Here is a 72,089-nt window from a genome sequence, read left to right on the forward strand (position 1 = left end):
TAATATATTTCATTTACATCTTCAATAATATAATTATGGAAAAAAGCAAATACCAATTTTGGTCCTACGACTATTGTTTTAGTGCCAAAATTCATCACGCAGGTCACCCATCCCCGTTTAAAACGTGCCGAAATCTAAAATTTTTGATGGTATTTTCATCCTTTTCAACTCAATATCCTAATTTGAGCATGAATAAAGAGATTTAAGCTCTAAGATCGATCACAATTCACAATTCTCCTCCTAAAATGAGGTGGAAAAACTGCGAATTTTGATTGATTTTAGGACTTAAATTCATTTATTCATACTCAAATTAAGATATTAAGTTGAAAATGATGAAAATATGCTTAACAATTTTAGATGTTTGCACGTTTTAAACGAATAGGTGATCGGCGCGATAAATTTTGGCACTAAACTAATAGTCGTGGATGAAAATTGGTACTAAAACAATAGTTGTGAGACCAAAATTGATAGAAATGAAACATGTGAACCAAAATTGTCATTTGCTAATAGTCGTGGAACCAAAATTGATATTTGCTCTTATGGAAAAACTATGTGGCGGCCCTGTTGCAGCATGTTGGTGTTGTTTATTAGTGGTGGTGTTCCTGTCAGGCTCCTCCGCTATTGCCCAGACGAGAAGCAACGCTCCCATTGTTCGTCCAGGTTGCCCCACCCACTGCGGAAACTTGACGGTTCCCTACCCATTCGGAATCGGGATAGGAAGTGAATGTGCACTTGATTCCGGATTCGAGATATCCTGCGACACTACTACTGTTTCCAATCAAGGCAGAGCAATCTTTAGAGGATGGAGTGGGCTCCGCTTTGTGTATAACATATCAGAAACCCAGATTTCGGTTGCGCACTCCCCAATGCTGGCAACCAATTGCTACGACTCCAAAGGAGCATTGGTTCGTAAGCCGCCATTTCTACTCCAAACTTATTGGGTACTGCCCATACAAAGATATTATCACTGCAGCCTCTCCCCTGAAAACAAGATAACCACAATTGGCTGCGACGATACTCTCGTCATATCGCAAGGAACCAATATTACTTCCACATGTTCTAATGCCTCTCAAGTGCCTCACAATGGGGCTTGTTCCGGTATCGGCTGCTGCCAATTACCCTTACCCAAGGGCTCCAACAAGGTCTACAATATTAGCATGCTCAGTGCCTCGAACCACACCAGGGTCTGGTCCTTCAATCCCTGCTCATACATGTTTCTTGGAGACACCAGTCGCTTCAGATTGCTTGGTGCATCTGATTTCAGCAATCCTAATTTCACACGGAGGGTTGTTGAAACTGTTCCCGTGGTTCTAGACTGGGCAATTGGAGACTTGAGTTGCAAAGAAGCCGAAAGCAGTAGTGGATATGCTTGCCAAGCGAATAGCCATTGCGTAGATTCCGGCACCGGATTTGGAGGTTATCGCTGCGAATGCGATTATGGTTATGAAGGCAACCCATATCTCACTCAAGGCTGCTTCATGGCGTTAGGTAAGGCTTTTTTTTCGTAAATATACTAAGAGCAGATTTTTTTTCTTCTGTTATTAATGCCTAAATTGCTCTTGTCTATTTAATAATAAAAATAAGCCTTAATGTTTAAAAAAGAAAAAACAAACTCAAACATATATGCTTGACAATTATATATGGTATTATTGGAACCATCTTGTAATATGAACCATAATTCACAGTATAACAATTGCCACTTGTATTAGACCGGCCAATTGGAAACTTGAGTTGTAACGAAGCCCAAAAAAGAAGTGGATATGCATGCCAAGCCAATAGTCACTGTGTAGATTCAGGCCGCACAGGAAATGGAGGTTACATGTGCCGTTGTGATGACGGTTATGAAGGGAAGTAGGGAACGCATATCTAAGTCCAGGTTGCACTGGTGCGTAATAACATAAATTAAATATCTACTATTTAACACTTCGTATTTACTCGGTTACATTTACACTATTAGTTGTGTATAATGCTGAGTCTTTATATGTTCCAGATGTTGATGAATGCAAAAATCCAGAGAATAATACATGTATACTGCAATGCAACAACATTCCAGGGGGATTCAAGTGTAGTTGTCTCGAAGGATACTACAGCGACGGTAGAAAAGATGGTCAAGGTTGCCTTCTTATGAACAAAAAGTCAGTTTCATGGTTTAAATTCTTTCTAGGTAAGTTCTTAATTTTCTTTCATTTTTAAGAAATGGTATGAACGTTTACTGATTGCCAGTGGTTCTCACTACCCTACCATCAATACAGGGATAGGATTGGGAATATTTGCCTTGGTTGCTGTGGCTACTTCACTATGCTATATGATCAAGAAAACAAACCGTGCTAACATGAGGCTCAAGTTCTTTGAACAAAATGGTGGCTTCTTACTGAAACAAAAGATCACCTCCAGCGATGGCTCAGAGGTGACCAAAATTTATTCTGCCAAAGAGCTCACTGAAGCTACTAATAACTATGCTCAAGATATAATTTTGGGTCGAGGTGGAAATGGCATTGTGTTTAAAAGAATTTTACCAAATATGCTAGAAGTTGCAATCAAAAGATCCAAAACAGTCAATGACACTCAAATTGAGCAGTTCATCAATGAGGTGGTTATTCTTTCTCGAATTAATCACCGCCATGTTGTCAAATTCTTGGGGTGTTGCTTGGAAGCTGAAGTTCCTCTGCTAGTATATGAATATATCTCTAATGGAACTCTGCATCACCATATCCATCGCCATTCTGGTGCATCAGATTGGTTGTCATGGGAAAATCGTTTGAGAATTGCAATTGAAGCTGCAGGTGCACTTGCTTATCTTCACTCTGCTGCATCCATGCCTATAATCCACAGGGACGTCAAGTCAACCAACATATTGATAGACGAAAACTACACTGCAAAGATCTCTGATTTTGGAGCTTCTAGGTTAGTCCCTTTGGATCGTACACATGTGGCAACACTAGTCCAAGGAACACTTGGCTATTTGGATCCAGAATACTTCCAAACAAGCCTATTGACAGAAAAGAGTGATGTATATAGTTTTGGAGTAGTCTTGGCCGAACTTCTAACAGAAAGGAAACCTGTGCCTCCAAATATGAGTGAGGAAGAGGATCGAAACTTATCTGCATTTTTTGTTCGATCCGTGAATGAGAATAGACTGTTTCAGATTCTTGTGCCTAGGCTAGTAAAGGAGGGGACACTAGAACAACTTCAAAGAATTGCAGAGCTTGTGAAAAGATGCCTTCAACTTAAAGGAGAAGATAGACCTAAAATGAAAGAAGTAGCAAGTGAACTTGAATGTATAAGACACTCTGCTGAACATTCATGTGCAGAACCTTGTTTTATACTTGAAGAGGATGAAGCGTCAGATCTTTATCCAGTGACAATAAGCCCATAGTGCTTATGCATGTGATGAGATCATATCATTTAACTTTAATCTCTTTGTATGATAATAATGGATGATATTTCTACTTCATTGTATTTGTAAGGAAAAGAGAGACTGAGAATGCATTATGCATTATGTTATGATGAATATAATATAATCACGACACAAGTTCCGCATCATCTCCCCTTCAGCTGTGCTTTTAGGAACAACCACTAAAAGAGTCTTACTGTTGACATGAGTTGGGTGGCATTCATGGTTTGTTTAATTCTTGCATGTGCCATATGGTTTGCTGTGCATTGAAGTTTTGTTTTTTGGGCATAAGCCAATGAAAACTTGGGGTTAATGGTATCTGCTTGCCTGGCTGATAGGTAAGTCATTTAATGACCAAATTGTGCATTATTATTATTGGGGAACGGAGTAGATGAAGGTGCAAATAGCCGAATAGGAAAGTGTAAATGCAGCACCTAACACAATTAGTGTCAGTTGCAGCATTTTGTAATAGACCTCAATTATGGCCACTTCACTAAAGTAAAATTTGCAATATGTGCGTTGACCATATTAGCGGAAGTGCAAAAAGTCATGGCAGCATTATATTGTAACATGTAGCTTATTAAGTAATAGTGCCTTTTAGCTTATAAATATAACTTCATGGCCATTCGGACACTATTATCCATAGAATTACATCTTCTTCTATTCTATAGTTATGGAACTCTCTTCCCCTGTTGCATGTTGGTGTTGTGTGTTCCTGTCTGCCTTGGCTATTGCCCTGACAACCAACTTGAGCCAAACTGCAGCTCCGATTGGTCGTCCAGGTTGCCCAAACCGGTGCGGAAACTTGGCGATTCCGTACCCATTCGGAATAGGAAGCGGATGTGCATTTGATTCCAAATTCGAGATACTCTGCGACACCCGTGCCAATCCACCCAACACAGTCCTCACTACCGGATGGGGCGCACCTATGTTAGTCTATGACATATCAGATACTCAGATACGGATACCCGGCCCCGGCGTGTTAACCGTTTGTTACGACTCCAAAGGAGCATGGCGTCCTATGCCATTCCCTTTCAACTTTACCTCTCAAACCATGTTGCTCCAAAGATTAAATCACTACAGCTTCTCCCTTGCAAACAAGTTCACCACTGTAGGCTGCGACGACACTCTGCTCATATCCCACGGACCCAATGACGTCTCCAGATGCACTTCGCGCTGTTCTGATGCCTCTCAAGTGCCGGTGGTTAATGGGAACTGCTCCGGTGTCGGCTGCTGCCAATTACCCATGCCAAAAGATTTGAACAATAAGTTGTACAACATTAGCATGGTGAGTGCCATGAACCACACCAAGGTCTGGTCCTTCAATCCCTGCGCCCACACCTTTTTTGGAGAGACGAGTCGGTTCACATTCCTTGGCGCATCTGATTTGAGCAATCAGAATTTTCCACGGAGGGTTTATGAAACTATTCCGGTCCTTCTAGACTGGGCAATTGGAGACTTGAATTGCAAAGAAGCACAACACCTTACTGAATATGCATGCAAAGGGAATAGCCATTGCGTAGATTCGGACACGGGATTCGGAGGTTATCGTTGCATCTGCGATCACGGCTATCAAGGCAATCCATATCTTGGTTGCATAGGTGCGTAATTTGCACATAAGTACTCCGATCAGTATATACTATTCAGTACTCCGTTTCATTTATATACTAATATTAAACTTAATATTATAAAAATAACTTTTTAACTAAACTAGACATATAAAATGGGACTGGACTGGAGAGTAATTGTTAATAAATGGAAAATTGGTATTTTGATTCCTAAATTATGGTTCTGTTTGGCACGTCTAGCTGAAAAGTTAATAGCTAATAAGCTAACTAATTGAAATTAAAATGTTTGGTAAAATTAATTGTTGAATTAGCTAATAAGTTTAAAAAGATATAAAAGGATAAACTAAGATATTACAAATTTGATTAATGAAGGATAGATGATGTCATTTTTGTAAATTAATAAGGATAAAAAAAGAAAAAAAATTAAAAAGTCATTAGCTTATTTTAAAACACTACTTGGGATAGCGTTTCAAAATAAGTTACTCCGTATTATTTTAAGCTCACTATATTTTACTAAATAGAGCTTATATCTCATTTGTAGTTTAAAATAAATTATAAACTCTAAAATAAGTTCTAACATGTTATACTCTACTTTTATCCTAATTACAAGTTGATCTAAATTTTCCTACTCAAGTACCTTTTAAAGTGACTAGTTTTATGACTTTTATCCAAAATATAAACACAGCACTCTGTATGTAAACCTAAAATTTGAAAGATTTTGATTTAATTTTAAACCCTTTAATTATTAATCCAACAGTTGAATAAATTGTCCTCCCTCTTTAATTTATAGATAAAACTTACATAAAAGTACTTTAAATTTTAGAATCACAAATTTTTATGTCGATATTTGACAATTTTGTTACATATTTAGATAAAATTAATCACTTTGAGAAGAATTAAGGGGAAAAATATGGTGTGCCTATCATTAATAGAAAAAATAGAGAATATGACTATAATTCATGTCAAAAACTTCCTTTCCGATCCCCTTAATAAGTTAAAATTATTGTATTGGACAACTCTAACCGAATTGATCGCATAGTTAGTTTGGTAACTACAAAATTTTAAATTTGACATTCAGTATGTGGGAGCGACTCCCTCGTTGTGATCCTTTAGCATCCAAAATATACTTTTAAATAGGGACTTGTAGACTTTCTTCTAAATCTAAGTTAAAATTCTTGCATGAATAATAACGTGAGTGTTCCACGTGGTTGTACTAGACCCACCAATTGGAAAATTGAGTTGCGACAAAGCCAAAAATGGCAGTGTATATGCATGCCAAGCGAATAGCCATTGCTTAGATTCGGACACCGGTTTGGGAGGTTACCGTTGCCACTGCGATAATGGCTATGAAGGAAATCCATATCTTAGTCCAGGCTGCACAGGTACGTAACCAGACAAATATAAACTATTTAGTACTCTATATTTACTTTATTGTATTATGTATTTAATTTTTTTTTAACATGCTTAAGGAGTGTTTGGTTCAAACTAACATTGGAATCAAAATCATAATTGAAATCAAATACATAGTAATGGTAATTAGTTTATGTGAAAAAGCATATTTGTTTAATAGTAAACAAGAATAAGAATCAAAATAAATAAATAATTAATAATATAAAAATAAATAAATATACAAAAACATATAATAAATATATATACACATACATATATGTGTATATGATCGCCTACAAATGAGAACCACTCGCCCAGGAGAGAAATCAGAACGCGTGTCATTTGTACACGTGTCCAAATCTAACGGATCAGAAACATTGATTAAAAAAAAACGCAGTGACATTTTCGTAAATAACAGAACATCGAAGTGCAAATAAAATCTATTACAAGTGCAAGTAGCAATTTCATACAGTGCACCTAAGTGCAAATAAAATGTATTACAAGTGCAAGTATAATTTACACTGAACATCAATACTAAGTGCACCTAATGTTGTAACTAGTTGCACCTAACGTTATAATTAGGTGCACGAATGTTAACAAGGTAAATTACTAGCACTTATAAGTGATTTTACTAGCACTTTTTACTTGCAAATGTGCACCAGCTACTTGCACTATAACACATTTACTTGCACCAAAGTTCGAGTTATTTACGAAAATGGCACCGCGTCGTTTTTTAAAAATGACATCTGATTTGTTGATCTGGACACGTGGACAACTGTAAATGGTTCTTATTTCTCTCTGGGCACTTGTTCTCGTCAGGTGCCCCTATGTGTATATGTATTAAAGTTTCATATGCATGGACAATGAATTTTTTCATTTATTTTTTATTCCATTGTTCAAAACCAATGGAAGAAAATGTAATGAGCTTTATAATTACTAAAATATTTGAATCTAATAGTATGATAGCAAAACTAGACAAACAAACATGTTGATTAATGAGTATCAAATCTTATTGTATGATAGTAGAGTACAAAAGTCACTAATCAAACGCCATTTTAGTATATTACCACTAGCAAATATTTGACTAATGGAGATAATTTTGGCTCAAATATTGGAATCAGATTAATGGTAATTGGAATCAAATATTGGAATGGTATATATAATGCTTGATCTCAACATGCATGTTCCAGATATTGATGAGTGCAAAAATCCAGAGACGATGAAGTCATGTGAACAACGATGCATTAACTTTCCAGGTGGATTCAACTGTAGTTGTTTTAAAGGGTATTTCGGAGACGGTAGAAAAGGTGGTCAAGGTTGCATTCTCATCAACAAAAAGTCAGCAGCTTCTTCATGGTTTAAACTCTCTCTAGGTATGTAATGTATGTTTCACAGAGTAAATACACTGAAAATGTTGAACAATATATGCAACTTTTTCAGTCGTGTCACTACCCAACCTGCAGGCTACCATCAAATTATTTGTACACTCCTACTAATTCGAAAATTTTTAATGATACAGGGATCGGATTGGGAACTGTCGTCTTTGTTGCTATAGCTACTTCACTATCCTATATCATCAAGAAAACAAATGATGCTAAAATGAGGCTAAAGTTCTTTGAACAAAATGGTGGCTTTTTACTACAGCAAAAGATCACCGATGGAGGCAGTGATGGCACAGACGTAACCAAAATCTATTCAGCAAAAGAGCTCAGGCAAGCTACCAATAACTTTGCTAAAGACATGATTCTGGGTCAAGGTGGAAATGGAATTGTATTTAAAGGAATCTTATTACCTAATAAACTCCAAGTTGCCGTTAAAAGATCAAAAACAGTGGATGACACTCAAATTGAACAGTTCATCAATGAGGTAGCTATTCTTTCTCGAATCAATCATCGTCATGTTGTCAAATTCTTGGGGTGTTGCTTGGAAGCTGAAGTTCCTTTGCTAGTATATGAATATGTCTCTAATGGAACTCTGTATTACCATATCCACCGCGAAGCTGGTGGATCGGATTGGTTGTCATGGGAAAATCGTCTGAGAATTGCAATTGAAGCTGCTGGTGCACTTGCTTATCTATACTCATCTGCATCCACACCTATAATCCACAGGGACGTTAAGTCCACCAACATATTGATTGACGAAAATTATACCGCAAAGATTTCGGATTTTGGTGCTTCTAGGTTAGTCCCTTTGGATCATACACATGTGGCAACACTAGTCCAAGGAACCCTTGGTTATTTGGATCCGGAATACTTCCAGACAAGTTTGTTGACAGAAAAGAGCGACGTATACAGTTTTGGAGTAGTCTTGGCCGAGCTTCTAACAGGAAGGAAACCGTGTATCCAAATATGAGCGAGGAGGACCGGAACTTATCATCGTTTTTCGTTCGATCCTTGAATGAGAATCGTCTGTTTCAGATTATTGTGCCCAGACTGATAAGGGAGGGGACACTGGACCAACTTCAAAGAATTGGAGAGCTTGTGAAAAGATGTCTTGAACTGAAGGGAGAAGATAGGCCTCAAATGAAGGAAGTAGCCAGCGAACTTGAACGCATAAGAAACTCTACTAAAGTTTCTTGGACTACCGAGTCCTCTTGTCTTTTACCTGCAGAGGATGAATCATTGGATCTTTATGCAGCTCCAATTAACCATCCAGTAGTGGATGCTCCTACACAGAAGCTTCTTTAATGTGCATGTACGTGCATCATGTAACTTCATTCATTCTAAATGCATGTATTGCAACCATATGATAAGGGCTACTTGCCTAAGTCTTTTCCGACACTTATGAGATATTTCTAGCGTATTGTGTTTGTTAAAAATGCCCACAATGATAATTCAAATCATATTTGACAATATTCTATCAAGTGTGATGGATCTTAAATTCTCAAGTAGAGCAACTCAAGAATAACTACTAGATAGTGATATAACTAAAGAAATCAAGGAACACGTATATTTTTTTTGAAGAGAAGGAACACGTATATATAATGCCAAAAGTAGAGAGATAATAGTCTAAAATTGAATTGTGTAACTCATTTCCCTTCCAATATTGTAACAATTGAAAGTGCATTTTTAGATAATTTTTAAAATTATCAACAAAAAATAATTAAATTTTAAACCTAACTCATAAACAGTATACCCTAAACAGTAAAAAGTGAACCCTAAATCAAACATAAAATCAAAAATCCAAACTTGTGCACTGCACTTTCATATTGTGCAAAGTACAATTTTAATACTTTTTAATTTTTTTTATTAGAATAAATTCTCCATCAATCAAATAAAATAAAATCTTTTTTTTTTCAAATTTGAGGAAAAAATTATCCAAAAATACCACTGAGCCAAACAGGACATACATAAAACTGATAAAAGCAGTGCGTGTGGGAAGTGCCTGGAATTGACTTTGCGTTGACTCATCATTAGGCATTGACAGAAAAGCTAGCCAACTAGCAAATTTGGGCCTAGCCCATTCGCTAGAGCTGACCATCCATTATAAATATTGTATTGTGAATTATAATATTTTTTTTTAATCATATTATTGGTATTTTATATTTTGTCATCGACATTTTAAAATTCATTTAAATTTTGTCTTCACTCAATAAATAAAAAATCTGAATTCTCTTCTGACCCTCGAACAACATACGGCATACAAGCTGATTAGCAGAATGCACCCAAAAAAGAGATTGTTAAATGTGAAGCTACCAAAAGTAAGTAGAAATCAACAATGGCTTTTAGAAAGTAAATGAAGATAGGAGAAATCAACAAAAGCGCAGCTTTCGGGAGGTGCGTATGGTAAGGGCAAATTATATTTATTATTGATGTTGCACTTTTCATCTCTTTATTAATAAAATATTAGGAACAAAATTTACAATTTTAGTATAACTCAGGGACAAAAAATGCAACTTCAATAAAAATTTAAGGACAAAAAGTGAGCATGATCAACACTCGGTGACGAATTCTACAATTATTCTATAAATTAGGGACGGAAAGTGCAATATTTCCTTACATTAATTTGTATATTTTGAACTAAATTTTATATTATAATATTGATAATGTTCTTCCCGGGTGGCATACAAACTAGTAAATATAACGTGTATTACACTAGGATAGAGGGAGCAAGAATACTCATATGGTTGCAATACATTATTATTATCATACATTGAGAATGAAGCTTCATGAGTTAATTTAAATGCAAATTAAAGCTCCCATACAATCAGCACTACGGGCTAATTGTAACGGCATAAAGATCTGATGGTTCATCATCCGCAACTACTGCAGAACAAGAAGGCTCCGCCCAACAATGCTTAATGGAATTTCTTATATATTCAAGCTCACTCGCTACTTCTTTCATTTTAGGCCTATCTTCTCCTTTGAGTTGAAGACATCTTTTCACAAGCTCTGCAATTCTTTGAAGTTGGTCCAGTGTCCCCTCCCTTACTAGTCTAGGCACAAGAATCTGAAACAGACGATTCTCATTCATGGATCGAACAAAAAAAGAGGACAAGTTTCGGTCTTCTTCACTCATATTTGGAGATACAGGTTTCCTTTCTGTTAGAAGCTCCGCTAAGACCACTCCAAAACTATATACATCGCTCTTTTCGGTCAGGCGACTGGTTTGGAAGTATTCTGGATCCAAATAACCGAGTGTTCCTTGGACTAGTGTTGCCACATGTGTACGATCCAAAGGAACAAACCTAGAAGCCCCGAAATCTGAGATCTTTGTTGTATAGTTTTCGTCAATCAATATGTTGGTTGACTTAACGTCCCTATGGATTATAGGCATGGATGTAGCTGAGTGAAGATAAGCGAGTGCACCCGCAGCTTCAATTGCAATTCTCAAACGATTTTCCCATGACAGCCAATTCGATCCACCAGCTTCACTATGGATGTGATGATATAGAGTTCCATTCGAGATATATTCATATACTAGCAAAGGAACTTCGGCTTCCAAGCAACACCCCAAGAATTTGACGACATGACGGTGATTGATCCGAGAAAGAATAACCACCTCATTGATGAACTGCTCAATTTGAGAGTCGTCCACTGTTTTTGATCTCTTAACTGCAACTTTGAGTTCATTAGGTAAGATTGCTTTAAACACAGTGCCATTACCACCTCGACCCAGAATCATGTCATGAGCATAGTTATTGGTAGCTTCCCTGAGCTCTTTTGCTGAATAAATTTTTGTCACGTCTGTTCCATCTCTACCTCCATCATTTGAGGTGATCTTTTGTTTTAGTAAAAAGCCACCATTTTGTTCAAAGAACTTTAGCCTCAGTTGAGCTCGATTTCTTTTCTTGATCGTATAGCACAGTGAAGTAGCTGTGGCAACCAAGACGAAAATTCCCAATCCTATCCCTGAGTTTTTAAAAAAATTGACGAATTTTTGGGCAATAAGTAATATTACTTTAAAATATGAACAATGATAAGGGTGCTTGATGAAATGGAGTAAACATTAGTGACAATTTTGAAAAGTTGATTACCTATAAAGAATTTAAGCCATGGAAAAATTGACTTTTTATTCATGAGAAAGCAACCCTGACCATCTTTTTTACCATCGTCGTAGTACCCTTCCAAACAACTACAATTGTAGCCCCCTTGAACGTTAATGCATATCTGTTCACATGGATTCATCTCTGGATTTGCACATTCGTCAATATCTGTAGCATATAGTGTGGATTGATCTTCATATAGCTATTTTGTTAACCTCAACATTTTCAATGTAAAAAGTAATCTACTAACAATAAAAATACTTGTGTAGAGAATAGATATACAGGGGAGGTTTGAAAATTAGTTGATAGTTGATTGTGTTTACTATTTTGACCAATTGATAGTATTAGCTATGAAAAGTGTTTTGATAAATTAATTGTTTACTCAGATTACATTTAAAATGATCAGGCATAAGTATATTGTGTTATTTACTTGACGTTTGACTTCTAATGATATTAAAATATAAATTTTAATAAAAATTGAATAATTATAAATACTAATATAGTCAACCACTATTAATGGTAAATTGGACTTTTAAAATAAAAATGCATTAAACTGATATTAGTGTTGCAAAAATTCCACCTAGGCAGCTATTAATCAGGGCCTAGGCGTTTGTTGGCTGCCTAGCGTATCACCATAATTGGTGGTCTAGGCGGCCTAATCGGCGCCTAGCGTATCACCATAATCACTACTTACGCCGCCAAGGCGCTAACAGCCTAGGCACCGACTAGGTTGCCTAGTCGGCCGATTAGCTATTGTTTCCTTCTTTTTTAAATGGACTATTTAACTAAAAAAGACATCGTTTTGAGCGAAATAACTCTAAATTTAGTATTAATTATTAAAGTATTAAATAGTTTATAATTATCAAATCTTAAAAAGAATTAAAACATTTAAAATGAATTTTTAAAAATAAAAAAATACGTAGACGCCTAGGCACCGATTAATCGCCGCTTAGGCACCCTACGGCCCTAGACTCCCTTGAGCGTCCGAGGACTGCCTAGTGATTTTTTCAAGCATGACTGATATTAATAAACTACTCAAATTAACTTTTTCATTTTTAACTTGTTAACATTAATAAATAAAATTAAAAAATTATTTATCAAACATTCATTTTAATTGTTTAACTAGTTAAAGAGGTAAAATTGGTCCAAAAAAAATTATTAATAAGTCATTTTCCAAATACAAGCATGAAAATTGGATACCGACCTGTGCAGCCGGGACTGAGATACGGGTTGCCTTCATAACCATGATTGCAGTTGCAACGGTAGCCTCCCAACCCCGTCTCCGAATCCACGCAATGGCTATTCACTTGGCACACATATCCACTGCTGTTTTGCGCTTCTTCGCACCTCAAGTTCCCAATTGCCCAGTCTAGAACAAGCGGAACACTATCAACAACCCTCTGTTGAAAATCAGGATCGCTCAAATCAGCCGCACCAAGGAACCTAAACCGACTCGCCTCTCCAAGAAACGTGTGCCCACAGCGATTGAAGGGCCAGGCCTTAGTGTGGTTCCAGGCACTCACCATGGAAACATCGTAGTCTTTTCTCAACCCATTTGGTATAGGGGACTGGCAGCACCCGATACCGGAACAAGTCCCGTTATCCGGCACTTGGCCGGCGCCGGTACACCGGGAAGTGCACCCGGCGGTGGTATTGGTCCCGTCCGATATCATCAGAGTATCGTCGCAGCCCACGGTGATCAGATTGTTGGCCGGGGAGAGGCTATAGTGGCAATACTTTTGGATACTGAGGATCCAAGTGGAGTAGTATTGACGAACCAATGCACCGGTGGAGTTAAAGCAATGCGTGGCAACGCCGGCGCTGGGAATCCGTATTTCTCGGTCTGATATGTCGTAGACAATAGTGGGAAGGATATCTATGGTGAGGAAGGCTCTGGGCGGATTGATTTCGGTGTTGCAGAGGATTTCGAACCCGGAATCATAGGCGCATCCGCTCCCTTTCCCGATTCCGAACGGGTATGGAACCGTCACGTTTCCGCACTGGCTTGGGCAACCCGGGCTAGCGATCGGAGCGGCTTTGCTGAATTTTGTTGTCTGCGCAATGGCCGTGGCAGACAGGAACATTAACAGACAAGACCAACGAGGAAAATGGAGACAGAGTTCCATAATTCTTTGCAGAAATTAGAACTATTCGACTGGCCAAGAAATTCGACTGAACAGGCGATGAAGGCTAGCCTGGGTCCGAATGTATGAAGTTTGCGCCATTTTGTAGCGAGCTTTTCCGTGAATGCCGATGGATGAGTCAACCCAGAATGCAATTCCATTCTTGGCACTTCCCACACGCACCTCGCAAAAGCTTTTGTTGGTTTCCTACTAGGCACAACAACATTGTTGCCCCTGTTGAAAATTTGGTCCCTGTTTATTATCAGCAGATTTAATAACTTCTTTTTTTTTTAAACAAGCAAATGTAATATCTTAATTGTCCATTATATTGAACTTTCAGTCCTGGTATTTTATATATTTTTAAGGGGTTGTTTTTGTCATTTATTTATAGTTAAAATTTCATTCTCTTCATTATTTTTAAACATAAAAATTGATTCTAAATGACCAAAAAAATGCTCATATGTTAATGGAGTTTGACAATTATATAACTATAGTTATTAAAAGCGCAACATTATAGCACACATGGGAGGGGTAGGTTCGAGCCTCAGTAGAGGCGATATTGGCTCTTTGTGCTTCATTTGTATGAGTTATATTATTATTAAGATTATTTATTTCTGTTATATTTTGTATGACTTAGAATAGGTCTTACGGTTAGAGCTATTGTATAGGAGCTTTTGTAGTTACCTACTCTATCTAGGACTCTGTTGTAAAGTCTGAATTCAGTTAATCAAAATATTGTACGTTCATCTGGTATCAGCTTAGCGATAGGACCTCCCACCACACTTTTCCCTAACCACCGTGATCACTCACCTTCTCCGTGCGATGGCCACCAACAACTCGGCTAATCAGGCGACGGCTCCGGTCACCACCACCGCCCCGACAGTCACCAACCCACTCTCTTCCGCACACCACTTTGTCTCCATAAAACTCACTGCATGCAATTTTCTCTTTTGGCGTACCCAATTGGTGCCCTTCCTACGAGGACAAGGACTCCTCGGCTTTGTGGATGGTGACAATCCGTGTCCGCCGGCCTCCATTGTCACCGTTCCAGCGACGGCTTCTGCTGCTGCCGTCACAACGCCGAACCCAGCTCACGCAGCGTGGATGCAACAGGATCAATCGATCCTCTCCCTTCTCATCTCCTCGCTCTCCGGCGAGGTGATGTACCTTGCGGTTGGCCGGACCACCGCTCGCGAGGTTTGGCTCTCCATCACCGCCGCACTCGGCTTTGGTTGAGAAAGTAGCTATAAACAGATACTTCATTGTAATAGAGTCAATAGTACTCAAAAAAAAAGTGCAACATTATAAACAATTAAAAGGTTAAATATATTTAAATTAAGTTTAAAAAAAAAAAAACAAAATTTTAAAAGTGAACAATTTAGGGGCCGTTTATAAATATTTTCTTTTAACTTTCCAAAAGCCATTCTTGATTTCTACTAACTTTTGTTAGGTTCACATTTACAAGCTTTACTACGGCACTACTTTTTTGGTGCGTTAACGTTTTTGTTACTTTGGTACTCAGTGTATATACCGTGTGTTGTTGGACCCTCCACTCTAGCGTTCTTGAGTGATCTTTATTTCGTTACACTTTATTCAATTTATTTTTTATACTTTGATTTTGAATAATGTTTCTTAGTTTCACGGTTACGGGGTAGTCAAACGAAGAGCCAACACGACCATAAAATAAGTTTAAAATAGATTAAATGACAAAATAACATTATTATTGCGAGAGAATCAAGAATTGAACCCCATTTCAATGTGTCCTAAAGGGATATTTATACAAGGTCTACATACTTCTAGAAAGGAAAGGAAAGAGTTAACAAATTTGATCTTAAGAAAGTTTCCTATCAGATTTATTTTTTAATGACAAAAAGGAAAATCTTGCCCAATATCTGGAGGAAGACTCCAGGGCCTCTAGGCTCAACACTCGGTCGGCCTCACCAATCTCGACTGCATGCAAAAGGGTAGGCGACTGGGTTTGGACACGGTCACTAGGCGAGAATCCTGACTTCCTGGACTACTCGGCGTCTAGTCTATACCTTGCGCTAATCGGCCGCGAATGGCTAAAGGCCGTTTGCGCTTGTGTACGCACCCATGTCTAAGATCCCACCAGTCTTTTGGATGGGCTACAAGTCCCGAGTGCTTGGGCATGCTCCTGACGGGTTACTCCACTCGGGGGTGTCTATCAATATTATCACTATATTTTTTAAAACTGATGAAATTAACATTAATTAATAACTTCATTTTATTGATGTAATACCCCGTATTTTATTAACATTATCTTAAGGCGTTGACATTCCTAAGTTATGATCTTCAGATATTTCAAAAGAATTTTTATAAGGAAGTATAGTTGTTATTAAGTTGCGATCGTTCGTGCCGGTCACGAACCGTAAAATTTTTGAGGACGAATTTTCAGTTCGGATTTCCCTAGGAAATGGATGATTATGCATATTAGGACTAAGTATGAACTTCCTGCTTAGTTAAGTTGAAATTGGACGGAGTATAAGGGTGAAAATTTGTTGTGATCGTAGCATCGCAGAATTTCGCGGTGTACCGAACCTAGCCCAATTTTGAGGGTTAGTCTGGAATAAATTTTTAGTTTCGGAATTTATTCTATCCGGATTATTTTCTATCGAAAATTCATCTGTTTCAATCCCGATCAGTCCAAGTTGAGATATTTTATTATTTTATTATTTTTTTTTCCCTTACCTTATCACATAAGCTAAATGTGATTATAAAAGCATTTTTTTTCCCCTTTTCTTCTTCCTATTGCCGAAATGAGAGAGGGTGAGAGAGTGTGTGAGTCTTCATCTTCCTCTACCATTAAAACCTCGCTTCCATAGCCAAGTTCTTCATAGATCCCTCCAAATATTCGGTAAGACTTCGATTTTATTCGGTAGAAAGCTTTATAATCCTTCCTAGTGCTTGAATCTAAGTTAAGATTTCTTGTATGTTGTGTTATGTTGTTGGTGGAATCATAGGATTTTAAGGTGAAATTGGAGGAATCAACTCCAAAAGTCTTCTACGAGGACTAGTAACCCGGTTGAGGTAAGGAATTCCCTTAAGTTGGATTAGTCACTTGAATTTGGATAATTGATTATTTGGTTGAAATATGGTGTTTTTGAACTTTGGGAATATTTTTGTATACATGTTCATAGCTTGGATATGCTTGTATATGTTGTATTTATGTCCATATAGGCTTATACTTGTGAAAATAGTGAAAGGAAATCGGGGTAGATTCTGGCAGTAACTTCCGAGATTTATTGGGAAAAATTGGTAAGGTATTTTAATCCTATTTTTTTAGACATGTAGTTCTATAAGTGTAGAACCCGCATATAAAATTTCATAATGATCGGAGTAGTGGAAGTATGGTTTTCGGAATTTTTCCCAAAACTGGTCCAGAGAGAGAAAAATTCCGGACAGCACACTGCCAAGGGCAAACATGGAATTTTCTGTGTTTATTCGAGAACCAAAATGACCAAAAATTTTTATGGACATCAAGTACTATAAGTTGGGATCCTACCATAAAAATTTCAAGTGAAAAAGAGTTCGGGAACTATTTTTACCGGCTCAATCTTTCGGACTGCGTCAAGCTGAAATTTTCTGAATTATGCTTAGTAGGATTATGGATGTGTTAATGATAATTGTGAGGTAGTTAGTGAGTTAATGGTGATTAGGTGATGCTAAGGACGTGGATTAATGATGGAGATTAAATGATAATCTCATGATTTTTGGGTTATGGTTAGGCAATGACCTTACCTATTAGAATTTATATATGTTTGGATGTAAGATATCCTCAAGTTATGATCTAATGGTGTTGATCATGGTGGAACTTGTTGAGGACGATAATTGAGGATGCTGGTTGTTTTAAGTGTGAGATGGACATATGAAGTGTATCCAAAAATGTTTATGAAAACTTACGTTGAAAAACGTATGCTATTTTGATATAAAGGTTGTCAAAACCTTATTGTTTGAGAAAATGTTGTTTGAAAATCCTTCAGGGGCTAAAGAGGTAGCCGATTTCAAATATTGGACTCATTGGTGAAATATGTCCAAAAGAAATGATTTGAGTAAGAAAAATTGAAGGAAGAATCATGTTTTCAAAACCTTAGTTTCAGGAAGTCAAAGAGGACCTTGTCATTTATATTACCTCGGGCTATAGTACCGATGGTTTTCTTCAATATATGTACGGTTGTCTCTACGTCACTTCGTCAGGCGTAGGGAGTCTCTGCGTCACTCAGTCAGGCGCAGGGGAGTTTTCTATATCACTCAGTCAGGCGTAGGCCGTGGGGGTGTGCACACTTAAGTATAGATACTCATGTCATTTTCGGGTTGGTATCAGCTTTATGGACCTAGGTGGGGCCAAACTAGGGACCATAATGATGAACCTTCGTCCAAGGGATCACGAATGAGACTTGGGGCAGGACCGTAATCCCCATGTCCAGATCCGATTTCGGTCTAGTCAAAGAAACTTGTATCCTCAATAAGGTCTCTTGCTTCTAGTCAGAAACTAAGTAGCGTTTTCGTAATTAAAGACAACTAGAGGTCATAATTGCGGCAATGACATATGTAATAGACATGGCTAGTGCTGAAAACCTAGCCTGAATGAAAAAGAAGTCAAAGGCAACCTAGTTTGATGAACTAGGAAATTTGAGTAAGGAAATGTGTTGTGACTTATATACTCATTATATTCTTGTAATTATATGGCATTAACTGTTGATTTCAGTTATGAAAGACCTGGACACCATATTTGGTAATGTGTATTTACCTTTATGAAATATTTGTCAAAACTTTTACCTGATGAAAGTGACAAATGGATTACCTTACTTAGCCGTCGCGCTAACTGCACTTCAATGTGTTTCTTATCAGTTGCAGTTTAGTGTGGGACCCTGTAGCCAATGAGCTGGATAGAATGGAAGTACAGGATGAGGTCTACTCTACCCTAGAATAGATACCCTGGAAGGATGATTTCCAATTGTACTAAGTTTGATGTTAATGTTGTAAGTTTAGCATGTGCACTTAGAGTGGAGTTTGTTAAAGAGGTGATAGAATTCACTCTAGGTGTGGCGGTAGCACCCGATTTTCTGTTGATATGATGTAAGCTTCCGCAGCGTTTTATTACGGATTTTGTAATAAATGTAAGAGTTGAAAATTGGGGTGTTACAATTGAGCCATTAAAAGTAATGATTTTACCGTAATATATTAGAAAATGTTGAGGTAAAATTATTTATTATTTGATATACGGTTAAAACATTAAAATTATAAATATTGACTTAATAATATCGAATCATAGCAGGAATTTATAGGTGTCTATAAGATAGTTTGATTCTCTTTCCTCTTAATAAGATGTTTCGAGTTATAATGTGTCTGACTGTCTGCTACTATAAATTAAAAAAAAATGTTATTATAATTAAAATAATAATTATTTAATAACAGTCATCACTTATTTTTGTAAAACTATAGAACTTTCTTATCGTATTTATCAGTTTGATAGGTTAGCGTCACGTCACGGGCGGGTAAACATTGGTGAAAACTTCGCTATAATTGGCAATCAGGGGTTAATAATTATTCTTATTTTGTCCCGTTTCAAAAGTAGATAAATAATACTGCGTATTTGTCAAATTTCAAGTCTACATTAAATATAACTAGTGTTTTGCACCCATCTTTACAAGTAGTTAGTTGCTTTGCACCCTTTTAAATTTCATATCCGACAAACATACATAAATAATAAGGTAAAATTAAAATTAAATTTTACAGGCAAACTCAATAAGAGAATATATAACATTAATTATATTATATGAAAATTGTAACGTATGACAAAATGTGACAATGTCAACAAAATTATGAGAGAAAATTTTGATTAAATTAGTCTACCCATTAAACGTATTGGGTCTAATCTTCCTAATGTATATGGTTTATTTTTCATATGTGATTTTCGACTATAATATAGTGATGGTCTCATTTTGAAATTAATATAGTGATGGTCTCATTTTGAAATTAAAAGATTAAAATCTAGAGGTGTGAGGATGAATAGACTTTATTGGAGTTTGCAAATATGAAATATATGACAAAGAAATTAAAGTGCATAAAGTAAATAAGTCTAATAAACTTGTGTGAGACCATCTCACGAAATCTTATCCATGAGAAGGGCCGAGTCGAGTCAGGTCAATATACAGATGTAATACTCATACTAGCAAAATCTAATACTAAATCAGGAATAAAATATTTGTTACTCATAAGGGAAAACGTAATACTTTTGAGGACAAAATGTTATACTTTAATATTTTGATGTAAAATTATTACTTTTTTCATCAAAAGTATTATATTCTCCCTTATAAATAATTTTGTACTTTAAAAAAAATGTAATACTTTTGATGAAAAGTGTAACACTTTTACATCAAAATGTAAAAGTATTATATTTTTCTTCAAAAGCATGGAGTATTATATTTTCACATATAAGTAATGAATATTTTATTCCTGATTAGTATTAGATTTACTAGTATAAGTATTACATTTCATATTAACACGACATGTCTCATAGGTAAAGATTCGTGAGACGATATCACACAAGTTTTTGTCTTGTAGTAATGCATGATCGATTAACTACTTTTATTTATTAATGAAATCAAAAAAAAAAAAAAAAAAAGGTACACTCCGTACCGTAATATATTGTTTAGTCTACAAATTAAGAATATATTAAAAAGTTAAATAATGCTAATTGTGATATGGGAGAAGAGTATATACGGTGGGTGGCCAGGGTGGGTCTAAGCGAAGTACAGTTTGAACCATTGACAATTGAACAGTGACAACTAGCCTCAGGTTGACCGTTGACGTAATACGTATTGAATACTTTTAAAACAAAAGGGAATTATAAATTCTTTCATGGTAATATCGTAATATGTGATAAAATAATATATTTTGAAAGCACGCATTTTTCTTGGCTATTAGAAGGTTCAGGAATTCAAATAAACTTGTGTCAATATGTTAATATTCGACCATGTGAAATATATTTATTTATTTGATCAAATAAGAATAAGTACTTAAAAGAGAAAATTAAGAATCAATCTCAATTTTACATCTATAAAAATCAAACGGATCAACTTAAATTATGCAATAAAACTAAACCTTATTAGTAAATTAAAGCACTCCTGATTACAAATAAGTCAAGTGCGATCATCTAAATTAATCACCTTCGGCTATTATTTGTGGAAAGATTCATACCCGTAGAAGAGGTGTATTGCCCAGAATACTCACTAGTGAACGTAGAAGAATTGATTTGGAGCATATATAGGTCAGACGGTCCATCTTCATCATTCATTTGACCACCAAAAACCTCATGCACTTGCTCTCCACGACTCCATGACTGTCTATTAAACTTCCTCAAAGCTTCAAGCTCCATGGCCACTTCCTTCATTGTAGGCCTATCTTCCCCATTCATGTGGAGACATCTCTTCGCTAGCTCAGCAACTTTTTGAGTTTGATCCAACGCCCCTTCCCTCAATACACGACGATCAAGAATCTTGAACAATTGATTCTTATCCATGGAGATCACCATGTATGCTGATAAATTCGTCTCCTCCTCGCTTCTTTCTCTGGATATCGGTTTCAGCCCGGTTAAAAGTTCACAAAGAACTACTCCAAAACTGTACACGTCGCTCTTTTCTGTCAATTCACTTGTTCTGAAGTACTCAGGATCCAAATATCCTAGCGTCCCTTGGACTAACGTAGCCACGTGAGTTTGGTCCAATGGGATTAATCTTGATGCACCGAAATCGGATACCTTGGCAGTGTAATAATCATCTATCAATATGTTGGCTGACTTTACATCTCGGTGAAATATAGGCATGCCTGCTGAGGAATGGAGATAGGCGAGTGCGCCGGCTGTTTCTGTAGCTACTCTTAAACGATTTTCCCATGATAGCCAACTCGAGCCGCCTTGTTTGTGGATGTGCTCATAGAGAGTTCCATGAGAGACATACTCATACACTAATAAGGGAACTTCTGCCTCTAGACAACAACCTAGAAGTTTGACCACATTTCTATGATTAACTTGACTGAGGATGACCACCTCATTGATGAATTGCTCGATTTTGGTCTCATCCATATTCTTAGATTTCTTGATGGCAACTATGTGATTACCCGGTAGAATGCCTTTGTAAACAATGCCATTTCCACCTCGGCCAAGTTCCCGATCACTTGAGTAGTGGTTGGTAGCTTTTTCCAGTTCATTGGCGGTGAAGATTTTGATTGCTTCTATACCATCACCTGTTGTGGTGATTCTTTGTTTTAGGATTAGACCGCCATTTTGTTGGAAAAATTTCTCACGGAGTTTGATGAGTCTTCTTTTCTTGATAAAGAAGTATAGCCATGTTACTCCAATTACCATGGACAAAAACCCAACTCCTAGTCCTGCATTTAGTATGGTTTTACAAATTAGTTGACTAATTAACCTTAGCTAGGAAGTTAAATAGAAACTAATATAGGTACGAGTAATATAATATCTTGTTTGGATTTATTAAAAAAAAAATAGGCCATAATTATTTAATTTGGAGTACAGTTATCTTTTGTTTGTTTGTTTGCTTTTTTACAAGTATAATAGCTTGATTTAAGATTTTAGCACAAAGCCGCGTGCTTCATTTGACTAATACTGAGTTACTTCATAATAGGACAATGATAAACCTGTTAGGCTGTTATGCATGTGAAAACTAAGATGTAATATTTACCTATAGCTAACTCATCATTACTTTAATTTCTAAATGTTTCATTGGCCAAATTACACAAAATTAAAACAATTTTGGTTCATTTTGACAGCCACCAAAAAAAAATAAATAAATGTTGATTGGAATGTGTAAAATCAAATATCGGATATATACTTCAACCATATTATATTTTACAAAAACTTGTAAATAAGCACTTACCCACAGAAAATTTGATCCAGGGGAACTCTGAATTATTATTAGGGGCAATGCAACCACTTCCATTCTTTTTTCCATCACCACTGTACCCATCTGGACAAGAACATCTATGGCTCCCTGCTGTGTTTGTGCATACTTTCTCACAGTCATTCTTATTAGGATCTGCACACTCATCAATATCTACAAAACAATAAAGTAAAATCAAAATCAAACCATTCAAATGCTTTTTTGAGTGACCAAGATCGAAAACCATCAGTGCCCCCATTAAGTAAATTTCGTCTTACAACCCTAGCTGTTATAAATCTAACTCCCAACAAGGGCATATATTAGCTAATTCGATCTAAATAAGAATAACCTGAAATTAAAAGTGAGCTCTGAATAAGAATTTTAGGAGAATTAGGGTACAATTCTCACACATGATGATTCCCTTTAGACCAGCTCCCTACCTCCCGGAGCCAGTGTAAATTAGTCCGGTGGACCAGGACCATTAAACGGACTTGGAACACCTCGTGGACTTACCAAAAGAACTTGAAATTAAATACTATACCTTGGCATCCAGGACTAAGATAAGGATTGCCCTGGAAACCCTGCTCGCAGGTACAACGGTATCCTCCGGAATCATTATCGGCATCAACGCAGCGACTATTTTGCTGGCACGCATAATCGTTGCTCTTTTGTGCACCGTCACAGGTAAGATTACCGATAGCCCAGTCAAGAAGGATAGGAACACTATCCGCAACCCGTCGGGTAAAATTCAGATCTCTAAGGTCATCCACTCCTCGGAAGCTAAACCGGTCGGCCTCGCCTAGGAAAGCGAACGAGCAAGGATTAAAGGACCAAACACCACTATGGTTGTTCAAGCTCATCATACTGCTTATGTTAAAAGACTTCAATCCTTTCGGGATTGTAATTTGGCAGCAACCACCGGAACCTAAACAACTTCCCACGCGCACGTCCTCCGGTTTGGTGCACGCGGCGGGGCAGCCGTTGGCGAAGCTCTTACCGGTTAAGGGGTTGTTAGCCGTTATAACGGCCGCGTCTTGGCACCCGAGGACGGTGAACTTGTTTTTGTCGGAGAAAGTGTAGGGGCTTGAAGTGCCGAGGTTTGTCCACGCGGGAATTTCCCCGAGGAAGCCCCCTGCCGAGGTGTAGCATCTTAAAGCAACAACGTTGGAGATCCAAACGTGGGTCTCGGAGATGTCGAAGACTTGGATGTTCCCTATCAAAGGCATGGGAGGATTGCGGGATGTGTTGCAACTGATCTCAAAGCTCGGGTTCAGACCGCAACCCGAGCCTAGCCCGATTCCAAACGGGTATGGAACGGTTAGGTTCCCGCATTTTTGCGGGCATCCTGGCTTCGTGGTGGTCGTGGTGGTGTTAGTGGTGGGTGTTTGGGCTAAGGAGAGGGAAACAAGTTGGAGAAAAACAGCGGCTAAGTTAATAGGATGCATGATAATTGTGGATGAATGATTGTGCAATGCTATTACAGGCCTATCAAGTACTGGTATTATATATTACTAATTTCTATGAAGCTTACCTTTTTGACTTAATTATAATTGGACAGTCGCTTCTAATTGCTGCAATTCACACTACCCGATCAAACTACGAAACACAAATATAATTTAAATTTGAGAGTTGAATAATAATGCCAATTCCAATATGGACATATATATGATCATGGGAGGAATAATATGGTGGGGCTAAAGAATGCATGTTATTGTTAAACAAGGTTGTATTCAAAACTTTTATAAATTTTCAAAGACTTTTAAAATGATAAATTTGATATAATTTTTAAGACTTTCATACCATTTTTTATATTTTCATTAATTTTGTACGAGTTTATAAAAATATGTATCATAGACATTTATAAATGTTTTAAAACATTTTCATATGCTTTCAAAAAAAAATATTTTCATATTAAAAAGTCTACAAAAGTAATAAATTGGATACAGAGTATATGAAGATAGACAAATGAATACAAATTGCATTTCTTGTGAAGAATAACTGTTCATTAGCAGCCACTCAATTTTAAAACAAAAATAAAAAATGGTACTAAATAGTATGGGGATATATATAAAGAGGAAAGTACTATACATACTATATTCCAAGTTGATGAAGAAATTACAGTATACAGACAGTTGCAACTTGCAATTAAAGAATTTTAAGTCTAGAACGTTTTGACTTTTGACTTGGATGTGATAGCAACTTAGCAAGTCAGTGAATTGGAAATGGAGATCAGAGGATGCTGCCTTCTCAAGAAAAGAAAACAGGAAAAAATAATATAGAACTGAATAATATACATGTCTTTTAACATTCAATTTGTTTTTTTTTTTTGGGAAAATGACACTTTTTCCCCCTATGTTATAAGCTTATAGCACTTTTTCCCCCTGTGTTATTAAAGTGGCTGTTTTTCCCCCTCAGTTATTTTAAAAGTGGTAGTTTTCTCCCTTGTAATGTTAAATTGACATTTTTGCCCTTAAAAATAACTATTTCATTTATTTTTATTCTCCAATCAATTGTTACTAATATATATATGGAAGATCACGGTTCGATACGAACCTAATCGAACACTGTAGAAATTGAACTTAAATAGTATAGACGGTTACGGTTACGATTCAGAACCGAAAAAATAAAATAAAATAATTGTTAAATTTAGACTATTTTTAAATAAGAAATAAAATTATAAAAATAAATAAATAAATACATAAGTTTTGATTGGCGGTTCAAAATCGAAATTGGAACCGAATCGTACCTATTTATCAAAATAAGTGTTTGATCAATTTCACTATATATGACTGTGGCTAAGTTCCGGTTCACGGTTCAACAATTATTTAATTTTAAATTTTTCGGTTCGTAACCAGAACTGTCCATACTATTTCGGTATGATTGTTACAGTGTTTGGTTAGGTTCGAACCGAATCGTGATCATCCATACATATAAATAATAATTTGTTGGAGAAGAAAAATAAATGAAATAATTATTTTTAAGGGTAATAATGTCAATTTAACATTTCAGGGGGAAAAATTGCCATTTTAATAACACAGGGGGAAAAGTGCTATATGCACATAACATAGGGGGAAAAAGTGCCATTTTTCCTTTTTTTTTTTAACGATAATATTAGAGCTTTTTTCATTTTGTATTTAATAATAAAAACCAACAATATTTTATAGGAATAAAGTTTTGTTCATTAACAAATTAACTATTGCAGCATTCATTCGTTGCTCACAAAAAGTAAAATTTCTTCATCCCAAGACCCCACATCCTGGTATGACAAGATAGTATTGAAATAAATTACGATAACTTAACAATCCATACCTATAATCTACCAGTCATGAACCAATTAAGTTGTCTGTGCAGACTTTATTTTCAACATTTATTATATTCCATCTCCAAATCACAACCTCAAATATATTGAGGTTGAGTGCCTTTTTTTTTTTTTTTTTTTTGGTTAGTCAATGACTCGCCAACCAGGCAGGCCAGCGGGTTTCGTTGAACAGTAAGCAATATTGGAACATAAATTCAGTTGACCTTTTTATCCCCTCATACTGCAATATTGGAATACAAGCAATAAATTCAATTTTCTTCAGAAATTCATGATATACTACATGTAGAACGTACTATAAAAGGGACCTAGGTAGTCTTGAGAACTAGGCATGGGCCAATGACCTTTTGAGCCCAATAATACATAGGAATCTTTATAAATAGTTTAAGGGATTATTTAGGGTGTGTTTGGTTCGCACATGGGAATCGAAATCGGAATGGGTATCAAATAATTGGTAATGGTAATGGGTTTTGGTGAAAGTATTTAGCATGTTTGGTAGTTAGGTGGAATGGGAATGGTTATTAATAGTTGAGGAAGAAAGGAGGAAGAGAGATGAAACCCTTATATAATAAGGGTTGGGTTTTATCATTAATGGGGTATTCCAAACCCATAGTAGCATTCACAAAACCTATCAACCAAACACAAGCAATCACTTTCATACCCATTCCTTATGCCTAAACCCACCAATCAAACACACCCTTAGTCTTTTCCCCTAATCCATACACAGCAGTGCAGGCGTGCATTAGCAAAAGCAATTAAAAAAAAAGTGCAACTTTGTGTTACAAGATTTAACATGGGAAAATAATTGCTGGCCTACCACGGACTGCATATATGCAAGTCAATCATTATACAATGTACCATGGTTTACCTTTGCAAGATCAACAACTGGCATAAAATTTATTTTTAATATATTGAAAAATTATTTTTAATACATTGAATGTTTATTTTTTAATAAAAATAAATAAATTTTTAATATATTAAAATTAAAATGAACATTTATCATGATCCACATTACAATGTGGACCATGGTCCATAGTATAATTTGTCCACGCCACCAGTTTGGTAAGCATAGTAAAGCTCTTTTTACACAAAGTTATAAATGAGCCCATAAAAATTTGTTGTATTAATCACTATTGGCTTTAACTAACTTGATTGGCGTGAGTAACCGTGTACTCTCATTCCTTAACAGAAGTTGAGAGTTCAAACCCACTCTCATATAGAAAAATTAATCTAGCAAACACTTTACTTTTTAATTAAGTTAGTTCGGTGCGAACGGAATAAGGTTAAACCTGATACATGCTTAAAGATATCTCCTATAGTTAAAACCTACTTAAAATACCCGTGATCTAACAAAAAAAAAAATCACGGTTAGCTATTGTTCATCATAAAAAGGAACAATATACGATAAGAATAAAGTTTTTTTTTTTTTTTTTTTGTGGGTTAGTCAATGACTTGCCTGATAGGCAGGCCAGCAGGTTTCATTGATCACTAGAGGACATTGACGCAGCAATATTGGAACATAAATTCAGTTGACCTTGTTATCCCCTCATAATGCAATCTTGGAATACAAGCAATAATGTCAACTTTCTTCAGCAGTTACTAATATAGTACTCCGTATATATAGAGCGTACGTACTATCAAAGGGAACTACGTACTCTTGAGAACTATACATGGACCAATTAATGACCTTTTGAGCCCAATAATACATAGGAATCGTTATAAATAGTTCAATGGCATACTTGATCGAGATGAATTATAATTCTTTTCTCACTTATTTTCAAGAAATGAAAATTTTTAAAGTTTGATCCGGAGGAATTGTAAATTTCACATCGATTATAGTGTTTTTTCTCGATTTAGTCATAAATATCTTTTGTGCTTAATTAGGTCCCTGCCATCGATAGTTTTACCTAATTGAGTGTTCAACTGTTAAAATTAAGGACTAATTAATTGAGAAAAATTATTATTGTCTGATGACTAAATTGGATAAAATTACTATAGTTGATGACTAAGTTGGATAAAATTATTATAGTCGATGACTAAATTGAATTTTAATAGAAGGGAAATTACTAAGTTATCTTAACAAATGACTTAATTAAGAAAAGCCATCGAAGTTCAGAACCCAATTAAGCACAAAAAAAAAAACATTTAGGACTAAATAGAGAAAAACCATTATAGTCCAGGCTAAATTAGATATTAACTCAATTATTGCAATTTCATAATACATGTGAAGAAAGTTTAGAGTGCGAGGATCAAATATCCATCCCTACTAATCCTACATCTTTCCCTAGGAATTGCAATTACTTGCACATTTTGACCTTTATAATAATTCTTCCTTTCAATTCCCATATATATATCAAACACAAGTTTTTGCCTAATTACATTATTATTCGACCCATCCCGTCTCACGCGATGAGACGATCTCACACAAAATTTTTGCCTAACTACATTATTATTCGATCTCTTTCAGCTGTGTATATTCAATACGATACATACTCAAAGTCAACTAATTAATACTCAGTAATTAATAATACTCGTGTTTTAATTTTATGGCAAGTCAATATTTTGTTACGATATCTAAACATGTGAATTTGACAACTAAATTTTTGTTAGAAGTTATAACCATCACCCAAAAAATAAAAAAAAAAAACGCAGAAGTTATAACAAACAATTTTAATATTGATGATAACAATATATCTTGTCTTCTATATTAGTGATTTTAATGAGGTAAATAAATCTAAAAAAATTGATCTATTTTAACTCAACTATAGAATTCTACTATATGTACTCTCTTAAATCTTACCACATCCCTCATTTTTATTTGGCCCCAAAATTGGGTGCCCGATTTTAAAAAAGAATTTATTATATATATTATAGATTTATAGGTATATTGATAACAAAAGTCTAAAAGGAGGTAATTTATATCGTGGACCAGGGTCCACAATGCACCATGGACCCTGATTATCTAATACACAAAATTTGACTTTATAATGTACAAATTTCATGTTCTTAATGCAAAGAAGTCATGTTCATAATACACATACACATAAATACGATATACAAGGGTATTTTGATCTTTTTTAAACAAAGTAAGTTGACCCTGCTATATTTTTATGTTTATTTTTTTGAAAAAAAAATATAATTAAAGATTGAAATGCTTTTGTATTTAACGACATTTAAACTGTTTTCTTGATGAAGGACCAAAAATGATCATGCCACAATAATACTAAGACCAAATGGGAATGTTCTAATAGAAAATGACTAAAAAGGAACTGCCACATATAAATATAGGACAAAAAATAAAATTAACTCTCCAAAATAATAACATTCTTTAAAAGGACTAGCTAAATAAGCTAAGTCATCTTGATGACTAATTAGAAAGTACTATAGCACCCCAATGTTAATTAGAGACGACAACAATTTTATACTTACCTTTGAAAACCAATTTTTATACTTACCTTATAACTTAATTAGAGACGACAACAATTTTATACTTACCTTTGAAAACCAATTTTTATACTTACCTTATAACTTAAAGACTAAAAGTATAAATTTCACTAAAGTATAATTAGGTCATACAAAATGGGATAAAGGAATAGCCTTTGAGAACCATACATGCATGATGAGCCGATTAACTCTAATTTGTGCACCATTACTCTAGGGAACTTTGATTACATGGATAGATAGATGTTCCGAAAAGATCACAGAAGAAGGTAAAGATCAGAATATTTTGACCAGGAAGCCTAGCTATGGCAAACCAATTCCATTGACAGAGAAGAAGAGATTTCTTTGACTGTATTTTTTGTCGCGCAATTCAAAAACCCTTCAATTATAATCTATGAGACAAAACAAACCTCCAGTTTATGATTAGATACAAGTGGTAATCTTTCTATCAATCCAAACACAACAGAAAAGAAAAGCAACCAAAAATGAAAACATTTTATTAATCCCTACAAAATTAGCAATAACAATTTTTTTAAAAGGAAAATTTGTGTTACAACATTTGACATGAGAATTGAAAATAGTTTCAAGCCTAGCATGCATGCAAAGTTGTAAATAAGGCATCATATCACTGTTGGCTTCTATTCAAAGGAGATGTCATGTTGGAACTGTTGGAGGTATATTGTCCAGAATACTCACTAGTGAACATAGAAGAATTAATCTGGACTGTATAAAGGTCGGACGGTTCATCCTGATCGTTCATTTGACCATCAAATGCCTCATGCAACACTTGTTGTCCATTATTCCATGCTTGTCTATTAAGCTTCCTCAACCCTTCGAGTTCCATTGACACTTCCTTCATTGTAGGCCTATCTTCACCATTCAAGTGGAGGCATCTCTTTGCAAGCTCGGCAACCTTTTGAATTTGCTCCAATGCTGCTTCCCTTAAAACCCTACGATCCAAAATCTTGAACAATTGATTCTTGTTCATGGAGGTTACCAAATATGATGCCAAATTCTTATCTTCCTCATTTCTTTCACTAGATATTGGTTTCAACCCAGTCAAGAGTTCACTGAGAACTACTCCAAAACTGTACACATCACTTTTTTCAGTCAATTGACTGGTTCTGAAGTATTCAGGATCCAAATATCCTAACGTTCCTTGGACTAAGGTAGCCAGGTGGGTTTGGTCTAAAGGGATTAGTCTCGAAGCACCAAAATCTGCTACCTTTGCGGTGTAATAATCGTCGAGTAATATATTGGCAGACTTTACATCTCGATGTATTATAGGCATCGCTGTTGAGGAATGGAGATAAGCAAGTGCATTAGCTGTTTCTGTCGCTATTCTTAAACGATTTTCCCATGACAGCCAACTCGACCTGCCTTGATTGTGGATGTGCTCGGAGAGTGTTCCATGGGAGACATACTCATAGACCAACAAAGGAACTTTTTCCTCTAAACAACAACCTATGAGTGTGACCACATTTCGATGGTTGACTTGAGTGAGGATGACAACCTCATTGATGAATTCTTCTATTTTGGTATCATCTACGTTCTTGGCTTTTTTTATGGCAACTATGCGTTTATCTGGAAGGATGCCTTTGTAAACAATGCCATTTCCTCCTCGGCCAAGTTCCCGGTCACTCGCGTAGTTGTTGGTGGATTTCTCCAGCTCCTCGGCTGTGAAGATTTTGGTTGCTTCTACACCGCCCTCAGTTGTAGTGACTCGTTGTTTTAAGATTAGACCCCCATTTTGTTGAAAGAATTTCTCCCGAAGTTTAATGAGTTTTCTTTTCTTAAAAAAGAAGTATAGCCATGTTACTCCAATCACCAATGACAAAAAGCCAGCTCCCAATCCTGCACTTTGTATGATCTTACCAAATAAAATTGATGTCCGATCATTGGACTTAGTCTTGACAGGTTTATATATATGTGTGTGTGTGTATGAATAGGATTACATTTTATACATTAATGTTCATAAAAATGTAAAATTATGCTATATGTGCAGTGGGTGGCTTCATTTATTTTATAGACTACAATTCATGACAACACGAACTGCACAACTAGTACACTAGTACTTGTCTAGCTACCATTTTATATTGAAGATAACCGTTGACTTTTCAAACATGTTTTCCAATTAATTATAGTAGGCTATTCAAACATTTGCCAATTTATTATCTAGGCCTAGCTCACATGCTTAACAACATTGTTGAGGTAATTAAATGTGTGACTCAATTTTTCCTAATCATAAGTTATGTTTCTTTACAAATATTAGATGTTGATGCATATTAGTTTTCTTTTTAAAAAAATAAATTGTTTAATAATGCAGCTTGATGTATGAATATTGTATTAATTGCAATCACATCATCAAAATAAGTTATTAAGATATATAAATTGTTACGAAGTACTTACCCACAGAAAACTTGATCCAGGGAAACTCTGAATTATTATTAGGGGCAATGCATCCACTTCCATTTTTTTTCCCATCACCACTGTACCCATCTGGACAAGAACATTTATGGCTCCCTGCCGTGTTTGTGCATATCTTCTCACAATCATTCTTATTTGGATCTGCACACTCATCAATATCTGCAACACAATAAAAATAAAAACATCCCATTACTAAATACCCATATAATATACCAATCTAGCACCTTGCTTATGAAAAATGTGACAGGTATAAGAAAATAAAATTAGACCAAATTTCGTTATAAACTATAATTTTTGACATAGTGATAAACACTTAGTCCGGCGAAACTGGGAATATAATAATGTTATATGTACCTTGGCAGCCATGGCTAAGATAAGGATTGCCTTCATAACCTTCGTTACAGCTACAAAGGTACCCTCTAGAATCATTATCGGCATCGACGCAGTGACTGTTTTCCTTGCACGCATAGCCGTCGCTCTTTCGCGCGTCGTCACAGGTAAGATTACCGATAGCCCAGTCAAGAAGGATAGGAACGCTATCCAAAGTCCGTCGCGAAAAGTTGAGGTCTCTAAGGTCATCCACTCCTCGGAAATTAAACCGGTCCCCCTCGCCGAGGAAAGCGTAGCCGCAGGGATCATAAGACCAGACCTTAGTATGGTTGTTGAGGCTAATAATAGTGCTTATGTTAAAAGACTTCAACCCTTTCGGAATCGGAATCTGACAGCACCCAGACGCGCCTAAACAGTTCCCCACGCGCACGTCCTCCGGTTTGGTGCACACGACCGGGCAGCCGTTGGCGAATGTTTTACCGGTTAAACGGTTATTACCGGCCAAAATGGCGCCGTCGTCGCACCCGACGACGGTGAACCGGTTTTGCGGCGAGAAGGTGTACGGGCTTGAAGTTCCGAGGCTGACCCACGGCGTGAACTCCTGGAGCACGCCGCCCGTGGGGGTGTAACATTTGAAAGCAACAATGTTGGAGACCCGAAGATGCGCGTCGGAGATTTCGTAGACTTGGATGTTCCATATCATAGGCCTCGGAGGATCGTAGGATGTATTACAATTGATCTCGAAGCTCGGGTTTATCGCGCAACCAGACCCTAGCCCGACTCCGAACGGGTACGGGACGGTTAGGTTCCCGCATTTACGCGGGCATCCCGGTTTAGTTATGGTGGGACCTTTCGTGATGGTGGTTGTGGTGGCGTTGGTGGTGGTCGTGGTGGTGTTGGTGGCGGTTGTGGTGGTGTTAGGGGTTGGGGTTTGGGCTATGGCAGATGAAAGCACTAAAAGGATAAATGAGAGAGAGAAGAGTTGACGAAAAGCAAAGCTAATTGGCTGCATGGTTGTGGATAAAAGATTAGGGAATGTTATTGGCTATTTGCCTGGCCTGGACTGGCCTCTATATATTATTCAATACTGCTACGAATTTTGAAAGTGTTTTCTTAAGTTTACTTTGACTTTAGTTGTTTTTTATTTAGGGTAAACTTTCGTTGTTATGTTACATCTTACATGCAAGTGGTATATTTCAGTATTTCACATTTCAAGTGGTTATATAATAATAAAAGAATGTTTTTTTTTTATTTCCACTATTTTTTAATTAAATAATCTTATATGAAGTACCATATATATATAGGTCATACTGACCTCTTTTTTTTTGGTTAACTCATAATAGAATTTATCAATTCACTCACACATATGAAGAATAGTATATAACATGTCTCAATAACAGTAAGATAGTATGTATAGAAGTATTTTTTAAAATCTTGTGACTTTATACATTTGTGCAATTGTGTGTTATTATTTTGTATTGTTTTATACTATATTATCTAATCAATTAGGAAAAAAAAGTTAAAATGTTCCAATTAATAATATGCTTCTCTTCTAATGGGCAGGGTGGAAATTCATCAATCATCTTTCGGAGGTCATTAGTTAAAAGTAATTATTGACCATTCATTACCCATAATAATTATAATTTATTAGCTGGTCGGCTTCTAAGTTTGAGGCAATCAATTATGAATTACTTAGACGGGTAACTTCATTATAATCTTTTATCAATTAGGGTTACAAGTCAGAATTTATTCACATTTGCATAGCGACTGTGATATATCTCGTTATCAAAAACATCATAATTATCATAATATAATTGTTAAAGTATAAATTGATAAATAAATATCAAATAGAAGATTCATACAATGAAAGAATTGTTTTATGCTCAAGAATTTTGATGCACGTTCACACTGTCAAAATTCAAAAATCGAACCACCAATATGTGGACAAAAATTAGGCGTTGAAATATAATAGATAAGCGACAGATAGACGCAGTAATTCATGAATGCCAATGAGACAAGAATGTTGACGTTAGAATTGAAACTTTCTTTGTTCATAGCTACTAAATGAGTCACAGCACAAGTATGCACAAGTATAATTGAAATCCATAGTCCAGCTATAATTTTTTGTGTTAGGTAAGTACTTGATCCTGACAAGTGGTATCAAGCACAAGTCACGGGTTCGAGTCCCAACAAGGATAAATTGTGTAATTAAGGCTGATAAGTGTTAGGAGAATTGTTGGGTGAAAGCCGGTGAAAGATGAAGTCCAACACCAAATAACTAGAGGGGTTGTTGTGTACGGTGGAGGTCTGAAGGGCCGAGTCACACCTGCCTCTCAAAAATGTAGCAGATAAAAAAATAAAGTTGTTTCTTCGCTAGTAGCTATAGCTTTCGGCATAGTGATAAGCCCCGACCATGCCTTTCCCAAAAATCTGTGCAGTGAAAGAAAGAAAAATTCGGAAATGAGTGATGATTCCTTGAACAAAGAGGCATACCTGAACATATAGAGGGGCATTACATTTCACAACACTCTTGCCCCTGCTCTGTCTTGCTGGTGCCTGCATCATACTTTGTTTGTATGGCATGTCATCAAATAAAGCGAGAAATTAAAAAAGTGTTTACTCGAATATGCGATGATACAACTTGGTTTATAATACACATTAAAAACGAGTATTATAATACAACTACAGAGATACATACTCGTTTTTAACCCTCTATAAATTAAGCATTAATGTATTTTTATTCATTAATTAGTGGTATAAAATTAAAGCATTAATGTATTTTTATTCATTAATGGTACAAATTAAAATGATTTAAATTTTTCCTTAATATCCCTCTATAATGGTATATATTCGAACAAATTAATGTTATTTTTAACAATGTATTAATTGACAATTAATTTTCACTACATGCACAATAAATATAAAGAATTAAATATATATATATATATATATATATATATATATATATATATATATATATATATGCATATATAAATTGAAATAAAATAAAATCCATTAAATGGAAATTAAATGAGTAATGACATAAATGATTACAATAAGTGTTTCATGTCTAAATATGTATAGTAAAATCTTTTATAAAAAATAGATGGTATTAATTTATGGATGTCAATCGGGCCCGAACCCGATGGGCTAGTCCGAAAAAATTCGAAATCGACAGGGCTATAGCCCGATAAAAAAATTAGCCCGAAACCGATTAGCCCGATGGGGCTAGCCCGAAATTAAATGGGCTAGCCCGATAGCCCAAACAATTAAAAACTATTTTTTTATTATAGAAGTCATGTGAAACATAACATACTTGAAATTTATAAGTGAGTTCATCTTTAGTATTTTTTTTTAATCATTAGGTACATTTTTAAATAAAATTTTAATAAATATATATTACATATAAATTGTTAATTTGTTATGTTGGTATTTTAATATTTAGATATTAGATTTTGGATTTGAGTTATGTGATGTTTCATGCATAGTTTATTACGACGCCCTGTTAAGTCGTGACATCCCTTGACCGTCTTGTCGCATAGGAAATGTTAAAATTTGGGGTCTTAAACCGAACCGAACACCGAACCGAATTAAATTCGAACCGTTGCAATTGTATTTGTTAAATTTTAATGTGCTCAATGCTCATCCGGTTAACCCGTTCTAACGAATCCGGATCCAATTGACGACTTGACCCGTTTTATCGAATGTAAGTATTCATTTTCGATTTTAATTCAAATAGTCTAACCCGCCCGAAAAGCCCGACAACCCGAAGGTTAGGGTTAGGGCTAACCCGAATCCGAGATTAAAATAATAATTAACCGACAACCCGAATCCGATAAGCCCGACAACCCGATAGGGTTAGCCCGAAACCGACAGGGCTGGCCCGATTGACATCCTACGGAGTAGTATATTAAATTGTTTCAAAAAAAAAAATATAGTATATATATCAAATTGGATGATTAATTTATATTTGCAGTGATCTGCCAGACTGTTGACTGGTATGAGTGAAATAAATGTTATTTTTAACAATGTATAGTATTAATTGACAATTAATTTTCACTACACAATAAATATAAACAACCCAATTACCCAAATACATATAAATGCATATATAAATTGAAATAAAATAAAATCCATTAAATAAAAATTAAATTAGTGATTAACTTCCATAACCGATGATATGATAAGTATAAAATTTATGTTCTTCGTTCTTGAATGAATATATCTATGTAGCCAAGCACATTGTGCTCAGATGACATGTAGTTACTCTCCCATATGGGAGATCATGAGATCGAGCCTCAGTAGAGGCGACCTTCAATAGGTTGAGAATGTATAGATGAACATATACTACAATGTAATAGTCAGTAGCAAACAATGTTTATTAATGTTATACTAGTCACTGGAAATAAAGTTTTAAATTAAAAATTATATAAATTAATTAATTATAAAGATTAACAATAACTATAAAAAAGATGTAAATAAATAGTAACTTTTTATTATTTTTGTGATTATAATCTAACCTTATCAATAGTATTTACTCAACATAATTATGCCACCATATTTGATTGTTTAAGTTAACTATTAATATGTATAATAAATTAAAAGGTAATATACTTCATAATAATAAAAATAAAAAATAAAAAATAACCGTTGATTTTCAAAAAAAAAAAAAACCGTTGTGGGCAAGTGGTGAGCTAGCCTAATTGGCTGAGCATTTGCGGAGCCGAAATTAGATACTGTCTTGGTCTCACTCCTCTTCGTCCTCTCTCTTCTGGAAGCTCAACTGCTCTCCCCAACCCAGCCTTTTTCTCCAAAAGCAACTTTGAGGTGCATTCACCCCTTCCCTCCCTTTGCCTTTCTATTTTCTAGAGTAGATGAAAATTTAAATCCGCCCTCTCCCCTCCCATTTTTACATTCTTGATGAAATTTAAAGTTTTATATTTTGGGTTGTTTAATTTTTTATACAAAGATCGGTGATTTTATTGTAGATCTCTGACTTAGTGGGTCTTTTTGAATTCAAGATTCTGTTTTCATGGGTTTATTTTTCACTAAATACTGTATGCAAATTCAAATGTATTATCTTTGTGTGTATGGGTTTCTTTGAATTCAGGATTTTGTTTTCTTGGTTTTATCTTTCACTGGATACTCTGTGTAAATTCAAATGTATATCTTTGTGTGTATGGGTTTTGTCTCTGTGGCAGTATTGATGAAATTTAAATTGGAAGTTCTATATTCTGGGTTTAATTTTTGTTATGAAGATTGGTGATTTTTTCTTGTAGATTCTATATTCTGGGTTTCATTTTTTATACAAAGATTGGTGATTTTTTTGTAGATCTCTTTAAAAATCCTGTTGAGTGGACAAAAGATTATTGGATCTCTTGATGTTAGTGAGTGTTTTTGAATCATGATTCTGTTTTGTTGGGGTTATCTTTTACTTATACTGTTAAGTACTGTTTGTAAATTCAATTGTATATTTTCTTTTCTATGGCTTTTGTCTCTCTGGCTAGGTTTCTGTTAATTTATAGTCATTATTTGTGGCTATTGGAGTTCCTTTGTTTGTTTGTTTGTTTGTTTTGTTTTGTTTTTAATATAGTGAATTGGGTACACAATGTGCTTCAATTTAAGGTGAGGTAAAATCAGAATTGGTGTGAAAAAGAAGGAAAAACAATCTGAGTGAAATGAGAGTGTCTAGATTTGCACTAACCTTTTTTTGCAGGTCATAAAGGAGTTGAAATGGAGCTGTTGGAAATTATTGAGGAACTGTTCCTGGAGCTGGAAATCAGCAGTGAAAGGAGCCAGTTTCAATTTTTATTGCTTGATTATTTGTATTGTGCTGGCTGTTTAGTTGTTGGATTGGTAATTGAATGTTGATCATTTGTTGTTAGGGGCTGAATTGTTAGAGGGCTGGGAGGCTATTGCATAAGGGTGGGTTCTATTTGCATAAATCTTTGGTCTCCTCATCCGATTATGAGTTGGTAAGAGTCTCTCATGTTTTGGTATAGCATACACATTGAGTTGGGAGTACTCTTGAGTAGTTGGTTTAATTGATAGTTGATTGGAGATTGGTTGTTGTGAGCTGAATGTTGAATCATGAAAAAAAAAATAGAAAAAGAAGAAGAAAATAATTGGGATGGGATGGAGTGTGGTGAACCATTGCTTAGCATTTGAGTTGTGAAATCTACCCCAGTTTGAATCCTTGTGAGGCAATTGAACAAATGAAAAGGGTTTCATTTTGTTTCAGATGATTTTTTGAAATTTTCTTGATTCCTTTATGGTTTAAAATTCTCTAATTTGTTGTACATCTTGTTTCTAATGTTTTCTCTTCTTTTATAACTTTTGATACATAGGTTACCGTTTTGGAGAAGTACTTGATGGCCGTTATGAGATTATTGCTTCACATGGAAAAGGTGTGTTCTCCACAGTAGTCCGTGCTAGAGATCTCAAAGCTAAACCTGGTGACCCTGAAGAGGTTGCAATTAAAATGATACGTAATAATGACACAATGTATGTGTGCTTTATTCTTTTGCCTGTTCCTGTCTTACAGTTTCCCTGCTTTTATTAGCAATCCTGATTTCTTTGTGATGCAACACTTAGGTATAAAGCAGGTATGGAAGAGTTGGTGATATTGAAGAAGTTGGTTGGTGCAGATCCTGAAGACCGGCGCCACTGTGTTCGTTTTCTTTCTAGCTTCAAGTACCGGAATCATCTGTGCTTGGTTTTTGAGTCTCTTCATATGAATCTACGTGAGGTTTTAAAGAAGTTTGGCCGTAATATTGGACTAAAACTTACTGCTGTGAGGACATATGCAAAACAACTATTCATTTCTTTGAAACATTTAAAGAACTGTGGTGTTCTTCACTCTGATATTAAACCAGATAACATGCTGGTATTTGAACTTAACCCCCCCTCTTTGTAGTTTTGTCTCTAGGTTTTGATCTGTTGCTCCATTTTAATCTTATTGTATCACTTACATAATTACATCTCATTGCATTTGCTTTGGCAGGTGAATGAAGCAAAAAATGTGTTGAAGCTTTGTGATTTTGGCAATGCCATGTTTGTGGGGAAGAATGAGATCACTCCATACCTTGTGAGCCGTTTTTATCGTGCTCCAGAGATAAGTAAGTATTTTTCGTATGATTTTTCAAATTTTGTTTTATTTTAAACTTTTTCTGCTAGTTGCATTTATATGTTATTTTTTTCTGAATCCTTTGTAATCTGATTATCAGTTCACTTTGCTCTTTCTTCCTGTTGCAGTTTTGGGCTTGCCCTATGACCATCCAATTGATATGTGGTCAGTTGGTTGTTGTTTATGCTGATGATAAACTGGTATTTGATATGGCTCCGTTTCTTTATAGGGTATTGCTCCATGCTTCTGCAATTATAGTAAGTACTCCTAATGACATTTCTACTCAATACTTTCTGATGATAAACTGTCTGGTCGTTCATATTGCTGCTGTTTATAGTTATGAGCAGCAATGAAGCATCATCATCTGCTTTATAAATTTCTTGAAATCAAGAATTAGGTAAAGCAATTATCATACTATTGTTGCATTAGAATGTTCTTGTTTCTCTTATTCTAAATTCTGATGGAATGACCTAAAAATGAGGCCCATATTATTTTGAGGTTTGTATCCTGATCATATCCGTCTATTCTCAGAGTCAATGCATGGTGTTGCCCAGATACTATTGTGCTTAGTATCTCTTGCTTTTCCTGTTTAATTTTCTGTTTAAAATTCGTGGGAATTCTAATTTAGTTTTTCTTTGTTTGTTTGTTTTTTTTTTTTTTTTTTTTTTTTTTTTNTTTTTTTTTTTTTTTTTTTTTTTTTTTTTTTTTTTTGTTTTTTCTTTAATATAGTGAATTTTGGGTACACAATATGCTTCAATGTAATGTGAATCCTTATTTGATTTTTTTGGTTTGGGCTTGTGTTAAGTTTTTCATTTTTGGATATATTGAATTGTATTTTTATGAACTGTGCTTTATTTCAAAAGTGGATTGTTATGGATTTTTCTTGGTTTTCATTATTAATTGTTTTAGTTTTTTTTAGGTAGACACATTCTGCTGTAACTTAAGGTGAATTTGTATTGATTCTTCTTGATGGGGCTTTGGGTTTCTTTCATCATTATTTGTTCCATTTGTTGTTGATATATTGAATTGAGATAATTTGACACACTGCGGTAAATAAAGTGATTTGTGTATGATGTTCAGTGGTTTCAAGTGTTCGTTTAGTTTTTATTATATATTATATATTGTGCTTAGTATCTGTTGCTTTTCGTGTTTAATTTTCTCTTTAAAATTCGTGGGAATTCTAATTTAGTTTTTCTTTGTTTGTTTGTTTTGTTTTGTTTTGTTTTGTTTTTAATATTGTGAATTGGGTACACAATATGCTTCAATGTAACATGAATCCTTAATTGATTTTTTTGGTTTGGGCTTGTGTGAAGTTTTTCATTTGGGAGCGATCACAATTTCAAGCAAGGAAAGGTAATTTACCCAACATTATGCACAATGAGTCATCCAAGCAAAGTTTCAAAAATTTTCAAAAATTACCCAATTTTTGTTTTCCCCCCACAGTTAGAAATTACATCGTCCTCGATGTGAAAGAAAATAAAGCACAAGGGGGAAGGGTAGCACAATAAGCACAAGGAGCACAATATCTACTATCTACACCAAGTAAAGCACTATTCACAATTAAAGAGAGTAGAGAAGGTAGATGAGACTCCCCTAATGAATCCCTTATGACAAAGAATCATCATGAAGCCTTCTTGGAATTGAGCATACTCCTTAGTGTCATTCCTAGAGTCAAGAGAATATATACATGAAAGCACAAGTGAAAGCATGATATATCAAAAATAAAAGTATAAGTAAAAATAAAGAAGAAAATAAAATGCAATAAAATAAAGGATAGCATGGGGTGCCTCCCATGAAGCGCTAAGTTTAATGTCGCTAGCTCGACTCAACCTCTCAAAATCAACCATCTTTGGATTGGAGAAAAAACATCCCATCCTTCCTAGCAAATTTCTCTTCAAGATATGTCTTTAAGTGGTGGCCATCAATAAATTCTTTTATGCACAAGCTCACCACTTCAATTGCTAGGATCACATTGCTCTTCATTTCAAACTTCATGCATCTTTCCTCAAATCCATTTTTAATCCACAAGTCAAACAAGGATTTCTTCCTAAACATTGCTTCTTGGTGGTAGAGATGAGATTGACTAATCCCAAAGTCTCCATTCCCATTCTTTTCTTGATTTCCCTTTTCTTGAGCAAGTAATGGAAACCTTGGGTCTTCGTTATGCACCAAAAGGAAGTAAGAATCCTTGGATATGAATATAGGCCAATGGGGGCCTACAGTTTCAAAAACATTGACACCTCCCGATTCCCAAGTTATTCTAAAGTTCTCACCCAAGGGAGTGTCATTCATTGAAGGGCATTCTTCATTTGTGCCACAAACTTCATCATCAATCTCATTTTTCTTGAGCACATTTTCAATTGGATCATCTCCAAGTTGTTCCTTGTCACCATTCCCTTGCATTTCTACATTTTCTCCCCAATTTGGTGTTTCCATCTCAATGCACTCATCATAACCCTCATCATCTTCACCTTCAAGGTCCTCACCCTTCTTTTCATTTCTATCAACCACATGACCTTCAATTGGTAATAACAACTCTTGTAGAACTTCTTCATTAGAATACAATTCTTGAGTGGGTTCTTGAGTTGTCAAATCTTGTCTTTGAGCCTTCAAATTGTGTAGTTGAACTTGTAGCTCATTCATTTGCATAAGCATGTTGTTCATCATGGACCTCATCTCCTCATCAATAGGTTAGCTTGTTTGTGGGGGTTCTTGATAGAATGACTCTTGAGGTTCCCATTGATTATTGGCATATTCTTCTCCACTTGGTCTCATGGGATAGCCTCCATCCTCAATTTCATCATCGGGAACAATAGTGACTCCCCAACGCTTAGCCAATGCCAAAGTTTCCTCATTTATCCCATAGCTCCCCACACTTGGTGAATGGTGGTAGTGATCATATGGGGGTTGAGTGTCTTGGGGGTATGGTGTGTAATGAATGGGTGAGGGGTATGGATTTGGAGAGTAATCTTGTGGTGGGAAAGGATGTTGAGGTGGATTGTAATCATGTGAATATTGAGAGTTTTGATCATATGAAGCATATTGGGGATCTTGGTAATGTTGAGGATAAGGACTATGGTATGGAGGTTGGGAATAACAAGGTGAGTCTTGGTAGGGTTGTGATGGGTAAGGGTCTTGAAATTGAGCATCATAGTAATTATTTGGAGGTGGGGCTTGAATTGTATAAGGACTAATGGATGGGGCATTAAAGTGTCCTTGTTGAGACATGTAGTCTCTATACCCTTCATAGGATTGAGAATGGTAATATCCTCCTTGATCCATCTTAGAAAATCTCTTTCAATCAAATCAAATGATGTAGACTTGTAAGCACATTAGCAACAAAAACAAACAAAAAGCTTAGTCTCCTAAGATTCCTTAAACTCTAATGCTAGCAAAATAAGCAATCACATAGAACCACCAAATTTCCAATCCCCGGCAACGGCGCCAATTTTTGATGTGTAGCAAAAATGAGTGATGGTGAGTGTACGGGTGTGAAATGTCGTTCCGCTGAGGATTGGGGTTATGGCACGCAATATGCAATCACAAAACTAGGCACCAGCTCAAGAAAATCAACAAGAAGCTAAGCAAACGACAACGAGGTAGAACAAACACATATAAACAATAGATGAGTGCAAAATAAAGAAATAGGACTCAAGTTAGGGGCATTACCATCTAGATGCTTTAACACTTAAGTTTGGGGGAAGAACATTAACTCTAGGTTCTCAAGGCTAGCACAAAGGAATCTAAGTTTTCGCAAGGATTAGAACAAAGGTTGCCCCATTTCTATGGCGTACCAACCTAAGTTCTTAAAGAACAAAAGCTATTTTGCCCCAATTCTACCCCTATTTCCATGGAAGAGAAAATGGGTTTGAGATTGGATTAGCTTAAGTCTTCCATCCAACTTCCATTGAAATGAAAGACTTTCCAAAGACAAGCAATAATCATTGGCCATTAACTATTGAAAGATAGAAATAAATCCAATTCAAACTCAAGAACCCTAGGTTGGTGTTCATCCCCTTTTATGCAATAATCACATACTAAGCATCAAAATAGATAATACAACCCTAAATCAAGCCCATAAACTAACTACTCATGATTAAATAGCATCAAGAACACAAAAACACAAGTAATAAACATAAATCTTGCAAAAGAAAAGAGATAAAGGAAAGCAAACTTCTCTATTGAAATGGGAGGAAGAATCTTGAAATCCAAGCTTCAAATCAAAGATTACAAGCTCCAAAAGTGTTAAAATACATAGATCTAAGTCTAATCTAACCTAAAAATATGAAAGGGAGTGAATGGGAGTGTTTAGGGTTCAACCATGGGTCCAAACCGTGTTCAAAATGCTCAAAACGAGCTTAAATAGTGAGCAGAGCAGGTCCCAAACGGCCTAGGAAACGGCCGTGTCAATGGCCGTTTGCCTCCTCTTCAAAAACTGCATTTTCACACTGTAAATCGGCATAAATCAAACGCCCATGTACACGGCCGTGTCCCAGGCCGTTTGCCAACACTCCAGAAATTGCATTTTCGAACTCTGTGCAGCTGCTTTGACTTCTAGGCTATTTTTCACCATTTTCCGTTCAGAATTACGAAATTTGTATCTATAGCAAAGTTGTAGCCCTTGAAGTCTTCTTTCCAATGGCTTAAAGATCACTTAATTTGGACATTTCTAGGCTGAGATATGGTCCAATTACTAAGATGTCGACGTGCAGAAATTTCAACACATTGATCTTTTGCTTCTCTTTTGTTTTGGTTTGTCTAAATGACAAAGACCATTGAAAATACCAATCTTAGGCTCCCTTGGAAGTGTTGCACCCATCTACATAGCTTCATATTTGGCCTCCATTTGACTCCAATGCCCACCAAAATGCATGAAAATGCTCATCTTTGCTTCTAATGCTTTCCAACTCATACTCCTTGCAAAGTAACACAAATAAGCACTAATTCTCATGAAATTTGGAATGATAAATAAACAAAATAACTTAGTGAAAGGGGGAAAATGTAGACAAATAAGCACTTATCATAGATACATTCTGCTGTAACTTAAGGTGAATTTGTATTGATTCTTCTTGATGGGGCTTTGGTTTTCTTTCATCATTATTTGTTACATTTGTTGTTGATATATTGAATTGAGATAATTTGACACACTCATTTGTTGTTGATATATTGAATTGAGATAATTTGACACACTGCGGTAAATAAAGTGATTTGTGTAGAGATAATTTGACACACTGCGGTAAATAAAGTGATTTGTGTATGATGTTCAGTACACACTGCGGTAAATAAAGTGATTTGTGTATGATGTTCAGTGGTTTCAAGTGTTCGTTTAGTTTTTATTATATATTATATATTGTTCTTAGTATCTGTTACTTTTCGTGTTTAATTTTCTCTTTAAAATTCGTGGGAATTTTCTTTTCGTGTTTAATTTTCTCTTTAAAATTCGTGGGAATTTTAATTTAGTGTTTAATTTTCTCTTTAAAATTCGTGGGAATTTTAATTTAGTTTTTCTTTGTTTGTTTGTTTGTTATTTTTTTGTTTTGTTTTTAATATAGTGAATTTTGGGTACACAATATGCTTCAAAGTAACGTGAATCCTTATTTGATTTTTTTGGTTTGGGCTTGTGTTAAGTTTTTTATTTTTGGATATATTGAATTGTATTTTTATGAGCTGTGCTTTAATTCAAAGGTGGATTGTTATGGATTTTTCTTGATAGAGGCTTGTGTGTTTTCATTATTAATTGTTTTAGTCGTTTTTTATGTAGAACATTCTGCTGTAACCGGTGACGGACTAATTTATTTAATTTTTATTTTAAAAATTATTTTAATACTCCGTAACTTTTAAATAAAAAATACTTAAAAATAAAAAATAATAATAAAAAATAGAAAACGCCGGTCACCCCCGATGACTTCGCCGGAAATTTGGCCGGAAAATTTAACGGCAGGACCAAATGTGATACAAAATGAATAGTCATGCACCTAATTTGAAAATGTTAATAGTCAAGGACCAAAAGTGATACAAATTGAATAGTCATGGACTTAATTTGAAATTTGTAATAGTCAAGAACCAAAATTGATACATGTATTATAGTTGAGGGACTAAAAATGATATTTATCCAAAAAGAAATGGTATTAACTATGGTATAATACACTAATATTCAGTTGTATTATTTTGTAATACAACTGACCGTATTACATTGTAATATCTGTTCATCTATACTTTCTCAACATGTTGAGACACAAAGAGTGATATAGCCTTCACTGAGGCTCAATCTCATGACTTCCCTCATATTTAGTCGTATTATCATATCATTTCTTTTGAAAATTTAAAATACTGCCCAATCCGATCCTAAGCCGATTCCGAACGGGTACGGAACGGTTAGGTTCCCGCATTTACGCGGGCATCCCGGCTTAGTTATGGACTTATGGTGGCGCCTTTGGTGATCGATGGTGGTTGTGGTGGTGTTAGTGGTTGGGGTTTGGGCTATATATGGCGGAAGAAAGCACTAAAAGGATAAAGGAGAGATAGAAGAGTTGACGAAAAGCAAAGCTAATTGGCTGCATGGTTGTGGATACATAAAAGATTAGGCAATGCTATTCATTGCCTATTTGCCTGGCCTCTATATAAGTATATATTTTTCAGTACTGCTACGAATGTTGGAACTGTTTTCTAAGTTTACTTTGACTTTCGTTGTTATATCACATCGTGTACATGCAAGTGATATATTTCACATTTCAAGTGGTCATATAATAATGATCTGAAAGAATAGTTTTGTTTCCACTATTTTTTAATTAAATCTTATATGAAGTACTATATATATATATACGCCATACTGACCTTTTCTTTTTTCTTGTTAACTATTATCAATTCTAGTTTTCTTTTTTGAAAGAAAGGTAGATTATAGTATTACTGTCATAGAAGTAGAAATGGAACAATATACTTGGGAGCAATTTGCTCCCAAGAAAAAAGCTCGCTTGTGAGCCAACCGTCCTAGCTAAAGTGTGGGCCGATTGGTTCTATCAGAACTGATTGTAAAATTTTGCCAAACTTTAGAAGAAGACAAAATGAGTTGCTGTTGAATCAGGAGTGTGATTGTGAGGGGCCTTCATTAAGTTCTTGGGGTTTCCCCCACCCTTCTTAATCAAAAAAAAAAGCATTGCATGGATAGAGGATATTTGTTTCTTTGCAGCCTCTGGTTTTAAAACANCTGTTACTTTTCGTGTTTAATTTTCTCTTTAAAATTCGTGGGAATTTTAATTTAGTTTTTCTTTGTTTGTTTGTTTGTTATTTTTTTGTTTTGTTTTTAATATAGTGAATTTTGGGTACACAATATGCTTCAAAGTAACGTGAATCCTTATTTGATTTTTTTGGTTTGGGCTTGTGTTAAGTTTTTTATTTTTGGATATATTGAATTGTATTTTTATGAGCTGTGCTTTAATTCAAAGGTGGATTGTTATGGATTTTTCTTGATAGAGGCTTGTGTGTTTTCATTATTAATTGTTTTAGTCGTTTTTTATGTAGAACATTCTGCTGTAACCGGTGACGGACTAATTTATTTAATTTTTATTTTAAAAATTATTTTAATACTCCGTAACTTTTAAATAAAAAATACTTAAAAATAAAAAATAATAATAAAAAATAGAAAACGCCGGTCACCCCCGATGACTTCGCCGGAAATTTGGCCGGAAAATTTAACGGCAGGACCAAATGTGATACAAAATGAATAGTCATGCACCTAATTTGAAAATGTTAATAGTCAAGGACCAAAAGTGATACAAATTGAATAGTCATGGACTTAATTTGAAATTTGTAATAGTCAAGAACCAAAATTGATACATGTATTATAGTTGAGGGACTAAAAATGATATTTATCCAAAAAGAAATGGTATTAACTATGGTATAATACACTAATATTCAGTTGTATTATTTTGTAATACAACTGACCGTATTACATTGTAATATCTGTTCATCTATACTTTCTCAACATGTTGAGACACAAAGAGTGATATAGCCTTCACTGAGGCTCAATCTCATGACTTCCCTCATATTTAGTCGTATTATCATATCATTTCTTTTGAAAATTTAAAATACTGCCCAATCCGATCCTAAGCCGATTCCGAACGGGTACGGAACGGTTAGGTTCCCGCATTTACGCGGGCATCCCGGCTTAGTTATGGACTTATGGTGGCGCCTTTGGTGATCGATGGTGGTTGTGGTGGTGTTAGTGGTTGGGGTTTGGGCTATATATGGCGGAAGAAAGCACTAAAAGGATAAAGGAGAGATAGAAGAGTTGACGAAAAGCAAAGCTAATTGGCTGCATGGTTGTGGATACATAAAAGATTAGGCAATGCTATTCATTGCCTATTTGCCTGGCCTCTATATAAGTATATATTTTTCAGTACTGCTACGAATGTTGGAACTGTTTTCTAAGTTTACTTTGACTTTCGTTGTTATATCACATCGTGTACATGCAAGTGATATATTTCACATTTCAAGTGGTCATATAATAATGATCTGAAAGAATAGTTTTGTTTCCACTATTTTTTAATTAAATCTTATATGAAGTACTATATATATATATACGCCATACTGACCTTTTCTTTTTTCTTGTTAACTATTATCAATTCTAGTTTTCTTTTTTGAAAGAAAGGTAGATTATAGTATTACTGTCATAGAAGTAGAAATGGAACAATATACTTGGGAGCAATTTGCTCCCAAGAAAAAAGCTCGCTTGTGAGCCAACCGTCCTAGCTAAAGTGTGGGCCGATTGGTTCTATCAGAACTGATTGTAAAATTTTGCCAAACTTTAGAAGAAGACAAAATGAGTTGCTGTTGAATCAGGAGTGTGATTGTGAGGGGCCTTCATTAAGTTCTTGGGGTTTCCCCCACCCTTCTTAATCAAAAAAAAAAGCATTGCATGGATAGAGGATATTTGTTTCTTTGCAGCCTCTGGTTTTAAAACAAAAATAGTAACAAATACTACTATGTATTTGATAATGTGCATTCGTGTCTTTATCTATGGCCTAATGGAAAAAGAATGACTAACTTCCAACTTACTAAACCTAAAAAAAAATAGAGAATAAAATAATAAAATTAAAGAAAAACGATTTAAAAAAAGAAAAAAGAAAAAAAGACAAAATGGTCAAATACACCATTAAACTTTACATGAAAATACAATTAGGTCATTGAGCTTTTAAAAGGTTCAATTAGTCAATTAAGTAATTCAACTTATTAAAATAAGTCAAATAAGTTCAATTTACCGATAATTTGTTGGTTACTGGTAAACATGTCGTCATTGACCACCCGCTAACTGTTGTTGACTTTATCTTTCTCGACAGTTACTGTCATCATTGAAATATATATATATATATATATATATATATATATATATATATATATATATATATATATTCACAGTGCAATGTGGACCCTGGTGCATGTGTATGTGTCTTATGTTATGAGTTTTTTTGTGTTGTGTTATGAAATTTTGTACATTAAGAGTATGAATTATTTACCTGAAACAAATTAGCAGTTGTGTCTTATCACTTATGTTATGAATTTTTGTGTACTGTGTTGTGAAATTATGTGCCTATAAACACAAATTATATATCTAAATCAGATTTGAAAAATAAATAAATATATAACATGTGTTATGTGTCTTGTGTTGTGATTTTTTGTCTCTTGTATTATAAAATTCAGTATCTTTCAAATATGTATTCTATATCTCGTTGTTTGAATCCAGAATCCATAATGTTATACGTAGATTCTGATCTATGATATACATTGTCATATATACAATGGCATGCGTAAATCCATGGAGCATAAATTTTCCGCAAATTATATCGTGGACCGCGGTCCCAAAACGACGTCGTTTTGATTAATGAAACAAACGGATGAATTCGCGTCACTCACTTTCTTTTCATATATACTGCAGTTACATTTCAACACAACTTCAGTTACATTTCAACACAACTGCAGTTACCTTTCAACACAACTGCAGTTACATTTTGTTATAACTACAGTTTCATTCGATAATATAAAAACACAAAAGTGAAACTGTTATTCAGTATCTGTTCATATACACTGCAGTTACATTTCAACACAACTACAGTTACATTTTGATATAACTACATTTTCATTCGATAATATCAAACACAAATGTGAAACTGTTATTCAGTATCTTTTCATATACACTGCAGTTACATTTCAACACAACTACAGTTACATTTTGATATAACTACAGTTTCATTCGATAATATCAAAACAAATGTAAGGCAGTATCTTTTGGAATGAACTGTGTAATGTCAATTACGGGGCTCCGCCTCCCACTTACTAAAACGACGTCGTTTTGGGACCGCGGTCCACAATGTCCACGATATAAGAACTGTAAATTTTCTGTCAGTTTATAATTGTTGGCCCAGCCCATACTTTCCTCAGTTCTAAGCCCATTCACGAACAAAAGATCTGGGTTGAATCAATCCAATATAACCGGAGATTCCCCGTCTCCATTGGAATCTTTTTGGATACTACTCATACAATTATTTCCCATCTTTGTGAATTCATAGAATGCCAAGGAAAAATACTCGTGATCTGATGAGTCATCGCAAAGAATAACCTGAGGAATATGTTTCTGTTGCTATCCATCTCAATTACGCTCCTGCACGCCTGCTCCTTATTTTCCAGCCATTGCTTTATTTTAGATTCGGTCATAGTGAGGTGTTGCGATTTTAAATTACCTAATGCAATTAATGATGTTATATCCTAGTATATGGCCAATATGCTGTGTAAAAGGTTCATTGTCCTTGTTCCTTCCTTCCCTTTATATTGTTCCATCCATTCTTTCATATTTCAAAAATTCTGATTCGGTCATCAGAACATCATTTAAAGACTTACTTCTAACGAATATAAGAAAGGTTTGTGCACTGGTGAATATAAGAGAGAGCCTTTAAGCTACACAATTCAGATCTTTTTAAAATGTTGAATTGTATTTAGGAAAAAGGTTCAAATTAGTACAAGTACAATTATGTCATCCAACTCAAAGAGAGTGTAATTAAGTTCCTCAACTATCTAAAATTATGTAATTCGATCAAATTTAACATGTTCCTCATTTCATCACTAAAGTGGCAATCTCATTAAAAAAATTAGTATTCTTAATTTATTTTAGTAATTCTAAATAAAATATTAAAAAAAATTCACCCCCTCCCATCTACGTCTCCAAGCTGGAAATGAAGAAAGTTCTTCGTCTCTGGCTTGGAGACGAAGAGTTTTCTTTGTCTCCTACCGGAGATGAAGAGCTTTCTTCGTCTCCAAGTCGGGGACGAAGTTTTTTCGCCTCCAACTGGAGACAAAGACAGGGATGAGTAAATTTAAAAATAATAATTTTTAATAAGATAACCGCCACATCAGTGATGACCTTATGAACAAAGTCAAATTTGGTTGAATTGCATAATTTTAAACAGTTGAGAGATCTAATTGCATTTTTTTTTAGTTGGATAGCCTAATTGTAATTTTACGTGTACTTCGGTGACTAATTTAAACCTTTTTCATTGTATTTATGCTACTAGTGCAAACACACATCCTTTTTTAATGTGGAATAAATGTTATTTAAAACTTAAAAGTTTCTCAAACTTTATTTTTCCTAACTCAATGGATACACTTTGAGAATCAATTTATTATTCACTGAACTTTGAGAATCAATTTCTTATTCATTGATTATCCATTTTGAATGTATAATATATCGAGTTTATCCTCTCAACTAAGAGAATCCAAGTCCACATTAACGTGACCCAAATCGAAAGTAAACCCCACTTTAAATTATACCTTAAATTGACTGCTTTAAATGTCAGTTTATGCTTATTCTTCCAACAACCACTAGCATAAAAGAGAAGATTTTTAGCGTACCAAAATACATAAAAATTTAAATAAAATCTGTTGATCTTTTGAGCGTTAACAATGAATTTTTCAATATTTAAAGTTATCGTAAAACTATAATCGTTAAATCATAATACCAATGAACTTACAAATAAAATTTAATTTTTAGACGTATAAGTATGTCAATAAGTACATTGAAAATTTGTCAAAAATTGATTGTCTTTTTTTTTTTTAATAGTGAAACATAGATGATTAGATGGTAAATACTTTTAGGAGATTTTTTAAGAAATTCCTAATCATGGTGAGTTGCCAATTTGTCATATCATTAACAAACCCATTCTCTATTTAAAAGCTCTTGTAACACCTGTAATCAGTTATAGCCTTATAGGTCGAAAAGACTGGGGGTTTCTAGTATATAGCCAAATTGCTTTAACTTTTTTGGTCACTACAGCTGGCCCTACATTTCTAACAAAGCAATGGAAACGTGCCATACTAACTACACTAGTAGACGCCAAAGATCTTGTGGTCTAGCGACACTCGGTGTCCCGATTTACACTCTCACATAAATGATGGGAGTGGGTTCGAGTCTCAGTGAAAGCAATTGTTGACTCTTTACTACTCAGTAGACTGTATATCAAGTTTGTTATGCAACTTGTGCTGAGGAAATATCATATTCACAACTTTGTACTTTCAGCATAAAAATAAAAAGGAGGCAATAATTCAATTCCAAGGCCAAATTAAGCATCCATTTCACCCTTCTAGCCATACACCTTTCTCATGCTAAGCCCATTTCAGCCGTGTTTCATTCAACCAAATCATCTCTTCAATTAAAAACTCTCTTCCCACTTCACTTCAATAAACTAAACAAAATATCTTTAATAAAAATACTACAATATTCAAAGTTGATTTATTTAATTTGGATGGGCAATGGGCCAAAATCCCTGGCAAATATGCTGCACCTCTACACCCCTACCATATGAGCAATCTTATATAAAATACTACTCAAGAGTATGCACGGAGTAAACTCCACTTTACATGCAGAACAGGTAAATCGTATTAGGAAGACCATGTGTGACATTTATGCTCGATCACGAAGAAGTTAACAAGTTTCAAACTCGTGATCTTATGGTATGAGAATCTTGATCCAACCACTCGCCACCCCTTTTGAGGCAATTTGGTTCCTTTTTCTAGGGTCTAACAAGCTAAAGGAAAAAAAATCTAACACAAAACCATATATATATTTTTTGGTAAATTGACAGCTCCGGGAGGCACGGGAGCTAGCCCAGGGGGAATCATTCGTCACTTGTGCGAATTGAACTATGGTTCTCCCGAAATTCCTCTCCACAAAGAGAGCTCACTTGCCACTTAAGCTACCCCACTGGGTTTAACACAAAACCATATATAATCAAAGGTGTATATTGCATAGTTTTTATGGCCTTTTGTCTTGCTTGTCACAAGTCTAAGCCTACTAGGCTATTAGTGAGTGACATAGGTTCATAATATTTGTTAAAAATATAATGTGATCCACATGTATAATTAAATATGTTAAAGTCATTATTAATTTTCCAAGACAAAAGTGATTTATTTGAAATAAAGTTTATAACTAAAGACATAATTATCATATATGAAAAATCATATAGATACTATAAGGATATTTCAAATTTGATGATGAGTCAAATTAAAAATACTAAAATGTGTTACTGAGTACATATTATTATATAAAGGGGTTATGGTCCTCAATCAAAAGTACAACAAAATATCTTTTTATCCCCATCACAATAGATAATAAAGGAAAAGAACTCTTCAGTTGGAAAATCACAAAACACATTATATTGTTCAATTCATTTTCAGGTTCATCATTCTTATACTAAGAACATGATCACAGATTTAAACTCCAATGAGGCATGAACTTTTTGTACTTCAATAAATTGAGAAATTATATATAGACAAATACTACATTGTAACTATATAGAATTGGCGAGGTAGCACAAATAATGCAGGCGTAATATCTCCCTCGCATGCATTATCCATCAATTTTCAATTGAAGACAGCATATATTATTTCCAGTTGGTCCCATGCATGCATAACAATGACAAAGCATCGATAATGTTGCCTCCAATCTTATATACTCCGTACTTGGCATATTTGCATTCTAGTGCTGTCCTATCGCCACGTTTAGTAATGTACGAATTTTTCAGGTTCTTCAAAAATATATATTTTTCAACTATTCTCTAAATTTAAAATTTGAAAATATTTTTTAAATGTAAAATTTTTTTAAAAAATATATATATTATACCAATCTATCTACCTTATCTCCACCACGACAATATTCCTGTTATAGTTACCGCTTCCTTTTATTTGTCGCCATATACATATAATTCTATATCTTTACGATTCTTTTTATTTGCCACCATATGCTTATAATTCTATATCATTACGGTTCCTTTTATTTGCCACCATATACTTATATATATACCTGCTCTTGTAACACTATATACTTGCCCACCGCTACCTATATTTTCATCACATACTACCAATACTTATTTTACCTATCATTATTTAACTATTTTTCATTTCATCTACGACCTTATATAATATATACCTTTTACTAAAATATCTTTTTGCTAAATATATACGAAATAGGGATCGAGACACTTCTATTGCATGTTAATTACTTTCTTTCCTTAAAAAAATATATAACCAATCTAGTTGATTTATATAACCAAGATAATACATCTACTTTTACCATATTTTGAAAAGAAATTTCATAAATTTTGTAAATTAATGTAAGCATGAGTTGCCAACATTCCATTATATGCTAACATTTAATTGTTATTATCATGTCATACATGCTATCTAGTATTCACGTCATATCCTTACCACACTATATATCTTGTGTGACAATAAGAACTCTATAGTTATAGCATGCAATTATATATATATATATATATATATATATATAAAATTGATTCTAATAAATTTTCTATTTTATTTGAAAAAAAAAATTTCTATTTTCATTTTTCACTAACCTTAAAAAAGAAGTGATAAAAAGGGGAACACTACCTTCCCCACTACAAAGGCACTCAAGATGCACATATATAGTCCATCTTAATAGCATTTTCCATGATAGTGTTCTTTGTTTTTATGAAAATGTCCAAATAAATTCACAAACTATTTAAAATTTTAAATTGTATTATTGAATTAAAAAAGTGGTATATTATGATTTGCAGATTGCTTATTAGTGATGATTTGCCTAACTTCTCTTATGTGGATTTAGTTAATTATAGGAGAATATCGCACTCTTAAACTACATTTTGAATAAGTGTCTATTCATTTTATTCGTAGATCAGCGAACAAGCTTGGTCATGCTTTAGCTAGAGTAGCTAGTTCTTATTATGGTCCTACTATTTGGTTATCAGTTAGTCTTTCTTATATTGAACAGTTGATTAATTGATCGAGTTGAATGAATTCCTTTTTAAAAAATTGCATTAGACATTTTTCAAATAATATATAGTATATTACTTTAAAAATAATAAATTAATAAATTATTACTCCGTAAATTTTAAGTTTGATTAATGATAAATTCTTACAATTCATAAATAAAATAAAAACTAAGGGTGCGTTTGGTTCGCACATGGGAATCGGAATCGGAATGAGTATCAAATACTTGGTAATGGTAATGGGTTTTGGTGAAAGTATTTAACATGTTTGGTAAGTGGGTGGAATGGGAATGATTATTAATAGTTGAGGAAAAAAGGAGGAAGGGAGATGAAACCCTTATTTAATAAGGGTATAGGTTTTGTCATTAATGGGTATTCCAAACCCATAGTAGCATTCACAAAACCTATCAACCAAACACAAACAATCACTTTCATACCCATTCCTTATGCCTAAACCTACCAACCAAACACACCCTAAGTACTTATAATGTAAAATTCTCTATTTTTTTTAATCAAAAGAATCCCAAACATTAGTAACTCAACAAAATGTTTATCAACCATTATAATCACTTTTAGGTTTGCATTCCCCATGTCCCCAAAAGCAATGATTTGCTTAACTATTACATTGATTTGTACTTCTAATGTTATTTGTCATGATAAAAACATGTTTTATTTTAAGCTTGTGGTGGGTTTGTAGCATCAAACAAACAAAGTTGGTTAGAACCGGCCTAGCCATATCATGCATCCAGTTTAATTTGGCCTAAATACATTTGAATAAATTGGGAAGGCTAAAATAACATTGTGTTAGAATAAATATACTGTTATGAATATAATAATAATGTGTGGCCATTATCTCAGTTATTGTATTTCTGGACATATGAAGACTCAAGTGTCCTTTGGAGTACCGAAGGGTTAATGTTGTTGCCTATATATAGGCCTATGTATTTCATTTGTAAATGTATCAATTCATACGATGAATAAGAAATTCCCTTCTCTCCATTCTCTCTTGCACTTCTTTGTTATTGTTCTTGCATTTCATTCCAAATCTGTGTGTTGGTATTGTTGCTTGCAATTCCTTTAGTTTCATAACACGTTATCAGCACGAAAGTGCTCATTCACATATGGCCTTCTCCGGCGAGCAACAATGAACGGACTGTCACCAGCCTCCTCTTTTACTGGTTTTTCATCGCCGAACAGGAAAACCAGTCGCTCATCCTCTCTGTTAACATCACCATCGTCGGCCTCTTGCTTCTTTCCGGCAAGACAGCTGCGACGAATCAAACCATGAACCATATGAGGAATATGGATAAGGATTAATATTTCTGAACTCTTGTTTATTTGTCATTATTTTGACTATATATATATTATCTAAACTTGATTATATAAAAGCTTGTTGATGAGATGATAATGGAATAATGATCTCTATCTCTTCCAAGGTTTCACCGACGACGGCTGCTTCACCGTTGACCTTTCCACCACTTGCTTCGTGTTTACTGGTGGAGAGTGACGAGGAGTCCTCGCTGACGGACAAATTAAGGAGAGTAGTGGCGACTAGCGATCCAACGGTGACAGAGCATCGCCACCATATTCTCCTTGGTCAGGCGTGCAGCAGCAGCAAACAAGCTGGTGACGGCGACGGAGCAGCTCAGCCACCGCAGCCTCCCCCACGTCGTCGACAAGCATCTCAGCTTCTAGCGATCTTCACGTTTTCCAGAGCAACTGCGGCGGCTGATGGCGAGCTCTTGGCAACCTCCGGCAGCAACAGCTTCGGCAATATTATTCCGACTCGCATGTGATGCTGGGTTGTGTCACTGTTGTTGATTGATAGAAGGAAAAGATATCCAGAGTGTATCTCTGAAGATAGTAGGAGGGACCATGAATCTACTCCACACTTGTTTCGTAGTTTTTCTCCTCTAGGTGAAGGTGTTCTTCCTCCGGGCGGCTTTTCCCTCTCCTCCTCTCGCCGACTGAGAACCGTTATGGTGGTGGTTGATGACGGCGATGGCCAGCAGCATATCGTGACCAGCGAGATTTCTTCCTTCGACGGCTGAACAGATTTGGCGTACAACAGTAGACGACCGGAGCTCATTCTAGGCCGATTTCCTTCTTGACCGACGGAAATCAAAACAGCAGCAACTATCCATGGTTTTTCTCCAGCGTGAGGCGTCGACGTGTTCTCTCCAGCGTGAACGGCGATGGCATGGCGATCCTTGCTGTTGTTACTAATTAATGATGAAATGGCCGTGTGATTACTGTTGTTAATAATTGAAGATGGTGTTGGCTGGTTTCAAAGAAAACAAAAGAAAAAGTTGAAGAGGAAAACATGGTGGAGTGTCGGCCAAAACAAAAGAAAACAAGAAAAGAAAGAGAGAGAAGGGAATCTGGGGAAAAGAAAAGAAAGGGGAAGAAATGGGTCCTACCTGTTTTAATTTTAATATATTATATATTATAATAAATTTCACTACCCCATAATATAATACACCATGTATTATATTCCATAGGGACAACCAGCCGAAAGGAGGTTTTGAAAATCCATGTTATGCCAAAATATATATTATTATTATTATGTTTAGTGGAGAATAATTCTCCATGGTGATTATTGCCATGCTTGGCTCCTCTTTCGGTTGCACACTGGCCAACCTACATACATATATGTATATATGTATTTAATATTTAATATATATTTATTTATTTGATGGCAGCAAGGAGCTACTAAATTGCAGAGTATGGCAGGGAACCACTAAACAGAATTGAGTGCGGCAGTACACTGGAAATTAAATGTTAGAATATAATTTCAGAGATTTTGACCATACTCCGTTAAGGTTTGCCGTCTCCTCATATTTTATATATATGATAAAATACTATCCATGCCATATATTTTTATATGATAGTTGTTATGTGCAAGTAATTATTGTGTGCACTAATTATATAAGGAATTGGTCATATTTCCTAAAACTATCATTATGGCATAATGAGAATATGACACTTGCATCTAATTGATGATTAAATTTTGAGAGCATAATTGAAATATTGTGACATGCATTTTATGGTGAATGCTATATGTGACAATTAATTTTGTGTCACAACTTGCTCTCTTATGCTATGGCCATGCGAATCATCATGAAATAAAATTTGGCATAATAAATATTGTGCTAACGGCCATAAAGTTTATCCCATATGTTATAAATGAAAGGTATTTTGATATGTTTATCAAAATCATGGGATAAAAATTGTATAATTATGCTTGTTTGGCATATGCTATCTCCAAATTAAATACCATATGGAGAAAATTGGATGTGATCCATGATAAATCATGTGATGTCTAATCCTTAAAGGATATATGCTTCAAAGAAGCAAATGAATACATCATCACTCTTGATTGGATCAAGAAACGAATGAGAAAAACGTATGTGTTGTGGATAGTGCAACCACACATACAATGATTAAAAGTGCAAAGTGTTTCTGCACATTGAAAATAATGAGGAATTTGTTACTACAATGTTTGGTAGTACGAAATGATTGAAAGCTCTAAATGAGCCAATATATTATTGCCTGGAGGAACAAATTTATTGAAAATTGTAATGCGTTGTTCCCTCCGAAGTCTCATATAAATTTATTGAATTTGAATATTTGTAATGACTAATGTCATGTTGAGACTATAAAAGAAATGAATTGAGAATTCTTTTACAAAGGCAATATCAGGGAAGAAAAGTGTATTGTAAAATTCCCCTCTTTTCCTCATGATTATATTGCATTAGAAAGAGTGTCATTGTAGCCAATCTTATTGTAAACTAAAAGTTTACTGATTTGAATGATTTTAAGATTTGGCAAGGCTAATTATATCATCCTGAGTATGTGATGATAATTATGAAAATGATTTCTCATAAATTGAGAAAATGGATTAGCCTGACATCCTATTATAAAAGTGAAGTGACTTTCACTTTAATTGCTTTAATTTTGATTAATTCTATTTTGGCACTTTATGAAATCATATATGCCTTACTTCTTATTTCATTTTGGTTTGCTAAATTATTGCTTTTAAATTATGTTTTTGCTTTATCTATCATACATACATTATATGTTTTCATATATGTTTGAGTATATCGTTTGTTGCGATTTAAAGACCCAAATTATTATAAATTATGACATGAGCAATTGGGTCACTTTGAGCTAAATATTGAAATGTCAGATTTGAACTAATATTATTGGACATTGTATATATGTCAAACAGTAGTCTCCCATATGAAGCATGCTTGAATAGAAATTATATATTGGGGAGATCAAAAATTGATATACTACTGTTTTATTAAAATCTGACATACTGCATACAATGAATACCCCCTATTTACATCTAGTACGTGGTGAAAATTGAACATTTCCCAAATCTGTGTTTTATTAATATGCAGTCTATTTTATTATCACATCATTGCGTATCTCCACAGGCTATTAAATAAAGCTAGGTATACATGTTGATTATAAATATCCATGTATTGTATAAAAACCTAGAGCCCATGATAAAAGATCATTTGATACGCTGACTGCATGAAGATCATTTTCACGGCATTAGGGGGAGATATGTGCCCAAATTATTTTTGAAAATTTGAATACCGAGAAAATTTCATAAAATGAAAAGATCTTCAAAAATCCACATACTAGATTGGCTGAACTTAATGTTCAGTAGATTATTTATTCCTGCCAAATATATATCTATTGATATTTCTATCAATGATGTCTAAAAGAGACATTCGTCAAAGGACGAAATACCCAGTGGTGCACCAAATAATTAATACTGGGATGCGACACGACTAGATTTGAATATTGATGGGAAATGTTTATCATCTGGTTGATTTTGAAATTGCCATAATTATTATGGATATGGGAGAAAATTATGAAAATGTTGTCGACAACTCAATTGCCTTTATAATTGCTCAATCTGGCCAGAATTAGGCATAAGAAATGCCTTGATTAATTGATAAATAAAATAAGCAATTAAGGAAGGCAAATAGCTCAGCTCGCTATTCTCTATATTATGTGTACACACCGTTGAATAGGTGTTGGTACAAAAGAGAATAATGATGTGATAAAAGGCGAGGCTTGGAGCTCATGGGTTTACACAGATACCCATAATTGATATACTCTTCCATATTCTCGTTATAAATGGATGGCAATAAGTTTCGCTGATTATATCATTGGCAGTGAATAATATGCAGTTAATGAATATCATGACCGCATAAGATGGGTCATTGGATAATATATGATGAATGTCATGACCGCATAAATATGGGTCATTGGACAGTATATTTGGAAATCCATAATGGATTTTAAGGTCTATATATATGACGTGAAACAGACTGAGTATTTTTCCCTTCTGAAGAAGGAATATAAATATATTATGTGACATTATGTACTCTTTAAAGAGTGGCGAATGAAGTTATTATCCTCGTGAAGAAGGGATAATATGTGCCATTTTGTGTTTAATAAAGAGTCACTAATGAACTTATTATCTCAGTCAATATTGATGGTATAAACATCAATGAAATATATAAAGAGCTTAATGATGTTAGCTCATGTCTAAAGATGAGATTTGAAAGAAAAGCTTGTATGTGAAAGCTAAATATTATCTCGACTTGAAAGATCGAGTATTTCCTTGGAAAGGAATTTATACACTAGTTAGCCCATAAATGATTCTGGTTGGCTACTTAGACAATGGGCTACTTGGGTATTGGCTATTATTATTATATCCCATGAATGGGCTACTTGGGTATTGGCTATTATTATTATATCCCATGATGCCAAGTCCCAAAAATTGGCTATTATTATTATATCCCATGATGCCAAGTCCCAAAAACTGGTTGTACTATAATTTACACCATTGTTCTATAAGTGGACAATAAGAATAATGATAAATGGGTATATTATGAAAATTTCTAACTAGACATTATGATGTCGGTATTATACCCATGTGAGCTCTAAAAGAGTCACGCAATTATTATGACATATATTCACCCCCATTGAAATGTTGAACATGATTATTCACCAAATCCCTATATCTTTTGAAAGTTTAATATAAGGGATTTGAAGAATGTTGTCTTCAGGGGGAGCATAATGAATCATGAATATTATGCCTTGAAGTTTATGTTGGGGTTATGGTTGTACTCTTTTTCCCTTAGCTAAGTTTTTTCCCATTGGGTTTTCTTAGCCTAAGGTTTTTAATGAGGCAACTAGTGCAACACATAATTAGACATATCATGCACTCTTTTTCCCTCGGCTAGGTTTTTCCCACCGGGTTTTTCTAGCGAGGTTTTTAACGAGGCATGGATATGATAAGATAATGGCCAAGGGGGAGTGTTATGAATATAATAATAATGTGTGGCCAATATCTCAGTTATTGTATTTCTGGACATATGAAGACTCAAGTGTCCTTTGGAGTACCGAAGGGTTAATGTTGTTGCCTATATATAGGCCTATGTATTTCATTTGTAAATGTATCAATTCATACGATGAATAAGAAATTCCCTTCTCTCCATTCTCTCTTGCACTTCTTTGTTATTGTTCTTGCATTTCATTCCAAATCTGTGTGTTGGTATTGTTGCTTGCAATTCCTTTAGTTTCATAACATATACAAGATTTTTTACGAGCATTATATTATTTTAGATTAAATATGCACAATCTAAACTCACACTATTTTGTCAGTCAACAGTCAAAACCTACATTATTTTTGCCTAAATAAGTCTGAAAATATCAAAAGTCTAAACATGCATCATCTTGATTAGATAAGTGCATATGGTTTATTATATTCATTCAAACTTTTACTTATTTACAAATATTCTACTACAATTTTTTACAAAAATACAACCTCCTTTTTTTTTCCCCTAACCATAAGTCTCTATCCATTCCCTTTTTGAGATAGATAGCCAAAATTTATTCTTATTTCTCATTCAAGTAACTATTTTTTACATGATACACACACACGATTGTGCTTCTGATCTGGAAACATTCTCAAATGCACCATCAAGTATTTTCCTAAAAAATATGATGATATTTCTGTAATTACTTCTATAATTATAATTGTGCATGCATCTTATAATTTAATACATGATTGTGTATTCGCAGAGAACTGATTGGAAATTTGTAAACTTTTTATTTAACTTCAATGTCAATTATCTTCGAAATGCACATACAATTGTAATTACAAAAATGTCATTGTACGTATTTTTTTAAAAATTTCAGTAATTAAAAATCTTAGATGGACTAATGAGATTAGTTTTTACGGGGAGTAGTTCTTATTTGATATTAATCCTATATGTCTGTGAGAAAGATTATGGTGTGCCTAGTGGGGTTGGGGAAATTTAGAAGAAACTACATGTTTTTTTTTATCACTTGATATGATAATAGTACCACTTTTGTTTCTTTTTTTTTTTTTTTTTTTTNCATGACCGCATAAATATGGGTCATTGGACAGTATATTTGGAAATCCATAATGGATTTTAAGGTCTATATATATGACGTGAAACAGACTGAGTATTTTTCCCTTCTGAAGAAGGAATATAAATATATTATGTGACATTATGTACTCTTTAAAGAGTGGCGAATGAAGTTATTATCCTCGTGAAGAAGGGATAATATGTGCCATTTTGTGTTTAATAAAGAGTCACTAATGAACTTATTATCTCAGTCAATATTGATGGTATAAACATCAATGAAATATATAAAGAGCTTAATGATGTTAGCTCATGTCTAAAGATGAGATTTGAAAGAAAAGCTTGTATGTGAAAGCTAAATATTATCTCGACTTGAAAGATCGAGTATTTCCTTGGAAAGGAATTTATACACTAGTTAGCCCATAAATGATTCTGGTTGGCTACTTAGACAATGGGCTACTTGGGTATTGGCTATTATTATTATATCCCATGATGCCAAGTCCCAAAAACTGGTTGTACTATAATTTACACCATTGTTCTATAAGTGGACAATAAGAATAATGATAAATGGGTATATTATGAAAATTTCTAACTAGACATTATGATGTCGGTATTATACCCATGTGAGCTCTAAAAGAGTCACGCAATTATTATGACATATATTCACCCCCATTGAAATGTTGAACATGATTATTCACCAAATCCCTATATCTTTTGAAAGTTTAATATAAGGGATTTGAAGAATGTTGTCTTCAGGGGGAGCATAATGAATCATGAATATTATGCCTTGAAGTTTATGTTGGGGTTATGGTTGTACTCTTTTTCCCTTAGCTAAGTTTTTTCCCATTGGGTTTTCTTAGCCTAAGGTTTTTAATGAGGCAACTAGTGCAACACATAATTAGACATATCATGCACTCTTTTTCCCTCGGCTAGGTTTTTCCCACCGGGTTTTTCTAGCGAGGTTTTTAACGAGGCATGGATATGATAAGATAATGGCCAAGGGGGAGTGTTATGAATATAATAATAATGTGTGGCCAATATCTCAGTTATTGTATTTCTGGACATATGAAGACTCAAGTGTCCTTTGGAGTACCGAAGGGTTAATGTTGTTGCCTATATATAGGCCTATGTATTTCATTTGTAAATGTATCAATTCATACGATGAATAAGAAATTCCCTTCTCTCCATTCTCTCTTGCACTTCTTTGTTATTGTTCTTGCATTTCATTCCAAATCTGTGTGTTGGTATTGTTGCTTGCAATTCCTTTAGTTTCATAACATATACAAGATTTTTTACGAGCATTATATTATTTTAGATTAAATATGCACAATCTAAACTCACACTATTTTGTCAGTCAACAGTCAAAACCTACATTATTTTTGCCTAAATAAGTCTGAAAATATCAAAAGTCTAAACATGCATCATCTTGATTAGATAAGTGCATATGGTTTATTATATTCATTCAAACTTTTACTTATTTACAAATATTCTACTACAATTTTTTACAAAAATACAACCTCCTTTTTTTTTCCCCTAACCATAAGTCTCTATCCATTCCCTTTTTGAGATAGATAGCCAAAATTTATTCTTATTTCTCATTCAAGTAACTATTTTTTACATGATACACACACACGATTGTGCTTCTGATCTGGAAACATTCTCAAATGCACCATCAAGTATTTTCCTAAAAAATATGATGATATTTCTGTAATTACTTCTATAATTATAATTGTGCATGCATCTTATAATTTAATACATGATTGTGTATTCGCAGAGAACTGATTGGAAATTTGTAAACTTTTTATTTAACTTCAATGTCAATTATCTTCGAAATGCACATACAATTGTAATTACAAAAATGTCATTGTACGTATTTTTTTAAAAATTTCAGTAATTAAAAATCTTAGATGGACTAATGAGATTAGTTTTTACGGGGAGTAGTTCTTATTTGATATTAATCCTATATGTCTGTGAGAAAGATTATGGTGTGCCTAGTGGGGTTGGGGAAATTTAGAAGAAACTACATGTTTTTTTTTATCACTTGATATGATAATAGTACCACTTTTGTTTTCTTTTTTTTTTTTTTTTTTTATATACAAGGTATTAGAGGAGCAAAGACAATTTTGTTTTAAAAAAAAAAAAAAAAAAAGGAGCAAAGACAATTTTGTTTTTTTCCGAATGTAATTGCATGCGTGTCTTAGGTGTCTATGAAGACATACAATATAATTATGAATTATATCACCAATTGAACGTGTGTAACAATGCATGTAAAGATAAGAACAAAATTAAAAACTCCATCGTGTCATTGACTCATCGTTAGTAAATAGTAAATAAGGAATCATTAATAAATGAACAACTTTACCCCATACATACTAACCTAAGAATAATATATTGACAACTTTTGCCCAAAAGTTCAATCACTAGTTATGTTGGTAGTGACAGAAAGGGAATAAATAATAAATAATAATAATATTATAATATTATTACTGTAGTAGTAATAATATTAAAATAATTTAAAATATTATTTAAAATAATTATTTAAATTTATATTAAAGAAAACCTTCTCTGCCGTAGACGAAGAAGTTTCTTTGTCTCCAGCCATGGATTCGTCTCCATGGCCGAAGACGAAAAAACCATCTTCGTCTTTGGCCGGAGATGAAGAAACCATCTCCGTCTCTGCCCAGAGACGAATACTCTCTTTCTCTCCATGGCCGGAGACGAAGAAGGTTTATTCGTCTTCGGCGGCGTCGTTTTTTTTTTTAAATTATTATTTTAAATAATTGTTTAAAAATATTTTAAATTTAGATGACCTGAAAAACCTTTAAATTGGACTAATTGCATGAAATTGGTTAGTTTAGAGACCCAATTGCATGTTTTTTAAGTTCAATGGCCTAATTGCATTTTGGTGTGTAGTTCAATGACCTATTCCAAAAACCAAATATGATGATAATTAAAACACTCATGATTCTTCACAAATTTGTATTTGTTCTATACTTTTTCAATATTTTTAATCCAAAGAATCAATGTCTCCAATACCGGGGTTCGATCTTATTACCACCTATTTAGAATGATAACAAAGGTGGCATCACACTACATAGTAATTAAGATTATTTATTATGATAAATAATTACATATCATCATCATATTTATTTTATTGACCAGCAATTGCACTACCGGGGTTCGATCTTACCACAAGGTCATTGGCTATTACCACCTATTTACTCAACATTAAAATGATAATTATTTAAAACAATTACTACGTTTTAGAGAATCATGAGTGTTTAAAAAAAAAATAACTATATTTGATGGTTTTGTTAGAACTGGTGAATCATAAATCGGGTATAGAGGTACAAATCGGGAGTAGAAAAATAGTAGTATTATTGCTTGGGACGCTAAGTCCAAAAGAGTGCATACAAAGGCCGAGATACTTATCCAAAATGGTGGTCTAAATAATAATAAATAAATAATACAAGCTGGATTGAAGGTTAGAATGAGGAAATAAGGGTGCCTATTTATAGTGTGGAGGGCCTTACGGATGGTTAGCAAATGTACGGCATCGGCTAGTCTTCAATCTTGGTCATACACATGTCACCCCACTACCTGAATACCATCGATCTTCACACAGCTAAGTAGAACATCCTGTGCTCGCTCACAGTTTCTTCAGTGCATTCATTACAGGACTAAGGCAAAGAGCTGAAGTAGAACATCTTGTATCCTTTTAATACATGAAATTTGAGTAGTTTGGTGGCAGGTGTTTGTGTTGTTAAGTAGGGGTTGTGGGTTTGATACCTTTGGTGGCGCCTCTTATAATATTTTGCCTCGCTCGAACCAAGACTTTCCCAATAAAATGTATGCCAAAGACTTCACATCGCTAAATACTTTTCAGGCTACCAAATCTTCAATATTTATTATTCATAGGTCAAACAACTTATTTATTTGCTTATTTTCTTATATTTTTTTAAATATTGAATTGTAAATGACTTCAATTAAATCTCATTAACTAAATCAGATACATAAAAGAGTTGGAGAAAATACTAAGTTTTATGAAAATTAAATATAGCTTTACAAAGTCATATAAAATGATATAATATAATACTTGATATAAAAATTGAGTACAAATAACTTTACCATTCCCTTTACTTATAGTTCAACGATAATAGTAAATTTTTTTAGTAATGAAAGAAACTTTCAATTACTATTCAATAGTATCCGTGCAAATCCCATCTTGTGACTTTAGTCGACAAATCAAGTCAGTAGTGATATTTTCACTTATGTTCCTCAAATATAAATTCAATCACTTTTTGCTTCTTGACCATTTTTTTTTAACGACCACAAGCAAAAATGTTTGAAATATTTTTAATTTCCCTTAACTTTAGCAGTTTAGCCTTCTCCGTATAATGACATTTCAGATATCTTGAATTAAATTTAATTACTTTTAAAATGTCAAAGGATCAAAAGTGACTAAATTATAATAGTTAATAAAAGTGAGAAATCATGCATTATAATTATGAGCTGAAAAATAGAAGTAGTTCTTTTTTGGTAACATATATGTGTAAATATTAAGATGCAATTCGAGCATGTGATCCACCTCTCCGTTTCATTTCGCAATCAAATGGATAACGAAAAGGACTATACACAATCCACACCCATTAAAAATCTTCCCGACGACCTATCGATGGACCCGCCGGCATATCCACTACTTAAACATGCTAAGCTTAAAAATAATTTGAGTCAGTCAATTTAAATATTTACATTATTTTCTCATACTGTAGTTACATTAATTTAATTTTGATTTTAATATTCATTTCTTGTCAAATTATATACCTCCAATGCTACTAGTAAATTAATGACCTGCTTAACTTGTCGCAGGTGTGAAATTTGTTACAAAAGACCAATGATTGAGTCTCACTAGCAGAAATATAGAAGCAACCTCTCAAAATGAGAGGCTCATTGTGCACAATGAACAAAAGTCTAACCTATGTTGTTGTCGGAATGGGGTCTGGGGACGCCTAGGATGGACGGTTCCATCTTTTGTCACAAGTAAACTAATGATCTTATAACATGTTAATAAATAATAAAGAAATTTTAAAAATCATGTAACTAAATACAAATTGAGTTCAATACGATAACAACATTCATATATTAAATTTTATAAAATATTTTTTTTAAAAAAAATATATAATGTAACATGAATAATATTTGAATATCTTTATATATATATATATATATATATATATATATATATATATATATTATAATTGCTATGCATTTATCAATTGAATAAATGATTATAATCACATTATATTTGATGGGCATTGGGTTTATAGTCCAATGAGTAGTTAGCCTATGTGGGTGAACGAGTGAGTGGCAAATTATACTTATGTACCAGAGTTCATCTTACATTGTAGATGATTGTCCAAAATGATATTTAAATTATGTGTTTAATGATAATATGTTATGTGGGTTGTTGAAGTACGGGCTGATGCAGCATCTAATGGGGGATAATATGGTGAGCACCTCCACCTCAAAGAGGCGAGGTTTCGTCCCGAAATCGAGCGGATCAGAGGGGGATTTGTGATTAAACTCGGGGTGAAGGGTACATTTCACTTGTGTTGATCACATTGAAGTTAACTGAATTTGAAGTGGCTGGTCCGACTTGTAGCGCTTGAATCGGAGCGTGTCAAGGTGACAATTGAGAGCGAAGGTCGAAGCTGCACGACCATAATCTTCCTCTTCGTAGAATTGGGTTGAGGATGCATGATCGGGACCAAACTCATGACTAATAGTACTGGTCCCCACAAACGTCACCAAATTATAATTTCAATTTCGATCAAAATTCATCACCGGTATCTCCTTGACTCCTTCCTAACCGAGTAACTGTAATTATAAATCCTTCTAACCTCTTTCTTCCAAAAGTTGAAATTCCAATGTGTAAGATCATGTAAATCACGATAACTCAGAAACTGGTCCAGGAAAAAAATTATTCCCCATAAAGAGAGCTCATTTGCCACTTGAGCTATCCCATTGGGTTATAACTCATAATATTGCATACACATAAATATTTGCTTATTTAGGTTTACGTTTTGTACTAGGATATGTGCTGGACTAGCAACTGCTGAGTGCTGACTAGATGTCGCAATAGAGTTTCATTGGTCCATCCAATTTTACATTTCTGTCTTGTGGGGTTCCCTACTTTGAGGGGAAAAACAAACTATATACTCCGTAGTTTGTAAAATTTTAATTTTTTGCTAACAATTTATAAAAAATAAATAAACATAATAACAATTTAAAAAAAAAACAGAAGAATTTAATTGATGAAATTTTAAAGTTTAAACAATTCAAGAATCAAATTAGTTGAAATTGAAAACTAAGAACTACATTAACGGGAAACAATTGAAGTACCAAAATTGTGATTTTTCCTTGATTAATTGTTGATTGTCGAAACGTTGAATACTTGAATTACAATATTGAATATTTGAGTACATATTAAATTTTTTTAAAAATAAAAGCGTCGTGAAAAAATGGTTGACTTGGCGCTTTAAAGCAAAGTCCGGTCTCATTACTTTGCACTTTTTCTCTTTAAAAAGTTTAGGTAAAACATTAAGAGTTTAAAATAATAGTTTATTTTGAAATCCTAATTTAAATAAAGAGTTTAAAAAAAAACTAATAGTTACTAACTTTTAAACTAGTTATAACAATTATATTTACAATTTACAATGAGATAAATCGAGCCGATCTAATTTCAAAACATACTTATTCCAAAAAGAGTCCAATCCAAACTATCAATATTAATAATTAGAATCAAATCGAACCCAACCCTATCAAACGAATTGCCCATGAGGCTTCAAGCTTATATTCTTGGAATGTTGTGTAGGGATTCACTAGATTGCAACTCTAATTTCCCCCCCCCCCCCAACCCCCCAAAAGTCAGGAAAAAAACATATGATCAATTATTAAATTACTCAGGAAATTTTTACTGGTTGTGGAGTTTGAAGACCTGAAGGCACTGCAAAGCGTCGAAGCAGAGAGTCGCTGCAAATCTTCAAATTAGTACGGACTACGCTGTAATATATTTTAGATAGAGTGAGCGAGAGAGAGAGAGAGAGAGAGTGAGAGAGAGAACAAAAGGCAGCCAAATCGCATAATAAACGAATAAAATGCGAGACCTTCTCCTCGCGCACTTATAAATTCACCAGCTCGTCACTACGAACGCAGCCCCTCTCTCTCTCTCTCTCTATTTATATATATCTATCTATATCTCTACTATTCAGTAGGGTTTCGCAGCTCTTGTACTGTGATATTTACAATACTCTGTTTCGTTTGAGGTGTATTGAGGTCTAGAGGGAGAGAGAGAGAGATGGACGCTTATGCTATGCATCTGGCCATGGCGGCACTGGTGGGAGCGTCGGTGGTGGCGGTATCGGCGTACTATATGCACCGGAAAACCCTAAATCAGCTATTGGAGTTCGCCAAGACCATGGAAAGGGACAGGGAGGAGGCCGAGGAGGACGGGGCCGACTCGCCGCAGCTCCTGAAGAAGTACGGTTCGTTGGAGAGGCGCCGGAGTTATGCCAGGCGGAAAGGAAATGGCTATTACCGCCGCGCATCCGCTTCCTTGCCTGACGTCACCGTGATTTCTGGCTCGGGCGGCGTCGAAGTGGATTCTATACCGGTTGGCTTGCCCAGGCTTCACACTCTTCCTGAAGGTATGCATACGTCGGACTGTCGTCGCAATATACAGATTGCGCATATTGATATTTGTCAGGGGATAGTATAAGAAAATGTTGCCATTTGGGTTACTCATATCACTGTTAATATTTCTCTGATTGAGCACTGCTGACACAGTAGGAAATTTCTTTTATGAGGAAAGGGGATGTCACTGGACGATTTGTTTTATGTTATACGCTGAAAGGCAATTTGTGCAGCCTAATTATCCTATCTAAACATTTTTTGTTCTCTGTCACCATGTCTGGATTTTAGCAAATTGCAAATTGAGTGATTCTGTGATTTATATAGGAAGAACTTGTGGAACTTTTGGTTGTTCATTTCCTTTTCCATCTCTATTTGTCAGATTGTAATTTCAAGCCTTTAGCTGGAGAGATATATTTGGATTAGTATGTAATTATTCTGCCATGATTTTTATCCTTTATTTATTTTCTTTCTTAGGAACTGCCTTGCTCATTCAAGTTTCTTTCCTGCCAAACCTTATTTATATAATTTTAACCCAAATAAAGTATGGAAAAACAATGTGCTTGGAGAAGGAGCTCTCAGTTGACGACCAATTGAGAAAGAAACTATTGAATACAGCACCTTTATTGTTCCCAGGAGTTATAAGATTATCAATTTCATATTTGTTTCTAAAAGTTGATTTGTGCCTGTCGTTTTGTTTTATGTGCAAGAGTCAGCCACCAATAGTTTACTCTTAACATATGGAAGAAAAACTGAGAAAATCAATTCAAGTGCAATTAAAAAAGAAATTCCTTAAGGGAGTTCTCATTGAATCAAAAATGAAAATTTCTCCATGAATCGTCTCTAATATGTGATTTCTATGTTTTGTTTGTTATACAGGGACAATCACTGTTTGTATTGACCTGCTAATTAACTTGTTCTTACTTGTCAATAACTGTTTTCAGGATTTTCTTAGGAAAATCCTGCTGTTTTTTGATTCATTCTTTAATTGCTTGTGTTTCTCATTATAAAATTATGTTCACCAAGAGAGTTCTCTGCTTTTGCTTTAGGGAAAGCTGGTCATGTGGGTTCGACTAAAAGAGCTGGACTTCTACTGAGGCCTACTTCTCCCAAGTCTCCGGTTGCTAGTGCATTTGAAAGCGTGGAAGAATCTGACGAGGAAGATAATATGACTGAGAACACCAAACTTGATACTAGCTATCTTCATACCAATGGAAATGTGGTAATGTAGTGATTGATGACATATCTTAATTCTTACCTTTTTCACTTCTTCCCACCAAACTATGTTCCACACCCTACCTTATATGAACAGGGACCAGAGTGTGAAGGGATGTACCAGAATTTGCCTGACCATGTCAATGTCAGTGGGGAACAAGTACCTTTACCTGCACCGAGTATGATTCGCTCTCATAGTGTATCTGGTGACCTACATGGTGTTCAACCTGATCCCATAGCTGCAGACATACTGAGGAAAGAGCCAGAGCAAGAAACTTTTGTGCGGTTGAAAATTTCCCCAATGGGTATTTCTTCCTCTCCTCACCTGAGTCATTTTTATTAATTGCATCTCACCTGTTGTCATCTGCACATTAAGGCAAGTTCCTGTTATCTGAATACTTTACAATTATTTCCAGAGACACCATCTCCTGATGAAATTGATGTATACCGGAATCTTCAAGTTTGCCTTGAAATGAGACATAGTTATGTATTTAGGGAGGCTGTCCTTCCTTGGGAGAAGGAAATAATATCTGATCCCAGTACACCGAAGCCTAACCCAAATCCATTCGACTACATGTCAGAGGGGAAATCTGATGTAAGTTCTTAAAACTCAAATACATGTACCTAGAAATTTGTGCTTTACATGTTGCTATTGCTCAACGCTTTATGCAATTATCAAACCAAGTTTTAGTATTTTAATTGGTCTCCTGAATTCTGTTCCATGCTTTGAATTATTTTGCAGCATCATTTCAAGATGGAAGAAGGAGTTATCCATGTTTATGCAAATAAAGATTGTAAGATATAATACTTCCTTTTTCTATCCTTGCATAAGTTATTGATTTCATAAGATTTTGAATGTCCTCTCAAGTCAGTTATTTCCCTTCTCCTTTTCTTTCTATTTTTGTGTTTCTCAATCTGTTTACCCTCACAACAGCA

The 72,089-nt window shown here is 34.6% G+C and overlaps 6 protein-coding genes and 1 pseudogene across 8 annotated transcripts in view; 4 read left to right on the top strand and 3 right to left on the bottom strand.

Annotated features, from left to right (window-relative positions):
- The first annotated feature begins 539 nt into the window (after positions 1-539).
- On the top strand, positions 540-1,855 carry LOC116006841 (wall-associated receptor kinase 2-like). Its single transcript, XM_031247336.1, has 2 exons — positions 540-1,488; positions 1,710-1,855. Exons 1-2 carry the CDS (start codon positions 540-542, stop codon positions 1,853-1,855), a joined length of 1,095 nt encoding a protein of 364 aa, XP_031103196.1.
- LOC116006842 lies at positions 613-9,214 on the top strand (annotated as a pseudogene).
- Positions 9,215-10,363: 1,149 nt separating this feature from the next.
- Positions 10,364-13,949, bottom strand: LOC116007446 (putative wall-associated receptor kinase-like 16). Its single transcript, XM_031248118.1, has 3 exons — positions 13,041-13,949; positions 11,828-12,004; positions 10,364-11,702 (listed from the first exon to the last, which is right to left on the bottom strand). Exons 1-3 carry the CDS (start codon positions 13,918-13,920, stop codon positions 10,564-10,566), a joined length of 2,196 nt encoding a protein of 731 aa, XP_031103978.1. The 5' UTR covers positions 13,921-13,949; the 3' UTR covers positions 10,364-10,563.
- A 6,981-nt stretch (positions 13,950-20,930) lies between these two features.
- Positions 20,931-24,340, bottom strand: LOC116006292 (wall-associated receptor kinase 2-like). Its single transcript, XM_031246607.1, has 3 exons — positions 23,422-24,340; positions 22,878-23,054; positions 20,931-22,368 (listed from the first exon to the last, which is right to left on the bottom strand). The coding sequence occupies exons 1-3, from the start codon at positions 24,323-24,325 to the stop codon at positions 21,146-21,148; spliced, it is 2,304 nt and encodes a 767-aa protein (XP_031102467.1). The 5' UTR covers positions 24,326-24,340; the 3' UTR covers positions 20,931-21,145.
- Positions 24,341-30,111: 5,771 nt separating this feature from the next.
- On the bottom strand, positions 30,112-33,414 carry LOC116005980 (wall-associated receptor kinase 2-like). The gene is made up of 3 exons (XM_031246215.1): positions 32,419-33,414; positions 32,047-32,223; positions 30,112-31,491 (listed from the first exon to the last, which is right to left on the bottom strand). Exons 1-3 carry the CDS (start codon positions 33,404-33,406, stop codon positions 30,263-30,265), a joined length of 2,394 nt encoding a protein of 797 aa, XP_031102075.1. The 5' UTR covers positions 33,407-33,414; the 3' UTR covers positions 30,112-30,262.
- Positions 33,415-37,168: 3,754 nt separating this feature from the next.
- Positions 37,169-40,017, top strand: LOC116007415 (serine/threonine-protein kinase prp4-like). 3 transcript variants are annotated; one of them, XM_031248078.1, is made up of 6 exons: positions 37,169-37,221; positions 38,280-38,369; positions 38,742-38,898; positions 38,989-39,280; positions 39,398-39,512; positions 39,649-40,017. In XM_031248078.1, exons 3-6 carry the CDS (start codon positions 38,876-38,878, stop codon positions 39,708-39,710), a joined length of 492 nt encoding a protein of 163 aa, XP_031103938.1. In that variant the 5' UTR covers positions 37,169-37,221; positions 38,280-38,369; positions 38,742-38,875; the 3' UTR covers positions 39,711-40,017. The 3 variants fall into 3 exon arrangements, with proteins under 3 accessions (XP_031103938.1, XP_031103939.1, XP_031103936.1); XM_031248079.1 differs by lacking the exon at positions 38,280-38,369 and having other exon boundaries at positions 37,201-37,221; XM_031248076.1 differs by lacking the exon at positions 37,169-37,221 and having other exon boundaries at positions 38,194-38,369.
- Positions 40,018-69,308: 29,291 nt separating this feature from the next.
- LOC116006609 (AMP deaminase) overlaps positions 69,309-72,089 on the top strand; it is a 9,382-nt gene continuing 6,601 nt past the window's right edge. The window contains exons 1-6 of the mRNA XM_031247048.1: positions 69,309-69,955; positions 70,988-71,160; positions 71,251-71,458; positions 71,570-71,748; positions 71,896-71,947; positions 72,088-72,089. The exon at positions 72,088-72,089 is cut by the window's right edge and continues 126 nt beyond it. Of these exons, the coding sequence (XP_031102908.1) occupies positions 69,607-69,955; positions 70,988-71,160; positions 71,251-71,458; positions 71,570-71,748; positions 71,896-71,947; positions 72,088-72,089 (963 nt within the window). The 5' untranslated portion in view covers positions 69,309-69,606. The remainder of the gene's footprint in view (positions 69,956-70,987; positions 71,161-71,250; positions 71,459-71,569; positions 71,749-71,895; positions 71,948-72,087) is intronic.

This window comes from Ipomoea triloba, chromosome 15 (assembly GCF_003576645.1).
Source record: "Ipomoea triloba cultivar NCNSP0323 chromosome 15, ASM357664v1".
Taxonomy (NCBI): domain Eukaryota; kingdom Viridiplantae; phylum Streptophyta; class Magnoliopsida; order Solanales; family Convolvulaceae; genus Ipomoea; species Ipomoea triloba.

Excerpts from the sequence above, each read along its gene's own strand:
- LOC116006841 (XM_031247336.1), top strand. The coding sequence starts at position 540 with ATGGAAAAACTATGTGGCGGCCCTGTTGCAGCATGTTGGTGTTGTTTA. Across the intron at positions 1,489-1,709 it reads AGGCTGCTTCATGGCGTTAG|ACCGGCCAATTGGAAACTTG; the intron begins GTAAGGCTTTTT and ends CACTTGTATTAG.
- LOC116007446 (XM_031248118.1), bottom strand. The coding sequence starts at position 13,920 with ATGTTCCTGTCTGCCACGGCCATTGCGCAGACAACAAAATTCAGCAAA. Across the intron at positions 12,005-13,040 it reads TCTCAGTCCCGGCTGCACAG|ATATTGACGAATGTGCAAAT; the intron begins GTCGGTATCCAA and ends TATATGCTACAG. Across the intron at positions 11,703-11,827 it reads ATGGCTTAAATTCTTTATAG|GGATAGGATTGGGAATTTTC; the intron begins GTAATCAACTTT and ends TTAAAAACTCAG.
- LOC116006292 (XM_031246607.1), bottom strand. The coding sequence starts at position 24,325 with ATGCATCCTATTAACTTAGCCGCTGTTTTTCTCCAACTTGTTTCCCTC. Across the intron at positions 23,055-23,421 it reads TCTTAGTCCTGGATGCCAAG|ATATTGATGAGTGTGCAGAT; the intron begins GTATAGTATTTA and ends ATTGTTTTGTAG. Across the intron at positions 22,369-22,877 it reads CTGGATCAAATTTTCTGTGG|GACTAGGAGTTGGGTTTTTG; the intron begins GTAAGTGCTTAT and ends TACTAAATGCAG.
- LOC116005980 (XM_031246215.1), bottom strand. The coding sequence starts at position 33,406 with ATGCAGCCAATTAGCTTTGCTTTTCGTCAACTCTTCTCTCTCTCATTT. Across the intron at positions 32,224-32,418 it reads TCTTAGCCATGGCTGCCAAG|ATATTGATGAGTGTGCAGAT; the intron begins GTACATATAACA and ends ATTGTGTTGCAG. Across the intron at positions 31,492-32,046 it reads CTGGATCAAGTTTTCTGTGG|GATTGGGAGCTGGCTTTTTG; the intron begins GTAAGTACTTCG and ends TACAAAGTGCAG.
- LOC116007415 (XM_031248078.1), top strand. The coding sequence starts at position 38,876 with ATGATACGTAATAATGACACAAT. Across the intron at positions 39,281-39,397 it reads TTAAACCAGATAACATGCTG|GTGAATGAAGCAAAAAATGT; the intron begins GTATTTGAACTT and ends TTGCTTTGGCAG. Across the intron at positions 39,513-39,648 it reads TTATCGTGCTCCAGAGATAA|TTTTGGGCTTGCCCTATGAC; the intron begins GTAAGTATTTTT and ends TTCCTGTTGCAG.